We start from the raw sequence: 72,089 nt of genomic DNA on the forward strand, positions 1-72,089 counted from the left end.
TCCGAATACTCAGACCGGATAAGACTATTGCAAAAATGTCCTGGATAAATTAACCAAAGTGCAGTGCTAAATATGTATATAGCCCTATAGGGATAATATACAAAGTGCTTAGTGCCATATAAATAGTTGTAATAGTGCAATAAAGTTGTATATTCAGACTATTAAAGTCATACCACTAATGTCATAGCTCTACTGATATAAGGATTGTCAGGGGGTAGAATGCAATCCATAGCAAGTGCTCCATAAACATGCGCCTAAATATAGATTAAAGTAAAGAAAGATTAATTAAAAAAAAAAAATAAAAATGATTGCCCTATATCTGTAGATCTATCATATTCATCTATCGGGAGACATTAATTGCTCCACCTTCTCACTCTTGATCACTTTGCAAAACTGGACTGTTCTGCTATTTACTCTGCAGTGTAGGATTTAACCTATTTCCATATTGACCATCTTTGTTATATATACTTTATTTATTGCTTACATTTTTCATTAGTTTGTTGTTGCTGACGAAGGTCCAATAGTGACCAAAACTTTTTTTGTTTACTACGTTGTGGCCAACATTTAAATTCTTCCTTGATCACATTAAGTGGAGTGCCGAGTTTTCTGATATAATTATCTATGGTGTGGGAACCTACTTTGGCACCTTACGTAGTAGTGCTCACGCTATAATTAATCAATACGTAATCCCCTTACGTGTAGCACACTTCATGGTCATGTCTTCTTCCCTCACATTTTCCTATAATGCAGAGGAGACTTCAAGCATTCTAGCCCAGTCTAACCTCTCTAGCGAACTTTTGAAAGCTTCCCCTAGGGAAACCCGTGGTAGAGACCTCGAACGGGAACTCCAACATCACACCAACATAGAATTACACCATGCTACTCTCACCGAATATTTTGCGAGTTCAGAGGATACCACGGGGCCTACGGGTAACCTTACATATCACACTTTTTTGCTATTCCCCGGAATACTGATCCAAATATTAACAAATCCTGATTAAGCGTTCTTTTGATTTAATGACTAACTGTAGAGCATCTGCAAAAAGCAATTGGTATCAGCTCAGAACATATTAAGAACATTGAATCTCAACTGACATCACCGGGCACCCCGAAAGAGCTGAACACTATCAAGGCGCAGATCAAGAACAATAAACAAAACATAGGAGAGATACCGAAAGTAGAAAATGCAACAAATTTGCCAGAGATCAAAAAGATTACGAATTGGACCGCGTATATATGGTGTGACAGGCCACCCACGTGGTGGTCACAGGTCATCTACCGAATTATCAACTTCAGGCTCAGAACAGGAAAGAGAAAATCCATCAGCGGTCTCCAGTCATTTTTTCGGCCAGAAAAGGAGGTTCCCGAGAGGAAGACGACACAAGGAGAAATCTGGATCAGACACAAGGAGATATTCGGATCGGACACAAATAGTAATCCGGATCAGACCCTGATCACTCGATCCCAGGTAATTAACATTTCCTCCAGGACACTAGGTGTCACAGAATATATTGTCTTACAAAAAGGACTGTCTTTTTGTCCAACATATAAAATACAGGACTTTTGATCTAGAAACTGACTTACAGCATTTTTTCCCATTTGTTGAGACTTAAGGTGCATTTTTCCAACACTCCACAGGTGGAATCAGCAGCAATTGAGGACAGCCACAATCTTTGGTTATTATCAGTATCAAACATAGGTCTGCAGCCTAAGGCTTCTTTCACATTTCAGTCTTGAGACGGCCGTCATGATGAGTCGTCGCGACGCATCAACGGACGTTGGGAAACGGATTTAACTCATCTAGTAATGTGACGGATGCGTCGACTGTGGTAGGACTTGAAATTTAATGCAGAAAATTCTGGAGGGAGGGAGAGAGAGGGAGAGAGAGGGAGCTTCCATTATAGCGAACGACGGACAGCACAGGACCAGTCGCTGAGCGATTTTCCGACGTGCAGAAAAAAAACGTTCCTCTGAATGTTTTCTCTGCACGACGGAACGCTATTTTCCGACAGATCCAGTGCACGACGGATGAAATGGATGGACATCCGTCGCTAATAAAAGTCTATGGGAAAAAACAGGATCCTGCAGAAAAATTTACAGGATCCTGTTTTTTCAAAACTTGACGGATTTCGAGGGGATAGAATAAACAGAAGTGTGAATGATGCCTTAGGCTACTTTCACACTAGCATTTTGCATACATCGTTTAGGAGAAAAAACGCATCCTGCAGTTGTGCGACGGTTGTGTTGTGTTTTGGTGGACCGTCGGCACAAAAAAAAAGCTACATGTAACTTTTTTTGCGCTTCGTGTCCGCCATTTTCTACCACGCATGCGCGGTCGAAAATCCGCCCCCTCCTCCCGGAACCTTACAATGGGACAGCGGAAGCATCGCAAGACTACTTCCGCTGCCCACGTCGGGCATTATTTTCACAACGCACGTCGGGCTGACGCATAGCGACGGCCCCGTGCCGACGCTAGTGTGAAAGCAGCCTTAGTTACTATAGACCACCACATGGATACAATGCCCTTAACCCTTAGGTTTCATTCAATAATCGTTTCAAGACCTCCGAAATGACAGATCAGGGATAACTTTATCCTCCCAATTTAACAGCTCTAGACCCCCAAGCTCTTAGACCATTACAAGATGATAATCGCCTAATAATAAAACCAGAAGATAAAAGGTGGGGCAATAGTGGAGACTTACAAATCTGACTATATTTCAGAAATTCATAGACAATTAAATGATACCACCATATATACGAAGCTACATCAAGACCCCACCAACAACATCAGGGCACAAATCACAGACATCTTTGTCGACATTCACTGATAAGGGCATCCTTGAAAAAAAGACGTGTGATTTCCTCACTAAGAACAATCCAGTAACACCAGTCTTGTACACACTTCCTAAAATCCATAAAAATCTTGAACACCCCCCCTGGTAGGCCTATAGTGGCCTCCACGGAGTATTCTTTACCTCATCACTATCTAATACCACAGGGGTCAGTATTGGGCCCTCTTCTTTTTAACATATTTATTAATGACCTTGCAGGGGGCATTCAGAGTAGAATTTCAATATTGGCAGATGACACTAAACTCTGCAGGGTAATCAATACAGCGGAGGACAATTTTATATTACAGGATGATTTATGTAAACTAGAAGCTTGGGCTGATAAATGGCAAATGAGCTTTAATGAGGATAAATGTAAGGTCATGTACTTGGGTAGAAGTAATAAGATGTATAACTATGTGCTTAATTCTAAAACTCTGGGCAAAACCGTCAAGGAAAGACCTGGGTGTATGGGTGGATGACAAACTCATATTCAGTGGCCAGTGTCAGGCAGCTGCTACAAAGGCAAATAAAATAATGGGATGTATTAAAAGAGGCATAGATGCTCATGAGGAGAACATAATTTTACCTCTATACAAGTCACTAGTGCGACCACACTTAGAATACTGTGCACAGTTCTGGTCTCCGGTGTATAAGAAAGACATAGCTGAACTAGAGCGGGTGCAGAGAAGAGCGACCAAGGTTATTAGAGGACTGGGGGGTCTGCCATACCAAGATAGGTTATTACACTTGGGGCTATTTAGTTTGGAAAAACGAAGACTAATGGGTGATCTTATTTTAATGTATAAATATATGAGGGGACAGTACAGAGACCTTTCTGATGATCTTTTTAATCATAGACCTGAGACAGGGACAAGGGGGCTTCCTCTACGTCTGGAGGAAGAAAGGTTTAAGCATAATAACAGACGCGGATTCTTTACTGTAAGAGCAGTGAGACTATGGAACTCTCTGCCGTATGATGTTGTAATGAGTGACTCATTACTTAAATTTAAGAGGGGACTGGATACCTTTCTGGTCCTTCTCACCAACGGCTGGCTTTGACAGCTTTACGGTTGTGAAGGACTTACACTTATTTGCTCGTTCACTTTTATTTAAAAGGTACTTTTATGATGATAATCTTCAACAATTATCTCCCACAGAAAGCGAACAGTCAGCCTTAAGGATCTTAGAAGAACTATCCAGGGAGCATCACACTGAGGAAGGAGGTAGGATCCCACAATCTATCCGGGTTAAATCTAAGATTCCCCCCTTTGTCCAGCTGTGGAGCCATTGCCATGTTTGTCAAAGTGGCTAGTTAAGGACTCATAAGGATTCCTCAATTTATATTGAATGATAATCTGACGCCTGGTGAGCGAATAAGGTTGAAAAAGCTGAGGGATCTTCCTGATGTTGTGATTAAGCCGGCGAACAAGGGGGGGGGGGGGGGGGGGGTAACATCGTTATATGGCCTACAACTATGTATGAGAAAGAGGCCATGCGCCAATTGTTGAATTCAACATGTTATAAGAAGTTGACATACGACCCCTTGTCCGCCTACTGTACAGAACTCAGGGAGATCCTGCAGAAAGCCACTGATGGGGGGGGATTATAACGAAGGAACTTTGTACGGCTTTAATGATAACAGAACCTATGATACCAACATTCTACCTCCTTCCCAAGACACACAAAAATGCTTCGGTACCACCCGGACGCCCTATTGTGTCGGGGAGAGGTAATTATCTTGAGGCCATAAATAAAAGGATTGATTCGGTATTACAGCCTCTTGTGGAAGAGCTTCCCTCCTTTTTGAAAGATACCAACCAGCTCCTACGTAGAGTTGATGATTTGAAGTTGGGTGAGGACACGATCATGGGAACAATGGACGTGGAATCGCTATACACGAGCATCCGTCATAATGACGGTTTAGCAGCTACAGAATTTTTTCTATCCACGTCCAATTGTTCCCCTGATTTTCGGGTCTTCATTCTGGGTATGCGGAGGTTTACACTGACCCACAATTTTTTTTACGTTTAGGGGGTCCTTTTTCCTGCAGCTCCAGGGAACAGCCATGGGAGCGGCCTTTGCGCCCTCCTATGCTAACTTGTTCCTGGGGCTGTGGGAAAGGGACCTCCTATGGTCAGACAGTGTTGTCTATGGAGCGCGTCCTTTTACGAACGCGCTACATAGATGACATTCTTGTAGTCTGGCAGGGAAGCTAGGGGGCCTTTTCTGAGTTTGTGGCTGCTCTTAATGTCAATGATAGAAACATTAGATTGACAGCTACATCTAATGGTTCCAGTGTTGACTTTCTTGACGTAAGGTTAACCAGAGACAGGGCTGATACCATTCAAACCACGATTTATAGAAAGCCCACTGCCACCAATATGCTTCTTCACGCTTCTTCCTCCCATCCAGCTCACATGGTCCGTTCAGTTCCAATCGGACAATTCTTACGCATACGCCGCATTTGCTCCACTAAGGTTGAATTTGAAGCACAAGCTGAGGTCCTTAAATCTTGCTTCAAAGAACGAGGGTATAGCAATCGTGCTATTAAAAGGGCATACCTACGTGCAAAGCATAGCAATAGGGACACACTGCTCTATGGGAATCAAGAAAGGGGTGACAGATCTAATGTCATCAGGTTTGTGACCAACTTTAATTCACGGGCAGGGGCAATTCGTACTGTCTTGGAGCGAGCTTGGCCTATCCTTAAAACGGATCCAACTCTAGCTAAACTTGTACCCAATCGGCCCATGAGTACGTATTGCAGGGCAAGGAACATCCGTGACCACTTGGTACGCAGCCACTATATAGGGAATCCAACTAGGACATTCTTAAATGATCCCAACAATAGACCAAGAGGTGGCTGTCGTTCCTGTGGCAAGTGTATAGCCTGTAGAAACATCGTGAGAGAAGATACGTTTGTGGACTCTACAGGACACAAAAGCTTCAGAATTAAGACATTTATAACATGCACGTCCAGGAATGTTATATACTATGCATCCTGCCCATGTCCCTTGATTTATGTAGGGTTGACAACGCGGCAATTGAAAATGAAAGTGAAAGAATGTTCGGGGGATTGAAGCAGCTGCACAGGAAATGGACAATCAACTACTTAAAACGATACCCCGACATTTTAAATCACATCACAACTGACAGCAGTGTCCTGTATGTCAAGGGTATTGACATGATTGAAACTAGTATAATGGGAGGTAACATCTCGCAGCGGCTGGCACAGCTTGAGACTCGATGGATTTAGACGCTAAATAGCATCCATCCCCATGGACTTAACGAGACCATCAGTTTTGCGTCGTTCCTGTGATCTTGAGAGCGGCACAGGAGGTGGTTTGGTTTATGATCGGGTACACCCGTGTTTTTTGTTTTTAACTTTTTAGATTCATTAAATTTCTGGATATGTCAGATGATTTTCTGATTGGACCCAAGCTATATCCCGTCCACCCTATGAAGTTCCAGACAAGATGATTTCTGGAGAATAACCATTGAATTCCACCATATGGGCCTTCATTTTGTCGGTGGTTATATATATGTTGTCTTTCTTTTTCTTTTCTTTCTTTATTTTGGCACAATTGTATTGTATTATATTTTGTAGATGACACTATATGTATATTCGTATTTGCATTCTTAGATACGGTGATATGGCATCTGTTAGGCATGGGTATCAACTGTATGTTAAGGATGGTGTGCTGGTGGTTTTATATGTATTGCCTGTTGTATGGTAAAATTAGGGTTAGCGCTGTATTTTAGGGGTGTTATACATGTTCTAGTAAGTGAGACAGTTGCGTCCGGCCTGGTTAAATATACACATGTTATATGACACTACAATCAGCGATTGTTACCTCCCTCTGGGGTTTCCCGGTTAGTCTGTCCCAACTCGCAATATATAGAGGCTATAACCACCATAGCTGTGATCCTTTACCCGCTGTGGCGCCGCCTGTACGCATACGCGCTGGGCACTGTTGCTCCCAGCGGCTTGCGGCGTCTCTATGCTCAGGCAGTTGCCATGACTTTGGCGGCGCCCTTGCATGACGTCGCCGCCGCTATGAGTCGGGAGTTGCCCCGGTGACGCTTGCGTCACTTCCGGTGGACGCCGCTGCCGATATTGGTGGGAACATATTTAAACCTCGGCACACTCGCCTTCTGACACGCCCCCTGACGAAGGAGCCCCGCTCCGAAACGCGCGTCGGGTAGACGTGCTGGCCGTGCACCTGGCATACATCTGCCAATCGCCCAGGACCAGGTAATATGGACCAAGACAGCGTGGTCTGTCTGTTATATAGGTTGAATATGTGCCACTTTTTGTGTCTCTCCTGGTGCTGGGATAAGCAGTTCCAGTGATGGCTGGTATTTATTTGTGATTAGTAGGGTTGAGCGAAACGGATCGTTCATTTTCATAAGTTGCCGACTTTTGGCAAAGTCAGCGTCTCATGAAACCCGACCCGATCCCTGTGTGGGGTTGGCCACGCGGTACGCGAACTTGGCGCAAAAGTCGCGTTTCGTATGACGCGTTTAGCGCCATTTAGAGTGATGACATAGGTGTTAGGGGGCGTACACAACTACCGGCATTTTTTGCGCGTGCATTACAGCGATGTGCGGGAGCGGGTTAAAAAAAAATAATAATAATTTCTTCATTGGGTTTCGGCCGATCCCCGAATTTGAACGGTGGTCGGCCGATTTCACTCGACTCGACTTTTAAGACAGTCGGGTTTCACAAAACCCGACCCTAAGAAACTAAAGGTCGCTCAACCCTAGTGATTAGCACAGTTGGCTTAGTGCTCCACTAGTGCGGACTCTGGCAATAACCCTGGACACTAGTTAACCGGTTCCTCTGGTTTTGTATACACTTGTGCAGCAGTCAATCCAATGGCGAGGGCTCTATTATCTAGCTGTGTGTCCTAGGGTACACTGATCAGAATAATCTAGTGTTTCTGTACAACGTACATATCAGCCACTCTGATATATGGGTGTTCTATATACCAATATTTTATAGATACATGCTTTAGAGAGCCAGTGTTGGGCCTGCACGTCTTGTATTTACACGGCAGTATCTGCATCATTACCTGTACCATTTCCCCACTTGTGCTCCATCTTTGTCCAAATATTTTTTAATATATTTGTATCTAATAAAGAGTTTATTATAGCTATTCCGTTTTGGTCGTTCTCTTTGTGGTTTCCACATCTCTTCTGCACCTTTCTGGAAAAGTATAATGTTACAGGGTATATACACTAGATTCCTTGATAGGGCGTTGATCCAGAGAACTAGTCTGATTGCCGTATGTGGAGTCGGGAAGGAATTTTTTTCCCCAATGTGGAGCTTACTCTTTGCCACATGGGTTTTTTGCCTTCCTCTGGATCAACATGTTAGGGCATGTTAGGTTAGGCTATGGGTTGAACTAGATGGACTTACAGTCTTCCTTCAACCTTAAAGGTAAGGTACCGCGATTGTAGATTATTAATAAATCACTGTAATGTAGCATAACATGCTGCTATAACCAAGTTTTAAATGCATGTGAAACAGATTTCGTGTGTTATATGTGTTTAAAGAAGGAACTGGGGGCTGACATCTTGGTTTTGCAGCAGTAGCAGGGCACTAACTGTCATTTTACAGCACCCCATGGACATAGGAGACAATAGACCGGCGCTGACCCTATCTTTAACATTGGAGAGGTGTTAGCAGTGAGCTGGGCACGCCTCTGTGGGCTGCACAACTCACTGCTGTAGGTGTGACTAGCTGCCATATTATTATAGCCCAGTGCTCTCTGCCCAGCTCCACTTACTCTCTATCACAGGAGCTCCATTAAGCTGCATTCACAGCCTGCAGAGAGAGGTGACACCTGACACAATGTATCTCTCCCCTCCCTCCACAATGCCTGGCCATTCACTGCAGACCTGGAGCTTCTTATCTTACTGAGGGATGAGTCACAGACAGCTCTGCTCAGACAATGCTGCTCCATACACACCACATAAACTATAAACTGCTGGGGATAGCAGATCACAGGGCAGTCACACACAAAATGGCTCTGCCCTGTGATGCTGCTCTTCATTCTGCCCCAGGGATATTAGACCACCCAAAAGGGGAGGGAAATGCTGATGTCAGCAGGTACTGCCCACATTTTCCAGCTAACAGTAAAGCTGGTAAGTCTTACTATAGCTGCTTGGGGTCTAAAACGGAAAATGGTCCCCCTAGTGGTCAATATATATATTTGTAAGAAAATATATAATATTTTTCATATAGAAATGTTTGCAAACAGTGCAAACATTGCATTAATACATTTTATTTACTATTTTAAGGTTAATTTCACAAAAAACAAACTACAAGAAAACTGGTGGCACCTTCCCTTTAATAACTATGTTACTATGTTATTCCTGTGGATGGTAGCGAGACGGTCTTATTGTGGACGTGTTTTATAGACGACATTTTGATTATATGGAAAGGGGATGCAACCCAATTTAAAGGATTTGTGGACAATCTGAGCGTTAATGACCTTAATCTTTATTTTACATACGAGATAAGCAACTCCCATTTCTAGATCTTTTGATTGAGGAAAATAGATTGTGGCCTGGTGACTACTACATACAGGAAGACCACCACCACCAATTCGTTGCTTAGGTGGGAAAGCAATCACCCAGTACCATTAAGGAAAGGAATTCCAAAGGGTCAATATATGCGTTTACATCAGAGCTGTTCAGATGACGACGATTTAGAAATGCAGGCGGCGGATTTGGGCTACAGATTTGTGGAGAGGGGATATCCCGAGAATGTCCTTGCACCAGCATATAGAGAAACTAGGGCCATGGAGCGCTCTAGTCTGTAAAATCCCAGACCTAAGACTAACATCAGTGACAACACGCGCAGATTTATTACTACATACACCAATCGGGCTTATCAAATAAGAAACATTCCGACTAAACACTGGCCCATTCTGTAAGTGGATGAAGATATAAGCAAACTGGTGAAATCTGCTCAAACCATTACATATCGGAAAGGAAGGTCACTGAATGATAGATGGTGCACAGCCACTGTATTCCACCGATAGATAAAATCTGGATGGTCTCCAATGTTAAGGGACGCCGCAAGTGTGGTGGCTGCGCAAGCTGTGAATCTGCGTCACAAACTAAAACATTTGTGAGTAATGTCACTGGGAAATCTTTCATGATCAAGTCTTACATCAGCCCCCCCACCTCCGTTACCGTGCACAGTACAGCACCAGCCCCCCCGTTACCATGCACGGTACAGCACCAGCCCCCCCAACCCCCGGTACCGCGCACAACATCAGCATCAATTTCATAAGTTATATCACAATGTCATCTCATCTTCAGTAATAATCAAACACCTGAGCAGCATGTGTGAAGGGAGAACAGGTTAGGCGGCCATGGCTGCTTCATATACTGATATAAATGACCACACTTGGGCTCACATGAATGGGACAGTCTGCGCCACCAGCCACGGCAAGGTGACCTCTGATAAGAACCCTAAACCAAGTATGTATCAGACCTGCCTCTCCCAGGATAAATGCCTACAATGTTATTGGGCACATTGACAGCGGGATCCCGCTACCTATCAGAATGACGTCAGCAGTCTCGCCCCGTCACCAGAGCGGAGAGGAAAAGAAGTCGCTGCTCTGTGGATGTGACGTCATCAGAGGCACCTGAATCACGTGTGCTCACAAAGTCCCAGATTACCCCTTTAAATATTGTCATGGCCTTATAAAATGTAGGATTGTAACTACACAGGCTGGGGATGGAGTCACTTTCCCTTTAATAAGATGGAGGCGGTGCATGTATAAGACAACGGCAGAAGAAGAAGAAACCCCCTGAAGTTGTATTGCTGCATTTTTATATGATGTTTCATGCAGTTCTTACTATCTTGATACAAGTGCAGGGCAGAGATGCAGGGCACAGGAGAGGTAGAGGGGTTGGCCAGGCTTGGAGATTGCCTGCAGACTTGTGGATACGCACAGGACGCAGACTGCACGCTGTCAGGATTCTCCGATGCAGGTAACATGTGGGCGTGTGATTGTAAGAACACAGTTTACATGCGGTCACATGCAGACTAGACGTGCTCCATACTAGTGTATTGAGGGAGAACAGACACGTCTAGTCAGAATGTGGCCAGAAATGTGCAAAATCCCCACAGTGAGCACAGAGTGACTGCAGACTTGTACCCCAGCCTGGACAACCCCTGTAACCGTTAGCCGGCCCAGCAGATGAGAAGAGCGATTTGCCGCTTACAGTATTTAGTAGTGAAGCCATAATCATGATGTTACTGTCTTTGTTTTTTTCTGTTCAGTGGCCAGTGTGAACCAGGGCTTACACACCAGTTTACATCCCAGTTTCTACTTATGGGGTTTTTAGTGTTGCCATCATGTACATATAAAGGTGCAGCCGCCTTTCCTTGAGCTGGACTTTATATTGTTGTCCCCTCCACTAGCTGGGTCCAGTCCGTCTCAGCCCTTATCTACACATGTCACCTGACAAACTTTACGGTTTTTAGCATTAGAGTTAGGACCATCCCAATTACAGTCACCGTGGAGTGGCAGGATGGAGTTTGCATTTTTTTTTTTTTTTTTATAAAAAATATGTTAACCAAGTACAGATATTTTCATTTACGGTATTTAATCATTAATATTTTCTGTCTTTAGTTATTTCTTAGTTACAACTGGAAGCCAGAAGCAGAGCTGTGAGCTGTGGGGCCCAAGTCAGCTAGAGAAGAGAGGGGCTGAGGAGGCGACGTGTGAGCCGTCCATGAACATAGAAGCCAGGCTCCATACTGTACACAGGCGTCATCAGATCCATGGACAAACATGCACTGAACCGTGTGACCCTTACACAGGACCTCCATTACCAGATGTCATAGATCACAGATACATGGTCTCATAAGCCTTGGCATCATCTGCTCTATACACTGCACAAACCTGCAGAGCGGCCAGACATAATGCTGCTAAAGTGGGGAAGGGCCATAGACCTCATCCCTTACCCAGGCCCCCCATAAGATGCTGTGCAGACAGGCAGAAGGCTGGTGAGGGGGATACTTATGTACACCAGACCCACCCAGATGATGAGCGGTGAAGGAAGCCTTACCCTGGACACTTCAGGGTCATTCCTGTGGTGTTACACAATTACAGTTACCTCCTGGTCAACCAGACGTGGTACCACCAGCTCAGGGCACTTCAGGGGGACCCTCTAATGCTCCCAGTTACACTAATCATCTGCGGTGGGGTTCATAAATTATAGACATGACAGATTGGAATCTGGGGAAGATATATAGACGACATCATGTCCTTGTGTCAAGTAATGTAGTAAGTAAAACACTGCGTCATGTGTCCTGTACCCATCACCCCACAACTGGGCCCAAGAATACAATATGGTGCAACACAAGGAGAAGGGGAAAGCTGGAGCCAGTGACTCCACAGTGTCCGCCATCACTACTTCACCCCCAAGGAGACCGGGCCGCGGAGTGATCAGTACAGGACAAGTTCTGTATCTGTAATACCAGTACTATTAGTGATGGAAGTATAGAGGTGACCTAAGGGGTATAACTGTGGGGAGTAATCAGGAGAATAATATACATCAGGTCCAGAAGGCCGGTCACTACATACATATAGAGGGGACAATACAGAAAACGATCCTCTACAGACCAAATCCCCCCAGAGGACGAAGCCTCCGCCCTGGGGTCCTCACTAGTGTACGGCTATGTGCCCACTCTGCAGATTGTAGACAGAATTTTCCTTATCAAAACTGGACTCCCTTCACAGGAAATCCGCTTGTGTTTTTCTTCACATTTTTATCCGGAGCATCCCAATACAATTATATAGTGGCAAAAACCACCAAAATTAATGAACATGCTGCGGGTTTTTTTTTTTTTGCTTTTTCTCACGACAATGCGGAATTCCATTAAAAATAATGTGATGCGTTTGGTAAGCGTTTAAGTGTTTCCACAGCGAAAAAAACAAAGGAAAAAAATGCGTTAAAAAAACCGCAATGTGTGCACATAGCCTAAGCCTGACACTGACAAGTAGTCCGTATTCTCAGAATTACAAATATCACAACCGTCCTGCAATCAGATCCCGGACGTCTCCATCCACCATGAGACACATCTGACTTCTAGACTGCGGCTGAACAAGAAGCTCACGGGCCTCAGCGCTAAGTGACCAACAAGGCCCCAAACAAGGAACATGGGTCCTATGTGAGCCAGCGGGAGCTTCTGGGCCCCACCGAGGCTCCGGGTGTCCTTCTCCCACTATAGCTACTCCCATGTCTCCAGCACACTGTGTCCTGTAACTAGCACCAGGCAGAAGAGCGATACGGATGACACTTCCATACAGATCGGTAGTTCAGTAACAATAAATTTAGGTCTATAAGAGGCATAAATGGCCATGTATTATGGAGGAGGATAGATGGGCTCATCATAGAGCGGGATTCTCTACTGTTACAGCACGAGATGGGCATTTTATTACTAGTGAGTAAAAGGAGTCTGGACGTCCCCGATAGGAAGCATCTGATAGCCCCGTACGTCTGGTCTTTACTAATATATGCAGGAAGAGCTCCTGGTGCACAAGTAACGTCTCACATCGGGGCAGTGGCGATAGAGGCCACGGCTTCTTCCTACAGGAGGCCACTGTGGGACGCACACAATACGCTGGATAAAGCCGCAGCCTAAGGGAATCTACGGCGAGTAATTATGATTTTTAAGGAAATAACACTTGTAAAGTCAAACGTTTTACCAATATTTGGGGTTCATTTTCCCACCCTTAAAGTTTGCACCATTAAACTATGAGGGTAAGTTCACACTGGGCGTTTCTTTGCAGCTTTTTTAGGCAAATTTTAAGCCGCGCTTTACAGCACCAGCAAAGCCTATGAGATCTCAGAAATCTCACACATTGGATTTCTGTCATCAGTATTTTGCGCTTTGCATGGTTTTTTGAACAGAGCATCTCACGGAGCGATTTTCACCCATTGACTTGAATGGGTGGTGAAAAAATGCTACATTTTTTTGTGCCAAAACCTGATTCTATGGAATAGGACATTTTTGAACACTAATCTTTATGAGCATGCACAAAATACAAATCTACCATGCAAAACCCGCCGCAAAAAAGGCACAAAAAAAAATGCAGCAAAAACATCTAAAAAAAGCAAGGAAAACATGCTTTTTCTCTGCAGCTTCTTTCCTGCCATGAGATCAGGTTTTGTGGTAGAAAAAACCCGCCTGGTGTGTGAACTTACCCAGATAGTCCATGATGCAGTGTTTATTGCTGGCGGCAGAATGAGTTATCCGACAATCCATCAGCGAGTCCAGATTGAGTAACAGAAGACTTTGTAACCATCTTTTGTAGAGTTCCCTACAGCTCATTTATGATCAGAGATCAAATCAGTAAAAAGAGCAGCAAATCAAAAAGGTGCAAAATGTGTAAAGAAACCATATGGCAAAATATTAATAAAATATGAATTTTTGGCCCTTTCAAACAAAAAAAAGTTGCTCCCCAAAGGAGGACAACGACCTCCAATGTTCTGCATGTGGAATATTATGTAGAAGGTCCACCATGGTGGGCACCTCCAACCAGACTATCCACTCTGGTAACCCTAATATGTCAGAACTGAGCGAGGGTCTTGGGGACTAGATGAGGACCCTCATACAGACCTGCTCAGACATTCCTCACAACCTAGTCATGAAAATGGTGTTTGAGCTGAGATCATAAGCGACATAAAACCATTGACAGGAGCTCACTCTATGGCCGGGGCCCGCTCTTCATATCTGGGGCCCGCTCTTTATGGCCGGGGCCCGCTCTTTATGGCCGGGGCCCGCTCTTTACGGCCGCTCGACAATCTGCTTCTTTCAGTAACTTAGAACAGAGTCTTAATCAGCATTTAACAAAGACAACTAAAGAGACGAAATGTCTCAGACCCAACGCTCAACTTCACCTCTGACCTCACAGCGAGAGGCTCGTACAATCCGTGTTGAACCTTCAGGGCGGAATGATTTACCCCAGAAAGCCATCGGCAACTTCTATACTAGATAAAGGAGACTAAAGTCACCGGACAGTGGAGCATCACTCGGTCACTGGAGGCCTGAGGTCTCTGGTTCTTCTCAGCAGGATGGATCCATGTGATGGAGAAGACGGAGACCCTGAAATCAGAGACAAAGCCGGTTACACAACGACAACGGATAAAATGGTTGCACAGTCCTCCCAAACATCTAGTGACCACAGACCTACAGAACCATGGAGGACGGGGTACTATGGCCGGACAATAGGAACGAGTCAGTATTTGGAACTTTCCTAGACAATGTCACTACCCAGAGATAAGAGAAGGACCCAAATGACCACGTAACCTCCAAGGGTCATCAGTAACTGTAGAAACAGATCAAGTCTGATCCAAACCTGAAGCATTTTGGAGAACACGGAGAACATATGGTCCTGCCGATGCCTCATGTTCCCATCCGAGACAGGGAAGCGTGAGGAACAAGCAGATTAAGGGGCTAAACTACTAATACACAGGATAGCTCATCAACGTGAGAACCCTGGTGGGTAATGAAGACCCTTCCCATAGACCAATCCAGGACAAGTACATACATTCTCACTCACCTTACTGCAGCGGTATATTGGGCGGGAAATCAGCGCGATCTGAACCACAAAGCAGGAAGAATCCTCAGCGGGAACCATCAGCAGAAACCCTACAAATAAGAAAACCCATTATAACTACAGATCACAGGCAAGATCAAGACTCATCAGCGACCTCCACCAGTCCTTACATGTGCTCCAGGACACCGGCCACCAGGGGGCAGTATATAGATCATCAGTGATCTCCACCAGTCCTTACATGGGCTCCAGGACACCGGCCACCAGGGGGCAGTATATAGACCATCAGTGATCTCCACCAGTCCTTACATGTGCTCCAGGACACCGGCCACCAGGGGGCAGTATATAGACCATCAGTGATCTCCACCAGTCCTTACATGTGCTCCAGGACACCGGCCACCAGGGGGCAGTATATAGACCATCAGTGATCTCCACCAGTCCTTACATGTGCTCCAGGACACCGGCCACCAGGGGGCAGTATATAGACCATCAGCGATCTCCTCCAGTCCTTACATGTGCTCCAGGACACCGGCCACCAGGGGGCAGTATATAGAAGCAGCTTCTTGCACATCAGTGATGTCTCGGGATTCTCCGCTACAGACGACCAGAATCTGAAAATAAAGAGAATCCATTACATACACTGGGAGACATCCAGATATCATATAATGGGGGTTGTAGTCCAATCATCTGAACGATGCACATTCCCCAGAAGAGGATGAGGATTTGCATTAACCCCTTCAGGTCGCAGCAGTTTTTGCATTTTTGTTTTTCGCTCCCCTTCCTCCCAGAGCCATAACTTGTATTATTCCGTTAATATGGCCATGTGAGGGCTTGTTATTCGCTGGACAAGTTGTACTTTTGAACAGCACCACTGGTTTTACCATATCATGTACTCAAAAAAAATTCCAAGTGCGGGAAAATGGCAAAAAAAACTGCAATTCCACAACATTTTTTTGGATTTTTTTTTTTTTTACTGTTTACACCAAATGCTAAAACTGATTTGCCATTATGATTCTCCAGGTCATTGCGAGGACGTAGATACCAAACATGTCTAGGTTTTATTATTTTTTTTATTTTAAAACAAAAAAAAAAAAAAAAAAGTGGTTAGAAAAAAATTCCGCCATTTTCCGAGACTCGTAGCGTCTCCATTTTTTGTGATCTGGGATCCGGTGAGGGCTTATTTTTTGTGCGCCGAGCTGTCGGTTTTAATGATACCATTTTGGTGCAGATACAATCTTTTGATTACCTGTTATTGCAATAACCTTTAAAAAAAAAAGTTTAACTTTTTGCATGCTTCAATAGTGTCCATGTAAGACTAGAAGCTGCAGCTGTCCGGTCGCCTCTGCTACATACAGGCAATGATCAGGTCACCTGTGTAGCAGAAATGACCCCTTCCTATGAGTGCGGACCACCGGGGGCGCTCATAGTAATCCAGCAATGACAACCACAGGACGGACAGCGGAGTTTAACGGATTAACAGCCGGGCATGGATCGCGATTCCACCCGCGGCTGTTAAGGGCACATGTCAGCTGTTCAAATCAGGTGACGTGCCGGGAAAGATGTGGGGTCAGCGCCGGAGACAACATCAAAGGGAGAGACCCCATAACTGCTAATTACTAGTGATTAATGTTACAGAGGGATCAGTAACCATTCACTATAGAGGGAAACTGTCAGCATGGTCTCCGGCAGCAGCGATGTACAATGACTGCAGGGTCCATCTGTGCTGCACAGTGTGACCCCTCCAGGTGTACGGGCCCACCCTAACCGCCCCCGCATACAGTACAGTGTGGCCCCTCCAGGTGTACGGGCCCACCCTGACCGCCCCCCCGCATACAGTACAGTGTGGCCCCTCCAGGTGTACGGGCCCACCCTGACACCCCCGCATACAGTACAGTGTGACACCTCCAGGTGTATGGACCTACCCTGACCGCCCCCCGCATACAGTACAGTGTGGCCCCTCCAGGTGTATGGACCTACCCTGACCGCCCCCCGCATACAGTACAGTGTGACACCTCCAGGTGTATGGACCTACCCTGACCGCCCCCGCATACAGTACAGTGTGACACCTCCAGGTGTATGGACCTACCCTGACCGCCCCCCGCATACAGTACAGTGTGACACCTCCTGGTGTATAGGCCCACCCTGACCGCCCCCGCATACAGTACAATGTGACCCCTCCAGGTGTACGGGCCCACCCTGACCGCCCCCCGCATACAGTACAGTGTGACCCCTCCAGGTGTATGGGCCCACCCTGACCGCCCCCCGCATACAGTACAGTGTGACCCCTCCAGGTGTACGGGCCCACCCTGACCGCCCCCCGCATACAGTACAGTGTGACCCCTCCAGGTGTATGGGCCCACCCTGACCGCCCCCCGCATACAGTACAGTGTGACCCCTCCAGGTGTATGCGCCCACCCTAACCGCCCCCGCATACAGTACAGTGAGACCCCTCCAGGTGTACGGGCCCACCCTGACTGCCCACGCATACAGTACAGTGTGACACCTCCAGGTGTACGGGCCCACCCTGACCGCCCCCTGCATACAGTACAGTGTGACCCCTCCAGGTGTATGGGCCCACCCTAACCGCCCCCGCATACAGTACAGTGTGACACCTCCAGGTGTATGGGCCCACCCTGACCGCCCCCAGCATACAGTACAGTGTGACCCCTCCAGGTGTATGGGCCCACCCTCACGGCTCAGTGTGCACAAGTCTCTACGGCATTTTGTTTTTTAGCTTCCTAGGGCTATGTTGACACTTTAATGCATTTTATTATTTTTTGTTTTATGCATTTTTATTTTATTTTTTTTATAAAAGGCAAAACCTGCTTTTCTAGCAGTAAGAAATTTGCATAAAAAAAAAAAAAAAAATCAGGTTTTGCTTAGTTTTTGTTGCATTTGTCAGGGCACATTTTGCTCTTGTGCTGAAGTATAAATTTTTTTTTTTTTTTACCTTTTGCACTAAATTCTCTCAGGATTTTGCTCAAAAACCAAGCTAAAAATGGCTTAAAAAAAACGCAACATGTGAACACGGCCTTAGAGAAATGCAACATAGAAAGTAAAGACTCTTACCAGGAAAGCAGATCCCACCGAGATGAAGAATCCACAGACCCCGGTGATTAGAGCGCACGGTCCGGCCACAGGGGGGCGATATTTAGGGGTTTACATCAGTCCTCAGGTCTGACACCGGCAGGAAGCAAAGAGCAGCGAGAAGGAAAAGTCTGTTGTCAGAGGAGACGGCAGCGCAGTCCTACAGCAGCGGAGCCTGCGGAAAGGGGGAGCACAGACGTTACTGGGGTCTCACCTACGAGAGTATACGTCAGTATGTGCCCCCTCCATAGTGCAGACGTCTCCTGTACCACAATGTGCACAGCTCACACACACCGCTGCAGACAATCCTCAGTACAAGGAGCAGCTGCTGCAGGTTGTACAGGAGACCTCCAGCAGCCAATCACAGCATCCCCTGCTGGCTCCGCCCTAATGACACCTGACAGGTGACTCCCAGCTAAGGAGCTGATTACAGCCTGGTGATAAAGAGCCTGCACTGATTACAGCCAGCTGATAACGAGCCTGCACTGATTACAGCCTGGTGATAACGAGCCTGCACTGATTACGGCCAGACATACTGGTAAGGGTATGTGCTCACGTATCTGTGAGGGCTGTGGATTTGATTTAGGCTACGTTCACACGGTGCGGTTCTGCATCCTTTTTCCATGTAGGTTACAGTACAATGTAACCCAATGGAAAACAAAACCCGCTGTGCCGAAGATCCTTTTTTCCCCAGGAAAATCCGCGCGGATTTGCCTGCGGAAAAAAGAAGTACCATGTCTATTCTTTCTGCGGATTCCGCTGCGGGTTTCCAGCAGCACCAATAGGAAACTGCAGTTGGAAACCCGCAGTGGAATCCGCAGTAGAAAAAGGACACAAATCCGCAGAAAAAAAGCACCGCGGTTTTCACTGCGGATTTTCCAAAAAAGGACATGAAAAATCCGCAGAGAAAAAAGGATCGTGTGAACGTAGCCTTATTGCTGATTTACCGCGGTTTTTATGCGGATTCCACTCCTGCGGTTTTTCTATTATGGAGCAGGTGTGACCTCGCTGCGGATTCCGCACGTTATTTTCCACAGCATGTGCACTGTGGATGCCGTTTCCCATAGTATAATCCGCAGTGTGTGCACAGAGCCTAAGGCCGCGTCCACACAGTCAGTTTCTTACACCAGGACTCAGTGAGGACGCCGCAGCGCTGAGGAGTTTCTATTATATATTTGATTTTATCAGTTTTCCACTAATGCAGAAAAAAGGTAAAAGCCTGAAATAAAGGAGAATTAGGCCTCTTTCACACTAGCGTCGTGCACTGCACGTCGCAATCCGTCGTTTTGGGGAAAAAACGGATCCTGCAAATGTGCTCGCCGGATGCGTTCTTTCCCCATAGACTTGTATTGCGCCGTCGCGGTAAGTATGGCCACACGTCCGTCGTGCACTGGATGCGTCGTTTTGGCGAAACGTCGTAGAAAAAAAACGTTCAAGTTAACGTTTTTTCATACGTCGCGTCCGCCATTTTCTACTGCTCCTGCGCGGCCGAAACTCCGCCCCCTCCTCCCCGGACTTTAGACTGGGCAGCGGATGCGCTGAAAAACTGCACCCACTGCCCACATCGTGCCAGATTTCAAAACGTTCGTCGGTCATAATCCAGGGGATGCTGGGGCTACAGCACTGTTATTGGGGGGCGCTGGGGCTACGGCACTTATTGGGGGGTGCTGGGGCTACAGCACTGTTATTGGGGGGCGCTGGGGCTACAGCACTTATTGGGGGGTGCTGGGGCTACAGCACTGTTATTGGGGGGCGCTGGGGCTACGGCACCGTTATTGGGGGGCGCTGGGGCTACAGCACTTATTGGGGGGTGCTGGGGCTACAGCACTGTTATTGGGGGGCGCTGGGGCTACGGCACCGTTATTGGGGGGCGCTGGGGCTACGGCACTTATTGGGGGGCGCTGGGGCTACAGCACTGTTATCACCCCCCTGACCGCGCCCGCATACAGTATAGTGCCGTATCGCCCCCTGACCGCCCCCCAAACAGTATAGTGCCGTATCACCTCCTGACCGCCCCCGCATACAGTATAGCGCCGTATCGCCCCCTGACCGCCCCCGCATACAGTATAGTGCCGTATCGCCCCCTGACCGCCCCCCAAACAGTATAGTGCCGTATCACCTCCTGACCGCCACCGCATACAGTATAGTGCCGTATCGCCCCCTGACCGCCCCCGCATACAGTATAGCGCCGTATCACCTCCTGACCGCCCCCGCATACAGTATAGCGCCGTATCGCCCCCTGACCGCCCCCGCATACAGTATAGTGCCGTATCGCCCCCTGACCGCCCCCGCATACAGTATAGCGCCGTATCGCCCCCTGACCTGGGGGTGAGGATCCCGGACCCCTCATCTTACACTGATGGTCTCTGCTCCGGAGACAGTAGAGGGGGGCGCGAAGGGTCCTGGTACAAGGGTCAGTATCCTGCAGAGTTGTCATAGGGACACATCACAGAGCTCCTCCTTACTGGAGAACTACAGATACCAGCCAGTAATCAATGATGAGACCCCTCGGGTGTCACAGCTTCCAGCAGGGTCTCTCCCATCCCTGTGACCCCGGCCTGCGATACAGGCTGATAAATGTCCCCAACTAAAGCAGGAAGGACGGGGAGAGGGGCCTGGGGGCTGCAGACAAGCTGCACATCACCCTCCATACCAGCCGTGTGTCAGGAGAGCAAAATGGCGGCCGTCCTCTGAGCAGCAGCCTGAGGGAAAGAGCTTCTTCTTCCCACAATGCACCACTGCAGAGCGAGGACGGGAACAGCAGAGGGAGGAAAAGCTCCTGCTGATAAGTAACTGCAGCCACTAGATGGCGCCGGTGAGCAGCAGCCAGCCTGAGCAATGACAAGGGAGGCCAACCAGATCCCGAGAGTGGATCCCCGGTATAAGGAGGGATCCACTGCACAGACCTCGATATAAGGAGCGATCTGCCGCACAGACCCCGATATAAGGAGCGAACTGCCCCACAGACCCCGATATAAGGAGCGATCCGCCCCACAGACCCCGATATAAGGAGCGATCCGCCCCACAGACCCCGATATAAGGAGCGATCCGCCGCACAGACCCCGATATAAGGAGCGATCTGCCCCACAGACCCCGATATAAGGAGCGATCCGCCCCACAGACCCCGATATAAGGAGCGATCCGCCGCACAGACCCCGATATAAGGAGCGATCTGCCCCACAGACCCCGATATAAGGAGCGATCTGCCCCACAGACCCCGATATAAGGAGCGATCCGCCCCACAGACCCCGATATAAGGAGCGATCCGCCGCACAGACCCCGATATAAGGAGCGATCTGCCCCACAGACCCCGATATAAGGAGGGATCCGCCGCACAGACCCCGATATAAGGAGCAATCCGCCCCACAGACCCCGATATAAGGAGCGATCCGCCGCACAGACCCCGATATAAGGAGCGATCCGCCCCACAGACCCCAATATAAGGAGCGATCTGCTCCACAGACCCCGATATAAGGAGCGATCTGCCCCACAGACCCCGATACAAGGAGCGATCTGCTCCACAGACCCCAATATAAGGAGCGATCTGCTCCACAGACCCCGATATAAGGAGTGATCCGCTCCACAGACCCCGATATAAGGAGTGATCCGCCCCACAGACCCCGATATAAAAAGTGATCCACCCCACAGACCCCGATATAAGGAGCGATCCGCCCCACAGACCCCAATATAAGGAGCGATCCGCCCCACAGACCCCGATATAAGGAGCGATCCGCCCCACAGACCCAGATATAAGGAGCGATCAGCCCCACAGACCCCGATATAAGGAGCGATCTGCCCCACAGACCCCGATATAAGGAGCGATCCGCCCCACAGACCCCGATATAAGGAGCGATCTGCTCCACAGACCCCGATATAAGGAGCGATCCACCCCACAGACCCCGATATAAGGAGCGATCCACCCCACAGACCCCGATATAAGGAGCGATCTGCCCCACAGACCCCGATATAAGGAGCGATCCACCCCACAGACCCCGATATAAGGAGCGATCCACCCCACAGACCCCGATATAAGGAGCGATCTGCCCCACAGACCCCGATATAAGGAGCGATCTGCCCCACAGACCCCGATATAAGGAGCGATCTGCTCCACAGACCCCAATATAAGGAGCGATCAGCCCCACAGACCCCGATATAAGGAGCGATCCGCCCCACAGACCCCGATATAAAGAGCGATCCGCCCCACAGACCCCGATATAAGGAGTGATCCGCTCCACAGACCCCGATATAAGGAGTGATCCGCCCCACAGACCCCGATATAAGGAGAGATCTGCCGCACAGACCACGATATAAGGAGCGATCCGCTCCACAGACCCCGATATAAGGAGCGATCTGCTCCACAGACCCCGATATAAGGAGTGATCCGCCCCACAGACCCCGATATAAAGAGTAATCCACCCCACAGACCCCGATATAAGGAGCGATCCGCTCCACAGACGCCGATATAAGGAGCGATCTGCTCCACAGACCCCGATATAAGGAGCGATCTGCTCCACAGACCCCGATATAAGGAGCGATCCGCCCCACAGACCCCGATATAAGGAGCGATCCGCTCCAGACCCCAAAATAAAGAACGATCCGCTCCACAGACCCCGATATAAGGAGCGATCCGCCCCACAGACCCCGATATAAGGAGCAATCCGCCCCACAGACCCCGATATAAGGAGCGATCACCGCACAGACCCCGATATAAAGAGCGATCCGCCACACAGACCCCGATATAAGGAGCGATCTGCCCCACAGACCCCGATATAAGGAGCGATCTGCCCCACAGACCCCGATATAAGGAGCGATCCGCTCCACAGACCCCGATATAAGCAGCGATCTGCCCCACAGACCCCGATATAAAGAGTGATCCACCCCACAGACCCCGATATAAGGAGCGATCCGCCCCACAGACCCCGATATAAGGAGAGAACTGCTCCACAGACCCCGATATAAGGAGCGATCCGCTCCACAGACCCAGATATAAGGAGCGATCTGCCCCACAGACCCCGATATAAAGAGTGATCCACCCCACAGACCCCGATATAAGGAGCGATCCGCCCCACAGACCCCGATATAAGGAGCGATCTGCTCCACAGACCCCGATATAAGGAGCGATCTGCTGCACAGACCCCAATATAAGGAGCGACCTGCTGCACAGACCCCGATATAAGGAGCGATCCGCCCCACAGACCCCGATATAAGGAGTGATCCGCTCCACAGACCCCAAAATAAAGAACGATCCGCTCCACAGACCCCGATATAAGGAGTGATCCGCCCCACAGACCCCGATATAAAGAGTAATCCACCCCACAGACCCCGATATAAGGAGCGATCCGCTCCACAGACGCCGATATAAGGAGCGATCTGCTCCACAGACCCCGATATAAGGAGCGATCTGCTCCACAGACCCCGATATAAGGAGCGATCCGCCCCACAGACCCCGATATAAGGAGCGATCCGCTCCAGACCCCAAAATAAAGAACGATCCGCTCCACAGACCCCGATATAAGGAGCGATCCGCCCCACAGACCCCGATATAAGGAGCAATCCGCCCCACAGACCCCGATATAAGGAGCGATCACCGCACAGACCCCGATATAAAGAGCGATCCGCCACACAGACCCCGATATAAGGAGCGATCTGCCCCACAGACCCCGATATAAGGAGCGATCTGCCCCACAGACCCCGATATAAGGAGCGATCCGCTCCACAGACCCCGATATAAGCAGCGATCTGCCCCACAGACCCCGATATAAAGAGTGATCCACCCCACAGACCCCGATATAAGGAGCGATCCGCCCCACAGACCCCGATATAAGGAGAGAACTGCTCCACAGACCCCGATATAAGGAGCGATCCGCTCCACAGACCCAGATATAAGGAGCGATCTGCCCCACAGACCCCGATATAAAGAGTGATCCACCCCACAGACCCCGATATAAGGAGCGATCCGCCCCACAGACCCCGATATAAGGAGCGATCTGCTCCACAGACCCCGATATAAGGAGCGATCTGCTGCACAGACCCCAATATAAGGAGCGACCTGCTGCACAGACCCCGATATAAGGAGCGATCCGCCCCACAGACCCCGATATAAGGAGTGATCCGCTCCACAGACCCCAAAATAAAGAACGATCCGCTCCACAGACCCCGATATAAGGAGCGATCTGCCCCACAGACCCCGATATAAGGAGCGATCCGCCCCACAGACCCCGATATAAGGAGCGATCCGCCCAACAGACCCCGATATAAGGAGCGATCCGCCCCACAGACCCCGATATAAAGAGCGATCCGCTCCACAGACCCCGATATAAGGAGCGATCTGCCCCACAGACCCGGATATAAGGAGCGATCTGCTCCACAGACCCCGATATAAGGAGCGATCCGCCCCACAGACCCCGATATAAGGAGCGACCTGCTGCACAGACCCCGATATAAGGAGCGATCTGCCCCACAGACCCCGATATAAGGAGCGATCCGCCCCACAGGCCCCGATATAAGGAGCGATCCGCCCCACAGACCCCGATATAAAGAGCGATCCGCTCCACAGACCCCGATATAAGGAGCGATCTGCCCCACAGACCCGGATATAAGGAGCGATCTGCTCCACAGACCCCGATATAAGGAGCGATCCGCTGCACAGACCCCGATATAAGGAGTGATCTGCTCCACAGACCCCGATATAAGGAGCGATCCGCCCCACAGACCCCGATATAGAGCAATCCGCCCCACAGACCCCGATATAAAGAGCGATCCACTACACAGACCCCGATATAAGGAGCGATCCGCCCCACAGACCCCAATATAAGGAGCGATCCGCCCCACAGACCCCGATATAAAGAGTGATCCGCTCCACAGGCCCCGAAATAAGGAGCGATCAGCCCCACAGACCCCGATATAAGGAGCGATCTGCCCCACAGACCCCGATATAAGGAACGATCTGCACCACAGACCCCGATATAAGGAACGATCTGCCCCACAGACCCCAATATAAGGAGCGATCCGCTGCACAGACCCCGATATAAGGAGCAATCCGCCCCACAGACCCCGATATAAGGAGCGATCCGCTGCACAGACCCCGATATAAGGAGCGATCCGCCCCACAGACCCCAATATAAGGAGCGATCAGCCCCACAGACCCCGATATAAGGAGCGATCCGCCCCACAGACCCCGATATAAGGAGCGATCTGCCCCACAGACCCCGATATAAGGAGTGATCCGCCCCACAGACCCCGATATAAGGAGCGATCCGCTGCACAGACCCCGATATAAGGAGCAATCCGCCCCACAGACCCCGATATAAAGAGCGATCCGCCCCACAGACCCCGATATAAGGAGCGATCTGCCCCACAGACCCCGATATAAGGAGCGATCCGCTGCACAGACCCCGATATAAGGAGCGATCCGCCCCACAGACCTCGATATTAGGAGCAATCCGCTGCACAGACCCCGGTATAAGGAGTGATCCGCCCCACAGACCCCGATATAAAGAGTGATCCACCCCACAGACCCCGATATAAGGAGCGATCCGCCCCACAGACCCCGATATAAGGAGCGATCTGCTCCACAGACCCCGATATAAGGAGCGATCCGCCCCACAGACCCCAATATCAGGAGCGATCCGCTCCAGACCCCAAAATAAAGAACGATCCGCTCCACAGACCCCGATATAAGGAGTGATCCGCCCCACAGACCCCGATATAAAGAGTGATCCACCCCACAGAACCCGATATAAAGAGCAATCCGCCCCACAGACCCCGATATGAAGAGCGATCCGCTCCACAGACCCCGATATAAGGAGCGATCCACCCCACAGACCCCAATATAAGGAGCGATCCGCCCCACAGACCCCGATATAAGGAGCGATCCGCTCCAGACCCCAAAATAAATAACGATCCGCTGCACAGACCCCGATATAAGGAGCGATCCGCCCCACAGACCCCGATATAAAGAGCGATCCGCTCCACAGACCCCGATATAAAGAGCAATCCGCCCCACAGACCCCGATATAAAGAGCGATCCGCTCCACAGACCCCGATATAAGGAGCGATCCGCCCCACAGACCCCGATATAAGGAGCGATCCGCCCCACAGACCCCAATATAAGGAGCGATCCGCCCCACAGACCCCGATATAAGGAACGATCTGCACCACAGACCCCGATATAAGGAGCGATCCGCCCCACAGACCCCGATATAAGGAGTGATCCGCTCCACAGACCCCGATATAAGGAGCGATCCGCCCCACAGACCCCGATATAAGGAGCGATCTGCTCCACAGACCCCGATATAAGGAACAATCCGTTGCACAGACCCCGATATAAGGAGCGATTTGCTCCACAGCTGGTGCCACATCCCGAGGGTCTCTCCTCCACAGCTGGTGCTATATCCCGGGGGTCTCTCCTCCACAGCTGGTGCTATATCCCGGGGGTCTCTCATCCACACCTGGTGCTATATCCCGGAGGTCCCTCCTCCACAGCTGGTGCTATATCCCGGGGGTCTCTCCTCCACAGCTGGTGTTATATCCCGGGGGTCTCTCCTCCACAGCTGGTGCTATATCCCGGGGGTCTCTCCTCCACAACTGGTGCTATATCCCGGGGGTCTCTCCTCCACAGCTGGTGTTATATCCCGGGGGTCTCTCCTCCACAGCTGGTGCTATATCCCGGGGGTCTCTCCTCCACAACTGGTGCTATATCCCGGGGGTCTCTCCTCCACAGCTGGTGCTATATCCCGGGGGTCTCTACTCCACAGCTGGTGCTATATCCTGAGGGTCTCTCCTCCCCAGCTGGTGCTATATCCCGGGGGTCTCTCCTCCACAGCTGGTGCTATATTTCGGGGGTCTCTGTTCCACAGCTGGTGCTATATCCAGAAGGTCCCTCCTCCACAGCTGGTGCTATATCCCGGGGGTCTCTCATCCACAGCTGGTGCTATATCCCGGGGGTCCCTCCTCCACAGCTGTTGCTATATCCCAGGGGTCTCTCCTCCACAGCTGGTGCTATATCCCGGGGGTCTCTCTTCCACAGCTGGTGCTATATCCCGGGGGTCTCTCCTCCACAGCTGGTGCTATATCCCGGGGGTCTCTCTTCCACAGCTGGTGCTATATCCCGGGGGTCTCTCCTCCACAGCTGATGCTATATCCCGGGGGTCTCTCATCCACAGCTGGTGCTATATCCCGGGGGTCTCTCCTCCACAGCTGGTGCTATATCCCTGGGGTCTCTCTTCCACAGCTGGTGCTATATCCCGGGGGTCTCTCCTCCACAGCTGGTGCTATATCCTGGGGGTCTCTTCTCCACAGCTGGTGCTATATCCCGGGGGTCTCTCTTCCACAGCTGGTGCTATATCCCGGGAGTCTCTCTTCCACAGCTGGTGCTATATCCCGGGGGTCTCTCCTCCACAGCTGGTGCTATATCCCGGGGGTCTCTCCTCCACAGCTGGTGCTATATCACGGGGGTCTCTCCTCCACAGCTGGTGCTATATCCCGGGGGTCTCTCCTCCACAGCTGGTGCTATATCCCGGGGGTCTGTCCTCCACAGCTGGTGCTATATCCCGGGGGTCTCTCTTCCACAGCTGGTGCTATATCCCGGGGGTCTCTCCTCCACAGCTGGTGCTATATCCCGGGGGTCTCTCCTCCACAGCTGGTGCTATATCCCGGGGGTCTCTCTTCCACAGCTGGTGCTATATCCCGGGGGTCTCTCCTCCACAGCTGGTGCTATATCCCGGGGGTCTCTCCTCCACAGCTGGTGCTATATCCCGGGGGTCTCTCCTCCACAGCTGGTGCTATATCCCGGGGGTCTCTCCTCCATAGCTGGTGCTATATCCCGGGGGTCTCTCTTCCACAGCTGGTGCTATATCCCGGGGGTCTCTCCTCCACAGCTGGTGCTATATCCCGGGGGTCTCTCCTCCACAGCTGGTGTTATATCCCGGGGGTCTCTCTTCCACAGATGGTGCTATATCCCGGGGGTCTCTCTTCCACAGCTGGTGCTATATCCCGGGGGTCTCTCTTCCACAGCTGGTGCTATATCCCGGGGGTCTCTCCTCCACAGCTGGTGCTATATCCCGGGGGTCTCTCCTCCACAGCTGGTGTTATATCCCGGGGGTCTCTCTTCCACAGCTGGTGCTATATCCCGGGGGTCTCTCTTCCACAGCTGGTGCTATATCCCGGGGATCTCTCCTCCACAGCTGGTGCTATATCCCGGGGGTCTCTCCTCCACAGCTGGTGCTATATCCTGGGGGTCTCTCCTCCACAGCTGGTGCTATATCCCGGGGGTCTCTTCTCCACAGCTGGTGCTATATCCCGGGGGTCTCTCCTCCACAGCTGGTGCTATATCCCGGGGGTCTCTCCTCCACAGCTGGTGCTATATCCGGGGGGTCTCTCCTCCACAGCTGGTGCTATATCCCGGGGGTCTCTCTTCCACAGCTGGTGCTATATCCCGGGGGTCTCTCCTCCACAGCTGGTGCTATATCCCGGGGGTCTCTCTTCCACAGCTGGTGCTATATCCCGGGGATCTCTCCTCCACAGCTGGTGCTATATCCCGGGGGTCTCTCCTCCACAGCTGGTGCTATATCCTGGGGGTCTCTTCTCCACAGCTGGTGCTATATCCCGGGGGTCTCTCCTCCACAGCTGGTGCTATATCCCGGGGGTCTCTTCTCCACAGCTGGTGCTATATCCCGGGGGTCTCTCCTCCACAGCTGGTGCTATATCCCGGGGGTCTCTCCTCCACAGCTGGTGCTATATCCCGGGGGTCTCTCTTCCACAGCTGGTGCTATATCCCGGGGGTCTCTCCTCCACAGCTGGTGCTATATCCCGGGGGTCTCTCCTCCACAGCTGGTGTTATATCCCGGGGGTCTCTCTTCCACAGCTGGTGCTATATCCCGGGGGTCTCTCTTCCACAGCTGGTGCTATATCCCGGGGGTCTCTCCTCCACAGCTGGTGCTATATCCCGGGGGTCTCTCCTCCACAGCTGGTGCTATATCCCGGGGGTCTCTCCTCCACAGCTGGTGCTATATCCTGGGGTTCTCTCCTCCACAGCTGGTGCTATATCCCGGGGGTCTCTCCTCCACAGCTGGTGCTATATCCCGGGGGTATCTCCTCCACAGCTGGTGCTATATCCCGGGGGTCTCTACTCCACAGCTGGTGCTATATCCCGGGGGTCTCTTCTCCACAGCTGGTGCTATATCCCGGGGGTCTCTTCTCCACAGCTGGTGCTATATCCCGGGGGTCTCTCCTCCACAGCTGGTGCTATATCCCGGGGGTCTCTCCTCCACAGCTGGTGCTATATCCCGGGGGTATCTCCTCCACAGCTGGTGCTATATCCCGGGGGTCTCTCCTCCACAGCTGGTGCTATATCCTGGGGGTCTCTCCTCCACAGCTGGTGCTATATCCTGGGGGTCCCTCCTCCACAGCTGCTGCTATAGCCCGGGGGTCTCTCCTCCACAGCTGGTGCTATATCCCGGGGGTCTCTCCTCCACAGCTGGTGCTATATCCCGAGGGTCTCTCATCCACAGCCGGTGCTATATCCCGGGGGTCTCTCCTCCACAGCTAGTGCTATATCCCGGGGGTCTCTCTTCCACAGCTGGTGCTATATCCCGGGGGTCTCTCCTCCACAGCTGGTGCTATTTCCCGGGGGTCTCTCCTCCACAGCTGGTGCTATATCCCGGGGGTCTCTCCTCCACAACTGGTGCTATATCCCGGGGGTCTCTCCTCCACAGCTGGTGCTATATCCCGGGGGTCTCTACTCCACAGCTGGTGCTATATCCTGAGGGTCTCTCCTCCACAGCTGGTGCTATATCCCGGGGGTCTCTCCTCCACAGCTGGTGCTATATTTCGGGGGTCTCTGTTCCACAGCTGGTGCTATATCCAGGGGGTCCCTCCTCCACAGCTGGTGCTATATCCCGGGGGTCTCTCATCCACAGCTGGTGCTATATCCCGGGGGTCCCTCCTCCACAGCTGTTGCTATATCCCGGGGGTCTCTCCTCCACAGCTGGTGCTATATCCCGGGGGTCTCTCCTCCACAACTGGTGCTATATCCCGGGGGTCTCTCCTCCACAGCTGGTGCTATATCCCGGGGGTCTCTACTCCACAGCTGGTGCTATATCCCGGGGGTCTCTCCTCCACAGCTGGTGCTATATTTCGGGGGTCTCTGTTCCACAGCTGGTGCTATATCCAGGGGGTCCCTCCTCCACAGCTGGTGCTATATCCCGGGGGTCTCTCATCCACAGCTGGTGCTATATCCCGGGGGTCCCTCCTCCACAGCTGTTGCTATATCCCGGGGGTCTCTCCTCCACAGCTGGTGCTATATCCCGGGGGTCTCTCTTCCACAGCTGGTGCTATATCCCGGGGGTCTCTCCTCCACAGCTGGTGCTATATCCCGGGGGTCTCTCTTCCACAGCTGGTGCTATATCCCGGGGGTCTCTCCTCCACAGCTGGTGCTATATCCTGGGGGTCTCTCCTCCACAGCTGGTGCTATATCCCGGGGGTCTCTCCTCCACAGCTGATGCTATATCCCGGGGGTCTCTCATCCACAGCTGGTGCTATATCCCGGGAGTCTCTCTTCCACAGCTGGTGCTATATCCCGGGGGTCTCTCCTCCACAGCTGGTGCTATATCCCGGGGGTCTCTCCTCCACAGCTGGTGCTATATCCCGGGGGTCTCTCCTCCACAGCTGGTGCTATATCCCGGGGGTCTCTCCTCCACAGCTGGTGCTATATCCCGGGGGTCTGTCCTCCACAGCTGGTGCTATATCCCGGGGGTCTCTCTTCCACAGCTGGTGCTATATCCCGGGGGTCTCTCATCCACAGCTGGTGCTATATCCCGGGGGTCTCTCCTCCACAGCTGGTGCTATATCCCGGGGGTCTCTCTTCCACAGCTGGTGCTATATCCCGGGGGTCTCTCCTCCACAGCTGGTGCTATATCCCGGGGGTCTCTACTCCACAGCTGGTGCTATATCCCGGGGGTCTCTCCTCCACAGCTGGTGCTATATCCCGGGGGTCTCTCCTCCATAGCTGGTGCTATATCCCGGGGGTCTCTCTTCCACAGCTGGTGCTATATCCCGGGGGTCTCTCCTCCACAGCTGGTGCTATATCCCGGGGGTCTCTCTTTCACAGCTGGTGCTATATCCCGGGGGTCTCTCCTCCACAGCTGGTGTTATATCCCGGGGGTCTCTCTTCCACAGATGGTGCTATATCCCGGGGGTCTCTCTTCCACAGCTGGTGCTATATCCCGGGGGTCTCTCTTCCACAGCTGGTGCTATATCCCGGGGGTCTCTCCTCCACAGCTGCTGCTATAGCCCAGGTCCTCTTCTCCACAGCAGCATCTTCAGCATTTTTCTTTATCTGCAGATCGGAAACCCAGATTCTACAGGAGATTTTATGAAAATATAACTCTTTACTTTGTGTTGGCTTCTCTATCATGTGTGAGGGCGCAAATGAGGGTTCCTGCAATAACACTGACACCTACTGGTCATATGACGTTATTACACAGAATAAACTGGAAACCTTCTGTGCATAACAATGGACATTATTGCAGTCGGTGCTGGTTCTCGCTGTTCGGTATTCCAGTGTTACATGTACATGTAATATCACTCCCCAACGATCTAGAGTGTAAGCTCCTATGGACAGAGTCCTTCTTTACACTGTTACAACTGTGGCATGTGTGTAATAGTTAATGGCATAGCCTCTCCTCTTCTGGACTGTGCAGTACACTGTACCAATATAATCCATGTATTTGATGCAACAGATTGAACAGTACACAATTTTTACAAGGTGAACAATGCTTAGAACATTATTTTTTGAGACTTATTTCCACAAACACCAACTTTCTTTGAGCCATTCAGGAGCCTGTCAATTAAATATTATTTGTGTCTACATGGAGTATGAAATTTAATAGTAGCTCTTCAAATCAGTATGCTGTAAGCTCCCCCTAGTGGTGGCTGTATAAATCTGTATGTAGTGAGCTCCCCCTAGTGGTGACTGTATAAATCAGTATGTAGTGAGCTCCCCCTAGTGGTGGCTGTATAAATCTGTATGTAGTGAGCTCCCCCTAGTGGTGGCTGTATGTATCTGTACATAGTGAACTTCTAGTGAGAGCTGTATAGATCTGTATAGTGGCTGTATAGATCTGTACATAGTGAGCTCCCTGTAGTGGTCGCTGTATATGTCTGTACATAGTGAACTCCCTCTAGTGTTGGCTGTATATATCTGTACATAGTGAGATTCCACTAGTGGTGGCTGTATATATCTGTACATAGTGAGCTCCCTCTAGTGGTGGCTGTATATATCCGTACCTAGTGAGCTCCCCCTAGTGGTGGCTGTATATATCTGTACATAGTGAGATCTGTTGTGAATTCTGCTCTTGGGCTCCCTCCGCTGGTTATAAGTGGTAGCGCTGCTGTCTTTGGATCGCAGCATTTATCAGGAGTGTCCACTTTTTGCAATTCAGACTGGGCTATTTAGTCTTGCTTTACCCTTTAGTCAGTGCCAGTTGTCCATTGTTCCTGGAGGATTCACATTCCTGCCTGGTCTCTCCTGCTTTGCTGTTCATTGCAACAAAGATAAGTTCTGGCCTTGTTTTTTGCAGTCCACATGCTGTGGGCCTTATTGTTCAGTTCTTTTCCATGTTTTGTCTTGTCCAGCTTGTTCTGTATAAGGATTTGCTCATCCAAGCTGGTATCTCTGGAGATGCAGATATACCCTCCATATCTTTAGTTAGATGTGGAGATTTTGTATTTTCTGTGGTGGATATTTTCTAGTGTTTTAATACTGACCGCATAGTACTCTGTCCTATCCTTTCTATTTAGCTAGAGCGGCCTCCTTTGCTAAATCCTGCTTTCAGTCTGCGTATGTTATTTCCCTCTCCTCTCACAGTCAATATTTGTGGGGGGCTATCTATCCTTTGGGGATTTTCTGTGAGGCAAGATAGTTTTCCTTTTCTATCTCTAGGGGTATTTAGTCCTCCGGCTGTGTCGAGATGTCTAGGGAGTGTTAGGTACATTCCACGGCTACTTCTAGTTGCGGTGTTAAGTTCAGGGTCTGCGGTCAGTACAGGTACCACCTTCTCCAGAGTACGTCTCATGCTGCTCCTAGGCCACCAGATCATAACAGTACAACTGGCCAACAATGAGTTAATCGCATCTCAGAAGAAGGGAAGGAAAGTGCTGAGCCATTTTTTTTTCTGTAGTCTGTTGTGTCTTTTCTTCCCTCTTTACCTCTGGGTGGCTCAGGAGTTTGGCGCTGACATGGATGTTCAGGGATTGGCTTCTCGTGTGCACCAACTTGCTGCTAGAGTACAGGGTATTTCCTATTATATTGTTCAGACTCCGGTTTTGGAGCCTAGAATTCCTACTCCTGATTTGTTTTTTGGGGACAGGTCCAAATTTTTGAGCTTTAAAAATAACTGTAAACTGTTTTTTGCTCTGAAACCCCGTTCCTCTGGTGATCCCATCCAGCAGGTTAAAATTGTCATCTCTCTGCTGCGTGGTGATCCTCAGGATTGGGCATTTTCCCTGGAGTCAGGGAATCCGGCTTTGCTTAATGTAGACACCTTTTTTCAGGCGCTAGGGTTATTGTATGATGAACCTAATTCAGTGGATCATGCTGAGAAAACCTTGTTGGCCCTGTGTCAGGGTCAAGAAGCGGCAGAATTGTATTGCCAGAAATTTAGAAAATGGTCTGTGCTTACTAAATGGAATGAGGATGCCTTGGCGGCAATTTTCAGAAAGGGTCTTTCTGAATCCGTTAAAGATGTTATGGTGGGGTTCCCCACGCCTGCTGGTCTGAGTGATTCTATGTCTCTGGCCATTCAGATTGATCGGCGCTTGCGCGAGCGCAGAGTTGTGCACACTATGGCGTTGTCCTCCGAGCGGAGTCCTGAGCCTATGCAGTGTAATAGGATTTTGTCTAGAGCTGAACGACAAGGATTCAGATGTCAGAATAGGTTGTGTTTTTACTGCGGCGATTCTACTCATGTTATTTCTGATTGCCCTAAGCAGACAAAGAGAATCGCTAGTTCCGTTACCATCAGTACTGTACATCCTAAATTTCTGTTATCTGTGACCCTGACCTGCTCATTATCGTCATTTTCTGTCATGGCATTTGTGGATTCAGGCGCCGCTTTAAACTTAATGGACTTAGAATTTGCCAGACATTGTGGTTTCCCCTTGCAGCCTTTGCAGAGTCCTATTTTTTTGAGGGGCATTGATGCTACACCGTTAGCTAAAAATAAACCTCAGTTTTGGACACAGCTGACCATGTGCATGGCGCCAGCCCATCAGGAAGATTGTCGTTTTCTGGTGTTGCATAATTTGCATGATGCTATTGTGCTGGGTTTCCCATGGTTACAGGTGCATAATCCTGTGTTAGATTGGAAATCTATGTCTGTGACTAGTTGGGGTTGTCAGGGAGTTCATGGTGACGTTCCTTTGATGTCAATTTCCTCCTCCCCCTCTTCTGAAATTCCTGAGTTTTTGTCAGATTTCCAGGATGTATTCGATGAGCCCAAATCCAGTTCCCTTCCACCGCATAATGACTGTGATTGTGCTATTGACTTGATTCCAGGCTGTAAGTTCCCTAAGGGCCGACTTTGCAACCTGTCTGTGCCAGAACATGCCACCATGCGGAGTTATGTTAAGGAGTCTTTGGAGAAGGGGCATATTCGGCCATCTTCTTCACCACTGGGAGCAGGTTTTTTTTTTGTTGCCAAGAAGGATGGCTCCTTGAGACCCTGTATTGATTATCGCCTCTTGAATAAGACCACGGTCAAATTCCAATACCCTTTGCCTTTGCTTTCTGATTTGTTTGCTAGGATTAAGGGGGCTAGTTGGTTTACCAAGATTGACCTTCGAGGGGCATATAATCTTGTTCGTATTAAGCAGGGTGACGAATGGAAAACTGCGTTTAATACGCCCGAAGGCCATTTTGAATACCTTGTGATGCCATTCGGGCTCTCTAATGCTCCATCTGTGTTTCAGTCCTTCATGCACGATATCTTCCGGAATTATCTTGATAAATTCATGATTGTATATTTGGATGATATTTTGATTTTTTCAGATGATTGTGAGTCTCATGTGAAACAAGTCAGGATGGTATTTCAGATCCTTCGTGATAATGCTTTGTTTGTGAAGGGGTCTAAGTGCCTCTTTGGAGTGCAGAAGGTTTCTTTTTTGGGCTTCATTTTTTCTCCCTCATCTATAAAAATGGATCCGGTTAAGGTTCAGGCCATTCATGATTAGATCCAGCCCACATCCGTGAAGAGCCTTCAGAAATTTTTGGGCTTTGCTAATTTTTATCGCTGTTTCATTGCCAACTTCTCCAGTGTGGTTAAACCCCTGACCGATTTGACGAAGAAAGGCGCTGATGTGACGAATTGGTCCTCTGCGGCTGTTTCTGCCTTTCAGGAGCTTAAACGCCGATTTACTTCTGCCCCTGTGTTGCGTCAGCCGGATGTTTCTCTTCTATTTCAGGTTGAGGTTGACGCTTCTGAGATTAGGGCAGGGGCCGTTTTGTCTCAGAGGAATTCTGATGGTTCCTTTATGAAACCGTGTGCCTTCTTTTCTCGAAAGTTTTCGCCTGCGGAACGCAATTATGATGTCAGCAATCGTGAGTTGTTGGCTATGAAGTGGGCATTTGAGGAGTGGCGACATTGGCTTGAGGGAGCCAAGCACCGTATTGTGGTCTTGACCGATCATAAGAATCTGATTTACCTCGAGTCTGCCAAACGGCTGAATCCTAGACAGGCCCGATAGTCCCCGTTTTGATTTTGTGGTCTCGTATCTTCCGGGTTCCAAGAATGTTAAGGCTGATGCCCTCTCTAGGAGCTTTTTACCTGATTCTCCTGGGGTCCTTGAGCCGGTCGGCATTCTGAAGGAAGGGGTGATTCTTTCTGCCATCTCCCCTGATTTACGATGGGTTCTTCAGGAATTTCAGGCTGATAAACCTGACCGCTGTCCAGTGGGGAAACTGTTTGTTCCTGACAGATGGACTAGTAAAGTGATTTCTGAGGTTCATTGTTCTGTGTTGGCTGGCCATCCTGGAATTTTTGGTACCAGAGATTTGGTTAGTAGGTCCTTTTGGTGGCCTTCTTTGTCACGGGATGTGCGTTCTTTTGTGCAGTCCTGTGGGACTTGTGCGTGGGCCAAGCCTTGCTGTTCCCGTGCTAGTGGGTTGCTTTTGCCTTTGCCGGTCCCTGAGAGGCCTTGGACGCATATTTCTATGGATTTTCTTTCAGATCTTCCGGTTTCCCAGAGGATGTCGGTTATCTGGGTGGTTTGTGACCGGTTTTCTAAGATGGTTCATTTGGTACCTTTGCCTAAATTGCCTTCCTCTTCTGATTTGGTTCCGTTGTTTTTTCAGCATGTGGTTCGTTTGCATGGCATTCCGGAGAATATTGTGTCCGACAGAGGTTCCCAGTTTGTTTCTAGGTTTTGGCGGGCCTTCTGTTCTAGGCTAGGCATTGATTTGTCTTTTTCTTCCGCATTTCATCCTCAGACAAATGGCCAAACCGAGCGAACTAATCAGACTTTGGAAACTTATTTGAGATGCTTTGTGTCTGCTGATCAGGATGATTGGGTGGCTTTCTTGCCATTGGCCGAGTTTGTCCTTAATAATCGTGCTAGTTCTGCTACCTTGGTTTCACCCTTCTTTTGTAATTCTGGTTTTCATCCTCGTTTTTCTTCAGGGCAGGTTGAGCCTTCTGATTGTCCTGGGGTGGACTCTGTGGTTGACAGGTTGCAGCAAATTTGGGCTCATGTTGTGGACAATTTGGTGTTGTCTCAGGAGGAGGCTCAGCGTTTTGCTAACCGTCGTCGGTGTGTTGGTTCCCGGCTTCGGGTTGGGGATTTGGTCTGGTTGTCTTCCCGTCATGTTCCTATGAAGGTTTCTTCCCCTAAGTTCAAGCCTCGGTTTATTGGTCCTTATAGGCAGTGGCGTAGGAAGGGGGGGGGCGGGCCGCCCCGGGCGGCACAATGCGGGGGGCGGCACAATGCGGGGGGCGGGTCGCCGGCGGCGCAGAATTTACCTGTTCGCATCTCGGCTTCAGAAAAATGGCCGCCGCGATCTCCATCTGCGCATGCGCGGCATCCCGCGGCCATTTTCCTGAAGCCCCGGGCAGCAGAGCACTCCACCTGCGCACGCGCGGCCTCAGGAAGATGGCCGCCCCCACAGATAACCAGAGAGAGCAGGATCGCGGTCAGGTAAGCAGAACTTGTTTTTTTTTTTTTTATTGAGAGCGGCGATCGGGGGGGGGCCCAGGGCAGAAAGCTGGACACAGGGGGGCAGAAAGCTGGACACAGGGGGGCAGAAAGCTGGACACAGGGGGGCAGAAAGCTGGACACTGGGGGCAGAAAGCTGGACAAAGGGGGGCAGAAAGCTGGACATGGGGGCAGAAAGCTGGACACAGGGGGGGCAGAAAGCTGGACACTGGGGCAGAAAGCTGGACACTGGGGCAGAAAGCTGGACACTGGGGCAGAAAGCTGGACACGGGGGCAGAAAGCTGGACACGGGGGCAGAAAGCTGGACACTGGGGCAGAACGCTGGACACTGGGGCAGAACGCTGGACACTGGGGCAGAAAGCTGGACACTGGGGCAGAACGCTGGACACTGGGGCAGAACGCTGGACACGGGGGCAGAACGCTGGACACGGGGGCAGAAAGCTGGACACTGGGGCAGAACGCTGGACATTGGGGCAGAACGCTGGACACTGATGCAGAAAGCTGGACATTGGGGCAGAACGCTGGACATTGGGGCAGAAAGCTGGACACAGGAGCAGAAAACTGGACACAGGGGCAGAAAGCTGGACACAGGGGCAGAAAGCTGGACACAGGGGCAGAAAGCTGGACACAGGGGCAGAAAGCTGGACACTGGTGCAGAATGCTGGACACAGTGGCAGAATGGAGAAACGGGGCATGATTGGAGACACGGGGCAGGATGACAGACATGGCGTCATGACTGGAGACACTGGAGGCAGGATTGGAGACAGATGGGGCAGGATCATGGGGCAGGATGGATATGATGGAGAGATGGGGCAGGATGGGAAGATCATATGGGGCAGGATAGATACTCATTAGGGCAGGATGGGAGAATATATGGCTGACGCCAGGAATGAGACACACGGGGGCCAGGATGGCGAATATTATTACCATAGGGGCTAATTAAGGGATATTATTACTGCAGTGATGTATTTATTTTATTTTTTGAGTATACTGTTTTAAATGGCGGGGTGGTCCTATTACTGTGAGAGTGACACTATGTCGCCTTCTTCATGTGGCGTAATGTAGAAGTTGGGAAAATTAAGTAATGTGTTCTGCAAGTGAAACTCGTGATAACTGTGTTATTTCCTGCAGAGACGAGTCCTGGCTGGATGAAGTGATGGCGGTCTGTGCGGGATGAAAGATGAAGGACTTCACCTAGAGACGTCACTGGTGAGTCAGTGTGTTACCTATACACTGACACTATACACTGTATACTATATACTGAGGTCCTGTGTATGTCACCGGTGATCACTGTATTACCTATACACAAACGCTGCATACTAAGTACAGATCTCCTGTGTATAATGGCACTAACGGTGATAGTATTGTGGGTTTTTTTATTATTGATCAGTATTGTAGTATTCAGTCACTATGTGGTGGTAATATGTGGTCTGGTCATGATGTTGTGGTATTTGTTCCTTGTATTTGATATTATTCGATCACTGTGGTGGTAATATGTCATCTGGTCATGGTGTGGCGGTATTTGTGCCTTGTAGATAGTATTATAGGTCACTGTGGTGATATGGTGTCTGGTCTGTCTATTGAACATCAGCTGAGTGAAGAAATAGACTTGTTGTCCTGACTATTTTTGGTAACCTTTGTGTGTATTGAGCCCGGGGGTGGCGCCAAACTCGGGAACAGCCCCGGGCGGCAAAAGCTCTAGCTACACCTCTGCTTATAGGATTTCTGAGATTATCAATCCAGTGACTTTTCGTTTGTCCCTTCCAGCCTCTTTTTCCATCCATAATGTTTTTCATAGATCTTTGTTGCGGAAATATGTGGTGCCCGTTGTTCCCTCTGTTGATCCTCCTGCCCCGGTGTTGATTGATGGGGAGTTGGAGTATGTGGTTGAGAAGATTTTGGATTCTCATTTTTCGAGGCGGAAGCTTCAGTATCTTGTCAAATGGAAGGGTTATGGCCAGGAGGATAATTCTTGGGTTGTTGCCTCCGATGTTCATGCTGACGATTTGGTTCGTGCCTTTCATTTGGCTCGTCCTGATCGGCCTGGGGGCTCTGGTGAGGGTTCGATGACCCCTCCTCAAGGGGGCGGTACTGTTGTGAATTCTGCTCTTGGGCTCCCTCCGGTGGTTATAAGTGGTAGCGCTGCTGTCTTTGGATCGCAGCATTTATCAGGTGTGTCCACTTTTTGCAATTCGGACTGGGCTATTTAGTCTTGCTTTACCCTTTAGTCAGTGCCAGTTGTCCATTGTTCCTGGAGGATTCACATCCCTGCCTGGTCTCTCCTGCTTTGCTGTTCATTTCATCAAAGATAAGTTCTGGCTTTGTTTTTTGCAGTCCACATGCTGTGGGCCTTATTGTTCAGTTCTTTTCCATGATTTGTCTTGTCCAGCTTGGTCTGTATAAGGATTTGTTCAGCCAAGCTGGTATCTCTGGAGATGCAGATATACCCTCCATATCTTTAGTTAGATGTGGAGATTTTGTATTTTCTGTGGTGGATATTTTCTAGTGTTTTAATACTGACCGCATAGTACTCTGTCCTATCCTTTCTATTTAGCTAGAGCGGCCTCCTTTGCTAAATCCTGCTTTCAGTCTGCGTATGTTATTTCCCTCTCCTCTCACAGTCAATATTTGTGGGGGGCTATCTATCCTTTGGGGATTTTCTCTGAGGCAAGATAGTTTTCCTTTTCTATCTCTAGGGGTATTTAGTCCTCCGGCTGTGTCGAGATGTCTAGGGAGTGTTAGGTACATTCCACGGCTACTTCTAGTTGCGGTGTTAAGTTCAGGGTTTGCGGTCAGTACAGGTACCACCTTCTCCAGAGTACGTCTCATGCTGCTCCTAGGCCACCAGATCATAACAGAGATCCCTCTAGTGTTGGCTGTATATATCTGTACATAGTGAGCTCTCCCTAGTGTTGGCTGTATATGTCTGTACATAGTGAGCTCCCTCTAGTGGTGGCTGTATATATCTGTACATAGTGAGCTCCCTCTAGTGGTGGCTGTATATATCTGTACATAGTGAGCTCTCCCTAGTGTTTGCTGTATATGTCTGTACATAGTGAGCTCTCCCTAGTGGTGACTGTATATATCTGTACATAATGAGCTCCCTCTAGTGGTGGCTGTATATATCTGTACATAGTGAGCTCCCCCTAGTGGTGGCTGTATATAGCTGTACGTAGTGAGCTCTCCCTAGTGGTGACTGTATACACTCACTGGCCACTTTATTAGGTACACCTGTCCAACTTCTTGTTAACACTTAATTTCTAATCAGCCAATCACATGGCGGCAACTCAGTGCATTTAGGCATGTAGACATGGTCAAGACAATCTCCTGCAGTTCAAACCGAGCATCAGTATGGGGAAGAAAGGTGATTTGAGTGCCTTTGAACGTGGCATGGTTGTTGGTGCCAGAAGGGCTGGTCTGAGTATTTCAGAAACTGCTGATCTACTGGGATTTTCACGCACAACCATCTCTAGGGTTTACAGAGAATGGTCCGAAAAAGAAAAAAAATCCAGTGAGCGGCAGTTCTGTGGGCGGAAATGCCTTGTTGATGCCAGAGGTCAGAGGAGAATGGGCAGACTGGTTCGAGCTGATAGAAAGGCAACAGTGACTCAAATCGCCACCCGTTACAACCAAGGTAGGCCTAAGAGCATCTCTGAACGCACAGTGCGTCGAACTTTGAGGCAGATGGGCTACAGCAGCAGAAGACCACACCGGGTACCACTCCTTTCAGCTAAGAACAGGAAACTGAGGCTACAATTTGTACAAGCTCATCGAAATTGGACAGTAGAAGATTGGAAAAACGTTGCTTGGTCTGATGAGTCTCGATTTCTGCTGCGACATTCGGATGGTAGGGTCAGAATTTGGCGTAAACAACATGAAAGCATGGATCCATCCTGCCTTGTATGGAGCATCTTTGGGATGTGCAGCCGACAAATCTGCGGCAACTGTGTGATGCCATCATGTCAATATGGACCAAAATCTCTGAGGAATGCTTCCAGCACCTTGTTGAATCTATGCCACGAAGAATTGAGGCAGTTCTGAAGGCAAAAGGGGGTCCAACCCGTTACTAGCATGGTGTACCTAATAAAGTGGCCGGTGAGTGTATATCTGTACATAATGAGCTCCCTCTAGTGGTGGCTGTATACATCTGTACATAGTGAGCTCCTCAAGTGGTGGTTGTATATATCTGTACGTAGTGAGCTCCCCAAGTGGTGGTTGTATATATCTGTACATAGTGAACTCCCTCTAGTGGTGGCTGTATATATCTGTACATAGTGAGCTCCCCCTAGTGGTGGCTGTATATATCTATATATATAATTGTCTAAGGGGTACTTCCGTCTGTTTGTAACTTCCGTCTGTCTGTCTCGGAAATACCGGGTCGCTGATTGGTCGCGCCCGGCGGGCCGCGAACAATCAGCGATATTGGGGCGGGATTTAAACACCGCTTCACTTTTTACTATTGATGCTGCCTATGCAGCATCAATACTAAAAACATATAATGTTAAAAATAATAATAATAAAAAAAAAAAACATTATATTCTCACCTTCCGACGTCCGTAGCAGCCTTTCCCGCTCCTCCCGACGCTCCGGTCCCAAAAATGCATTGCGGCAATGACTTGAGATCACGTAGCGGTTTCGCAAGACCGCTACATCATCACGAGTTATTGCCGCAAGGCATTACTGGGAACGGAGCATTGCTAAAGGCCTGGTCTGGATCCGGGGGCCGCCGGAAGGTGAGTATATAACTATTTTTTATTTTACTTGTTTTTTTAACAGGGATATGGTGCCCACATTGCTATATACTACGTGGCCTGTGTTATATACTGCGTGGGCTGTGTTATATAGTACGTGGGCTGTGTTATACACTACGTCGCTGTGCTATAAACTATGTGGCTGTGTTATATACTTCGTGGCTGTGCAATACACGTGGGCTGTGTTATATACTATGTGGGCTGTGTTATATACTGCGTGGCCTGTGTTATATACTACGTGGGCTTTGTTATATACTGCGTGGCCTGTGTTATATACTACGTCGCTGTGCTATATACTACGTGGCTGTGCAATATACTACGTGGGCTGTGTTATATATGGTGCGGGATATGTTATATACTACGTGGCTGTGTTATATACTACGTGGGCTGTGTAATATACTGCATGGGCAGTGCTATATGCTACGTGGCTGTGCAATATACTGCGTGGCTGTGCTATATACTACGTGGCTGTTATATACTGCATGGGCTGTGCTATATACGTGGGCTGTGTTATATACTATGTGGGCTGTGTTATATACTGCGTGGCCTGTGTTATATACTACGTGGGCTTTGTTATATACTGCGTGGCCTGTGTTATATACTACGTCGCTGTGCTATATACTACGTGGCTGTGCAATATACTACGTGGGCTGTGTTATATATGGTGCGGGATATGTTATATACTACGTGGCTGTGTTATATACTACGTGGGCTGTGTAATATACTGCATGGGCAGTGCTATATGCTACGTGGCTGTGCAATATACTGCGTGGCTGTGCTATATACTACGTGGCTGTTATATACTGCATGGGCTGTGCTATATACTACATGGGCTGTGCTATATACTACGTTGGCTGTGTTATATACTGCATGGTCTGTGTTATATACTACGTCGCTGTGCTACATACTACGTGGGGTGTGTTCTATACTACATGGGCTGTGTTATATACTACATGGGCTGTGTAATATACTGCGTGGGCTGTGTTATATACAGTACTACGTCGCTGTGCTATATAGTATATAGCCTGTGCTATATACTATGTAGCTGTGCAATATACTACGTGCCTGTGCTATATACTACGTGGCTGTGTGTCAGGACTCTGAACATTTTGATTACATTTTGTGCATTACTACCCTTTTCCAAGATGGCGTCTTTGGTCTCATGTGCACTGTGTCTTCTTGCTATATAACTCCACCCCAGCCTTTAGTCTGTGCTAGAGTATTCTGCCTTGCATCCAGCTCCTGATGACTCCCTGGCTTTGCACCTGCACATGCTCCTGTGAACCTGTGTGGAGATCCTGCTACTCAGCTCTGAGTTTCTGCTGCATACATCGGTTTCCAGTAATCCTCCATCTGGCTGCTTGTCTTTGTTTCCATCTGCATTTGCTGGACATGTAAGCTGTTGCTGCTTTGCTTAAACCTGAGACTTTTACACAGGCCTCTCTGGTTGTGCTAAGATATTATTTGAACTGCCTTATAAGCATACTATCTGTGTTTTGGACTACCAAGGATTTATTCGTGTCAAGTATCCTCAAGAATAATTGTGCTTCATAGACTTTCTGCGTGATTGCATTTTCCTCTGAAGTTTCCTATAGACTGCTAAGCTGCGTTTAGTATTTACTCCAAGTGTTGTGGACTTGAGTTTCTCTCTGCACCTGTTTGAATCACCGTGTGATAATATAGACTTTACCACTTATAAAACTGTGTCCTGTAGTTGTCTTGTTCCATGCAAAGAGTCTCCTGAGTTATCCCTTATAATCATTACACTGTGTTAAATAGTGCGTGGGCTGTGTAATATACTACGTCGCTGTGCTATATACTACATAATCTGTGCTATATACTATGCCACTGTGCTATATACTACATGGCTGTGCTATATACTACGTAGCTGTGTTATATACTACATGGCTGTGCTATATACTACGTGGGCTGTGCTATATACTACGTGAGCTGTGCTATATACTACGTGGGCTGTGCTATATACTGCGTGGGCTGTGTTATATACTATGTTGGCTGTGTTATATACTGCATGGTCTGTGTTATATTCTACATGGTCTGAGTTATATACTACGTCGCTCTGCCATATACTACATGGGGTGTGTTATATACTACGTGGGCTGTATTATATACTGAGTGGGCTGTGTAATATACTGCGTGGGCTGTGGTATATACTACGTCACTGTGCTATATACTACGTCGCTGTGCTATATACTACGTGGCTGTGCAATATACTACGTGGGCAGCGTCAATAGTAAAAGGATCTGATGTTAAAAATAATAAAGCAAAATAAAAAAATCATTATACAGTCATGGCCAAAAGTATTCACACCCCTGCAATTCTGTCAGATAATACTCAGTTTCTTCCTGAAAATGATTGCAAACACAAATTCTTTGGTATTATTATCTTCATTTAATTTCTCTTAAATGAAAAAACACAAAAAGAATTGTTCTAAAGCCAAATTGGATATAATTCCACACCAAACATAAAAAAGGGGGTGGACGGGGCGTGGCCTGGTTCCCGTGCGGAGAGGACGCGGCTCGTTGTGGCTCCCGCTTCCAGCCTGCAGAAACCCGCTTTTACTGCCTCCATAGGCGGGATAGAAGACCCTCTGCAGTGTCCCCGCACTGCCTGGACTCCACCAAGATAGCAGCAGAACCAGTGGAAGAGCCGGGCGGCTGCAGGCGAGTGAGGGGATCCCGGAGGGCTCTGGCGCCATTACCTGGCTGGCGCCATCTTGCCGAACGTTACCCTCTTTAAGCCGGAACAAAGCAGCAGGACAAGCGGGGAGAAGTCCACATCGGAACGACGAGGGAATCCCCGAGCAGGGCCAGAAGCACTGCCTGATCCCCACCATCCCGGAGCTGCCGGAGAGATCGAACGTGGCTGTAAGCACCCCTCCCCCCCGTCCCCCTCCTCCACAGCATATCGACATGTAGGAAAAGACTACTCCCGCCCGCCCCGCGATCTGGTGCAGTGGAGCGGCTGCATGCAGAGGACACTAACGGGGAGAGGAGAAGTACCTTGAGGGCTTATAGTCTACATCAACCGCCACCTCCGTGCCACTGACCCGATCGGAGGCGCCGGAGGTAAGAGGTCCCGGGACCAGCACTGGAGCTTCTATGCCTCATACCCCACTTTTCCATACTTGGGGGCCAGACACCCTCCTCTACAGGGGTGAGTAGTTCCAGGAGGGATAAGTCCCAGTGAATGCTGTTGACACAGCTATAAGAGGGGGTGACGCTTCTATCCCCACTGAGGTTACCATTACTTGGTCACAAACTAAATAGGGTGTAAGACCCCCAGCAGGTAAGTATGTCATATTTACCTTCCCTCGTTCCACCCGCCGGGCGCCGCTCTGTCTTCGCGTCCTCTTGTTCTGACTGTTCAGGTCAGAGGGCGCGATGACGCATATAGTGTGCGTGCCGCCCTCTGCCTGATCTGTCAGTGCAGAGAGACGCTGGGACCGGACGCTGAGGAGCTGCAAGCAAGAGAGGTGAGTATGTGTTGTTTTTTTTTTATTGCAGCAGCAGCAGCAATGGCACAGATTTATGTGGAGTATCTATGGGGCAACGGTGCAGAGCACTATATATAAGGCACAGCTTTATGTGGAGCATCTATGGGGCAACGGTGCAGAGCACTATATATAAGGCACAGCTTTATGTGGAGCATCTATGGGGCAACGGTGCAGAACACTATATATAAGGCACAGCTTTATGTGGAGCATCGATGGGGCAACGGTGCAGAGCACTATATATAAGGCACAGCTTTATGTGGAGCATCTATGGGGCAACGGTGCAGAACACTATATATAAGGCACAGCTTTATGTGGAGCATCTATGGGGCCATAATCAAAGGTCAAAGGTGCAGAGCATTATATATGGCACAGCTATCTATGGGGCCATAATCAAAGGTGCAGAGCATTGTATATGGCACAGCTTTCTATGGAGCATCTATGGGGCCATAATGAACTGTGCAGAGCTTTATATATGGCACAGCTTTATGTGGAGCATCTATGGGGCCATAATGAACGGTGCAGAGCATTATATGTGGCACAGCTTTATGTGGAGCATCTATGGGGCCATAATGAACGGTATGGAGCATCTATTTTTAATTTTGAAATTCACCGGTAGCTGCTGCATTTTCCACCCTAGGCTTATACTCGAGTCAATAAGTTTTCCCAGTTTTTTGTGGCAAAATTAGGGGGGTCGGCTTATACTCGAGTATATACGGTAATTAAGAAAATTCGTGAAACTAAATTACAACTCAATACCATTTTAACAAATAGATCAGAAAGAGCCCTGGCCTGGACTAAATCTTCTTTTCACAAATATGCAAACAAACCAAGCAGCATGTTGGCCCGTAAACTTAGGAGTAGAGAGCTCCTGAATAATATTCCCTATGTTAAAGATTCTACAGGCCGTATCACTGCCCACCCTGATGCAATATATAAAACGTTTCATCAATTTTATCAAGATCTTTACTCCCTCCCACAGCCCCCTTCCCCAACTCGCATCCAGAACTTCCTCAAAGACCTGACATTACCTAAAGTCCCGAATTCAGATATAGCTTTACCTTCAGGCACCAATCAACCATGAAGAAATAAAGGCAATGATCAAAAATTTGAAAAAAAATAAGGCTCCGGGGCCTGATGGGCTCACGGCGCAGTACTACAAAAAATTTGACAGCTTACTTATACCTCATATACAAAGCTTTTGTAATGCTTTGCTAAACGGAGCCCAAATGCCACCCGAATTTTACGTTGCCCACGTAACTGTAATTCCAAAACCGAAGAAAGACCACCTTTACCCCAAAAACTATAGGCCTATTTCATTGCTAAACATAGACTTAAAAATTTTTACATCTATAATTACGACCAGAATAAATAAAATACTGCCCACCCTAATTCACCGGGATCAAGTAGGGTTCATCCCCAGAAGACAGGGCCCAGACAATATTAGGAGGAACCTTAATCTAATACATTTAGCTAATCACTCCAAACAGTCCTTACTCTTGTTAGCACTCGATATAGAGAAGGCCTTTGATTCGGTGTCATGGTCTTGTTTGAAGTCCTCGCAAAATTTGGCTTTCCGAGTGGTATCACCTCCTGCCTTAAACTTCTGTACGACCATCCCACGGCCTATCTGAAATTACCCTCAAACCAGCCTACCCCTATTAATATCCAACGTGGCACCAGGCAAGGATGCCCGCTTTCTCCACCTCTATTCGCCCTAGCCATGGAGCCATTAGCGGAAGCTATCAGAACCAACCCTAACATTAATGGACCTACATTCAGAGGTGACCACTACAAGGCTAGCCTTTTTGCAGATGACCTACTTTTGTCCCTAGTCAATCCTATAATTACACTCCCAAATCTTTTTGTCGCTCTCCATGAATTTGAATTGGTCTCAGGCCTCAAGATTAATGTAGACAAATCTGAAGCCCTGTTCATTAACACCCGCAGGGAAACACAAAATAACATAACAGCGCAATTTAAATTTGCTAGAAATGAGAAATACTTAACCTATCTCGGCATTAATCTAACTTCCCATAGGTCGACTTTATTTAAATGGAACTATGCCCCCTTAATTTGTAACCTCAAATCAGACCTTACTAGATGGTCATCCATGTCCTTATCCTGGTTGGGTAGACTTCATGCCATTAAAATGGTTTCCTTACCACGATTTCTGTATGTTTTTCGATCTCTACCCATTCCTCTCCCTGCCAAAACGTTACTAGATATTCACAGCACGATTTCTAGATTCATATGGCAGGGGAAAAGGCCTAGGCTAAGACTCAAAACCATGTTTATTAACAGAAAACGGGGAGGTCTGTCCCTGCCCAACTTCACCTTGTAATAAATGCTAATGCGGACAAACATAGCACTCCCAGATGGGTGAATCTTGAATCTCACCTTCTGTCCCCATTTACCCTACCTGGCCTCATGTGGTCGTTGCAGAGGCTCCCGAAAGGGATCCATAAGTCAGCTCCTTTTACAGCGCACTCCCTGATGTTGTGGAGGAAGGAAAGATTTAAACACTCCCTGCAATCCAAAACTTCCTTAATGACACATATTTTTCACAATCCAGCTTTCCCGCCAGGGTTGGAGCCTCGCCCCTTCCGATGGTGGATATCTAGGGGTTTAATTACCCTTAAAAAGCTTACTTCACCATTTAACACTCTACTCACCAAGCAAGAGTTCATCCAAAAACATTCCCCACCAAGCTCTGAAACAATGCGTATCATCCAAATTTTTCATTTCGCTAACAGATACCGGGACATGGTACTTCTCACCGCCCATCGGGTTATGAACAAATATGCTTAAATGACCCATTGGGCAGGGGAGCTATCTCTTTAATTTATTCGACCCTGAATGTAACACCAGAGGACGTAAAACTTAAATATATGTTACAGTGGGAAAATGACTTTAATAAGATAATGTCCCCATTGGACTGGCAAAAATGTTGTTGTTTCCTCACTAAGGGCAGTCTCCAGACCTCTATAGTTGAGACGTCTATCAAATTCCTACATAGAACTTATTTAGTCCCGAGCAAGATACATGCTATTTTCCCTAACATATCGGATCGGTGTTTCAGAGGGTGTGGTGCTCTGGGCGATCTGAAGCATACGTGGTGGGATTGCCCGGTCGTGTCCGCCTTTTGGGCAAAAATCAAATCCATTGTAGAGGAGCTATATGGTGGGGTGATCCAGTTAGATGCAACGGTGTTCTTACTGGGGGCCAGATACCCGGGCTTCTCCAACAAGCTCCATAATTTAGTTAACCCCTTTCTGACATCTGACGTACTATCCCGTCGAGGTGGGGTGGGCCCGTATTACCACCGACGGGATAGTACGTCATACGCGATCGGCCGCGCTCACGGGGGGAGCGCGGCCGATCGCGGCCGGGTGTCAGCTGCGTATCGCAGCTGACATCCGGCACTATGTGCCAGGAGCGGTCACGGACCGCCCCCAGCACATTAACCCCCGGCACACCGCGATCAAACATGATTGTGGTGTGCCGGCGGTATAGGGAAGCATCGCGCAGGGAGGGGGCTCCCTGCGGGCTTCCCTGAGACCCCCGGAGCAACGCGATGTGATCGCGTTGCTCCGAGGGTCTCCTACCTCCCTCCTCGCCGCAGGTCCCGGATCCAAGATGGCCGCGGCATCCGGGTCCTGCAGGGAGGGAGGTGGCTTACCGAGTGCCTGCTCAGAGCAGGCGCTGGTAAGCCTGCAGCCCTGCACAGCAGATCGCAGATCTGACAGAGTGCTGTGCACACTGTCAGATCTTCGATCTGTAATGTCCCCCCTGGGACAAAGTAAAAAAGTTAAAAAAAAATTTTTTCCACATGTGTAAAAAAATAAATAAAAAATAAAGTCCTAAATAAAGAAAAAAAATAAATATTATTCCCATAAATACATTTCTTTATCTAAATTAAAAAAAACAATAAAAGTACACATATTTAGTATCGCCGCGTCCGTAACGACCCAACCTATAAAACTGCCCCACTAGTTAACCCCTTCAGTAAACACCGTGAGAAAAAAAAAAAAAACGAGGCAAAAAACAACGCTTTATTACCATACCGCCGAACAAAAAGTGGAATAACACGCGATCAAAAAGACTGATATAAATAACCATGATACCGCTGAAAACGTCATCTTGTCCCGCAAAAAACGAGCTGCCATACAGCATCATCAGCAAAAAAATAAAAAAGTTATAGTCCTGAGAATAAAGCGATACCAAAATAATTATTTTTTCTATAAAATAGCTTTTATCGTATAAAAGCGCCAAAACATAAAATAATGATATAAATGAGGTATCGCTGTAATCGTACTGACCCGACAAATAAAACTGCTTTATCAATTTTACCAAACACGGAACGGTATAAACGCCTCCCCCAAAAGAAATTCATGAATAGCTGGTTTTTGATCATTCTGCCTCACAAAAATCGGAATAAAAAGCGATCAAAAAATGTCATGTGCCCGAAAATGTTACCAATAAAAACGTCAACTCGTCCTGCAAAAAACAAGACCTCACATGACTCTGTGGACTCAAATATGGAAAAATTATAGCTCTCAAAATGTGGTAACGCAAAAAATATTTTTTGCAATAAAAAGCGTCTTTCAGTGTGTGACGGCTGCCAATCATAAAAATCCGCTAAATAACCCGCTATAAAAGTAAATCAAACCCCCCTTCATCACCCCCTTAGTTAGGGAAAAATAAAAAAATTAAAAAAATGTTATTATTTCCATTTTCCCGTTAGGGTTAGGGCTAGGGTTAGGGCTAGGGCTAGGGTTAGGGTTAGGGCTAGGGTTAGGGCTAGGGTTATTGCTAGGGTTAGGGCTAGGGTTAGGGCTAGGGTTATTGCTAGGGTTAGGGTTAGGGCTAGGGTTATTGCTAGGGTTAGGGCTAGGGTTAGGGCTAGGGTTATTGCTAGGGTTAGGGCTAGGGTTAAGGCTACAGTTAGGGTTGGGGCTAAAGTTAGGGTTTGGATTACATTTACGGTTGGGAATAGGATTGGGATTAGGGTTAGGGGTGTGTCAGGGTTAGGGGTGTGGTTAGGGTTACCGTTGGGATTAGGGTAAGGGGTGTGTTTGGATTAGGGTTTCAGTTATAATTGGGGGATTTCCACTGTTTAGGCACATCAGGGGCTCTCCAAACGGGACATGGCATCCGATCTCAATTCCAGACAATTCTGCGTTGAAAAAGTAAAACAGTGCTCCTTCCCTTCAGTGCTCTCCCGTGTACCCAAACAGGGGTTTACCCCAACATATGGGGTATCGGCGTACTCAGGACAAATTGGACAACATCTTTTGGGGTCCAATTTCTCCTGTTACCCTTGGGAAAATACAAAACTGGGGGCTAAAAAATAAGTTTTGTGGGAAAAAAAATATTTTTTATTTTCACGGCTCTGCGTTGTAAACTGTAGTGAAACACTTGGGGGTTCAAAGTTCTCACAACACATCTAGATAAGTTCCTTGGGGGGTCTAATTTCCAATATGGGGTCACTTGTGGGGGGTTTCTACTGTTTAGGTACATCAGGGGCTCTGCAAATGCAACGTGATGCCTGCAGACCAATCAATCTAAGTCTGCATTCCAAACGGCGCTCCTTCCCTTCCGAGCTCTGCCATGCGCCCAAACAGTGGTTTACACCCACATATGGGGTATCAGCGTACACAGGACAAATTGGACAACAACTTTTGGGGTCCAATTTATCCTGTTACCCTTGTGAAAATACAAAACTGGGGGCTAAAAAATAATTTTTGTGAAAAAAATAATTTTTATTTTCACGGCTCTGCGTTATAAACTGTAGTGAAACACTTGGGGGTTCAAAGTTCTCACAACACATCTAGATAAGTTCCTTGGGAGGTCTAGTTTCCAATTTGGGGTCACTTGTGGGGGGTTTCTACTGTTTGGGTACATCAGGGGCTCTGCAAATGCAACGTGATGCCTGCAGACGAATCCATTTAAGTCTGCATTCCAAATGGCGCTCCTTCCCTTCCGAGCTCTGTCATGCGCCCAAACAGTTGTTCCCCCCCACATATGGGGTATCAGCGTACTCAGGACAAATTGGACAACAACTTTTAGGGTCCAATTTATTATGTTACCCTTGTAAAAATACAAAGCTGGGGGCTAAAAAATCATTTCTGTGAAAAAAAAGAGGAATTTTTATTTTCACGGCTCTGCGTTATAAACTGTAGTGAAACACTTGGGGGTTCAAAGCTCTCAAAACACATCTAGATAAGTTCCTTAGGGGGTCTACTTTCCAAAATGGTCACTTGTGGGGGGTTTTAATGTTTAGGCACATCAGGGGCTCTCCAAACGCAACATGGCGTCCCATCTCAATTCCAGTCAATTTTGCATTGAAAAGTCAAATAGCGCTCCTTCCCTTCCGAGCTCTGCTATGCGCCCAAACAGTGGTTCCCCCCCACATATGGGGTATCGTCGTACTCAGGACAAATTGCACAACAACTTTTCTGGTCTAATTTCTTTTCTTACCCTTGGGAAAATAAAAAAATGGGGGCGAAAAGATAATTTTTGTGAAAAAATATGATTTTTTATTTTTATGGCTCTGCATTATAAACTTCTGTGAAGCACTTGTTGGGTCAAAGTGCTCAACACACATCTAGATAAGTTCCTTAAGGGGTCTACTTTCCAAAATGGTGTCACTTGTGGGGGGTTTCAATGTTTAGGCACATCAGGGGCTCTCCAAACGCAACATGGCGTCCCATCTCAATTCCAGTCAATTTTGCATTGAAAAGTCAAATGGCGCTCCTTCCCTTCCGAGCTCTGCCCTGCGCCCAAACAATGGTTTACACCCACATATGGGGTATCGTCGTACTCAGGACAAATTGCACAACAACTTTTGTGGTCTAATTTCTTCTCTTACCCTTAAGAAAATAAAAAAATGGGGGCGAAAAGATCATTTTTGTGAAAAAATATGATTTTTTATTTTTACGGCTCTGCATTATAAACTTCTGTGAAGCACTTGGTGGGTCAAAGTGCTCACCACACATCTAGATAAGTTCCTTAGGGGGTCTACTTTCCAAAATGGTGTCACTTGTGGGGGGTTTCAATGATTAGGCACATCAGGGGCTCTGCAAACGCAACATGGCGTCCCATGTCAATTCCAGTCAATTTTGCATTGAAAAGTCAAATGGCGCTCCTTTCCTTCCGAGCTCTGCCATGCACCAAAACAGTGGTTTACCCCCACATATGGGGTATCAGCGTACTCAGGACAAATTGTACAACAACTTTTGGGGTCCACTTTCTCCTGTTACCCTTGGTAAAATAAAACAAATTGGAGCTGAAATAAATTTTGTGTGAAAAAAAGTTAAATGTTCATTTTTATTTAAACATTCCAAAAATTCCTGTGAAACACCTGAAGGGTTAATAAATTTCTTGAATGTGGTTTTGAGCACCTTGATGGGTGCAGTTTTTAGAATGGTGTCACACTTGGGTATTTTCTGTCATATAGACCCCTCAAAATGACTTCAAATGAGATGTGGTCCCTAAAAAAAAATGGTGTTGTAAAAATGAGAAATTTCTGGTCAACTTTTAACCCTTATAACTCCCTAACAAAAAAAAATTTGGTTCCCAAATTGTGCTGATGTAAAGTAGACATGTGGGAAATGTTACTTATTAAGTATTTTGCGTGACATATGTCTGTGATTTAAGGGCATAAAAACTCAAAGTTGGAAAATTGCGAAATTTTCAAAATGTTCGCCAAATATCCGTTTTTTTAATAAATAATAAATAAATAAACGCAAGTTATATTGAAGAAATTTTACCACTATCATGAAGTACAATATGTCACGAGAAAACATTGTCAGAATCGCCAAGATCCGTTGAAGCATTCCAGAGTTATAACCTCATAAAGGGACAGTAGTCAGAATTGTAAAAATTGGCCCGGTCATTAACGTGCAAACCACCCTTGGGGGTGAAGGGGTTAATCAGCTATTTCTTGCCGCTAAGCTACACATTGTAGTAAAATGGAAAACAGCTACCCTATCTCTTCCTCCAGTAATTGACAAGATGAACAGTATCATGCTATGCGAACGAATACAAGCTACAAGAGAGGACTCCTGGGAGCCTTACTATCAATTGTGGAGACCGTGGATTGAAAGGAACCCTAGCAGTAATCTTGACCAAGTCTTAACATTACCTCTATGAGGCTAATCTAATATCCGATAGTTTTTCTAGGACTCGCTCCTTATACCCGACCATTGATTGTTTGACTGGGAACTCTCTGATGAAGTTATGGATCACTTACTCCCCCCCCCCTCCCTTCTTGTCCTTTCCATTTGTCTGTCTTTGTCTATGTGTTTATCTGTATTGTTTAAATACTATTAAAGTTATTCTGGATTTTGATAATATTCAAATATAATCCCCTGCGTGGGATCTTGTTGTAAAGCGTTTTGGATTTATCTTGAAAAATAAAAACTTGTTGAAACTAAAAAAGGGGGTGGACAGAAGTATTGGCTCTGTTCGAAAAATCATGTGATGCTTCTCTAATTAGTGTAATTAACAGCACCTGTAACTTACCTGAGGCACCTAACAGGTGTTGGCAATAACTAAATCACACTTGCAGACAGTTGACATGGATTAAAGTTGACTCAACCTCTGTCCTGTGTCCTTGTGTGTACCACATTGAGCATGGAGAAAAAGAAGACCAAAGAACTGTCTGAGGACTTGAGAAACCAAATTGTGAGGAAGCATGAGCAATCTCAAGGCTACAAGTCCATCTCCAAAGACCTGAATGTTCCTGTGTCTACCGTGCGCAGTGTCATCAAGAAGTGTAAAGCCCATGGCACTGTGGCTAACCTCTTTAGATGTGGATGGAAAAGAAAAATTGACAAGAGATTTCAACGCAAAATTGTGCGGATGTTGGATAAAGAATCTTGACTAACATCCAAACAAGTTCAAGCTGCCCTGCAGTCCGAGGGTACAACAGTGTCAACCCTTACTATCCGTCGGCATCTGACTGAAAAGGGACTGTATGGTAGGAGACCCAGGAAGACCCCACTTCTTACCCCGAGACATAAAAAAGCCAGGCTGGAGTTTGCCAAAACTTACCTGAAAAAGCCTAAAATATTTTAGAAGTATGTTCTCTGGTCAGATGAGACAAAAGTAGAACTTTTTGGGCAAAGGCATCAACATAGAGTTTACAGGAGAAAAAAAAGTGGCATTCAAAGAAAAGAACACGGTCCCTACAGTCAAACATGGCGGAGGTTCCCTGATGTTTTGGGGTTGCTTTGTTGCCTCTGGCACTGGACTGCTTGACCGTGTGCATGGCATTATTAAGTCTGAAGACTACCAACAAATTTTGCAGCATAATGTAGGGCCCAGTGTGAGAAAGCTGGGTCTCCCTCAGAGGTCATGGGTTTTCCAGCTGGATAATGACCCAAAACACACTTCAAAAAGCACTAGAAAATGGTTTGAGAGAAAGCACTGGAGACTTCTAAGGTGGCCAGCAATGAGTCCAGACCTGAATCCCATAAAACACCTGTGGAGAGATCTAAAAATGGCAGTTTGGAGAAGGCACCCTTCAAATATCAGGGACCTGGAGCTGCTTGCCAAAGAAAAATGGTCTAAAATTCCAGCAGAGCATTGTAAGAAACTCATTGATGGTTACCGGAAGAGGTTGGTCGCAGTTATTTTGGCTAAAGGTTGTGCAACCAAGTATTAGGCTGAGGGTGCCAATACTTTTGTCTGGCCCATTTTTGGAGTTTTGTGTGAAATGATCAATGTTTTGCTTTTTGCTTCATTCTCTTTTGTGTTTTTTCATTTAAGGGTACTTTCACACTAGCGTTTTTCTCCATACATCGCAATGCGTCGTTTTGGCGAAAAAAACGCATCCTGCAAAAGTGCTTGCAGGATGCGTTTTTCTCCATAGACTAACATTAACGACTTATTGCGACGCTTTGCCACACGTCGCAACCGTCGTGCGACGGTTGCGTCGTATTGCGTCGGTCCGTTGCTTGCAAAGTTTTTTGGTGCGTCGAGAGCGTCTTTTCCGACCGCGCATGCGCGGTCGGAACTCCGCCCCCGCCTCCCCGCACCTCACAATGGGGCAGCGGATGCGTTTAAAAACAGCATCCGCTGCAACCGTTGTGCGGCGCACACAACGCTAGCGTCGGTACGTCGGCCCGACGCACAGCGACGGGCCGAGTACGGCGCTAGTGTGAAAGTAGCCTAAGACAAATTAAATGAAGATAATAACCCCAAAGAATTTGTGTTTGCAATCATTTTCAGGAAGAAACTGAGTATTATCTGACAAAATTGCAGGGGCGTGAATACTTTTGGCCATGACTGTATACTCACCTTCCGCCGCCTTTCCCGTTCCTCGCCACCCTCAGGTAATCGCTCCGTGCAAGAGGCAGGTCCCGGTAGGAAGGATCGTATGGGAGAAGGACCTGCCGTGACGTCACGATCATGTGACCGCGACGTCATCACAGGCTCTGCACGCCTGCGCGAGAAGGACCTGCCATGACGTCACAGTCATGTGACTGCGACGTCATCACCCCCTGGGACCGGAAGCTGCCGCCTGTACCGCGCACAGGCGACAGAACTACAAGTATGGTGAGTATGTTAGAACTACAAGGGGCCCTCGGATCAGAAGGTGAGTATGTTTATTTGTTATTTTTTAACCTGTGACATACGTGGCTGGGCAATATACTATGTAGCTAGGCAATATACTACGTGGCTGGGCAATATACTACGTGGCTCTGTGCTGTATACTGCGTGGCTGTGCAATATACTACGTCCCTGGGCAATATACTACGTGGCTGGGCAATATACTATGTGGCCCTGTGCTGTATACTACGTCGCTGTGCAATATACTACGTCCCTGGGCAATATACTACGTGGCTGGGCAATATACTATGTGGCCCTGTGCTGTATACTACGTCGCTGTGCAATATACTACGTCACTGGGCAATATACTACGTGGCTCTGTGCTGTATACTACATCACTGGGCAAGATACTACGTCGCTGTGCAATATACTACGTCACTGGGCAATATACTACGTGGCTCTGTGCTGTATACTACATCACTGGGCAAGATACTACGTCGCTGGGCAATATACTACGTCACAGGGCAATATACTACGTGGCTCTGTGCTGTATACTGCGTGGCTGTGCAATATACTACGTCCCTGGGCAATATACTACGTGGCTGGGCAATATACTATGTGGCCCTGTGCTGTATACTACGTCGCTGTGCAATATACTACGTCACTGGGCAATATACTACGTGGCTCTGTGCTGTATACTACATCACTGGGCAAGATACTACGTCGCTGTGCAATATACTACGTCACTGGGCAATATACTACGTGGCTCTGTGCTGTATACTACATCACTGGGCAAGATACTACGTCGCTGGGCAATATACTACGTCACAGGGCAATATACTACGTGGCTCTGTGCTGTATACTACATCACTGGGCAAGATACTACGTCGCTGGGCAATATACTATGTCACTGGGCAATATACTACGTGGCTCTGTGCTGTATACTACATCACTGGGCAATATACTACGTCACAGGGCAATATACTACGTAGCTGGGCAAAAGAGCTGTGGGTCAAAAAGACCCAGAAAAATGACCAAAAACATCCAAATATGATAAATATAAAAATATAAACTTTATTATTACACAATAATAATTATGAAAACATCACAACTAGGACACAGGCAAGGCAAAGTGCCGCAGGGTGTGCATAGACACCACCATAGAAGCATGCATAGGGCGCACGGAGCCGGGATCAAACATATAACCATAAATATACATAGTGGGCTACAAAGCCCATACTAGTGTGCTAAAGAGTACTACCAAAACATTCACATGACCAGGCAAAAGGCCCGAGTACCAGTGGTATAGTGAATGTATGCACATTACCTTAAATGGAGCAGCCTGGTGGAATGGATCCAGGGTCCGTGCGCCCTCCCCGACGCACGTTTCGGTGATTAACCTTCCTCAGGGGGAGTATAAAGGGGAATAAAATGTGCCGGTTTATATCCACCTATAACTGGAAGTGACCGGGCCGCAACCGGAAGACACGGTTGCTACAGAAACCTGTACACGTATCACACAGTGAAACCTGTTATAACAAAGCGACAATATCCCGGTGTGCAAGACATCCAAGAATGCGCCGCACATCACCACACGCCGAGCCGGCACAGGGCCGTGTGACTCCCGGCGGTGAGCGCGTAGCGGCGCAGACTCAGCGTGATCGCACAACCAGGAAAAAAAAAAAAAAAAGGCCGCGCATGCGCATGAGGCATACTAAAAAGGGAGACGCCACCTTGAAAAAGGGAAAAACCACAGTCACAAACTGGAACAACAGGGGTACACGTGAGTAATATGGCAAGTATGATACAAACACAGATATATGCATGGGAAATATATGGCAAACTAAATGTCCGAGAGAAACAAACATCAGATCGAGTAGCACAAATACGGCCATATACAATAAACAATAAAAAAATACATAAATAGCGCAGAGAGCACAGAAAATCATGGCTACGACCTAATAACAATATTATATATTAGCTAAAACCAGCTTATTATCCCATAATAGGTCAAGATGTTCAGCCTCTAGTGTCCTCCACTCCAAGGAGAAATTGGTAATGTATAATGCCCAGGCAGACTCTGTAGAGAATAACCATCAGCACATGGAAGATGCAGTTTTACCACGGCATAAACTTGTCCATAAATCCACATCACCGTACCACGACATCAATAGGAGAAGAACAGCACAACTAAAAAAATGAATACATATACACACATTAATAACAAATTAAAAATACATAAAAACAAAACTAAACTAAAGCAGCGTCCCGCACCAGCGTGCAGCAGAAGGGAATCACAGGAAGGACGAGAAATTAAAGTGCTCGTTAAGACCCCGTGGATGGACTGTGCTAAGTGTCCAGATCCATCGAGACTCCAGTTGAGAGAGGCGCTGAGAGATATTAACCCCCCCCCCGGATACCCAAATTGATGGGCAATATACTATGTGGACATGCTTATTCTAGAATACCCGATGCGTTAGAATCGGGCCACCATCTAGTCTTTATATAGTGAGCTCCCGAAGTAATAGTTGTATAAATCTGTAAGTAGTGAGCTCCCCCTAGTGGCGGCTGTATGTATCTGTACATAGTGAACTTCTAGTGGGAGCTGTATAGATCTGTATAGTGGCTGTAGATATCTGTACAAAGTGAGCTCCCCATAGTGATGGTTGTATATATCTGTACATATTAAGCTTCCCCTAGTGGTGGTTATATATATATATATATATATATATATATATATATATATATATATATATATATATATATATATATATATATATATAGTGCGCTCCCTCTAGTGGTCGCTGCATAAATATGTATGTAGTGAGCTCCCCCTATAGGTGGCTGTATGTATCTGTACAAAGCGAGCTTCTAGTAGCTGTATAAATCTGTGCAGTGGCTGAATATATAGTTATGGCCAAAAGTATTGACACCCCTGTAATTCTGTCAGATAATACTCAGTTTCTTCCTGAAAATTGTGTTTGCAATCATTTTTAGGAAGAAACTGAGTATTATCTGACAGAATTGCAGGGGTGTCAATACTTTTGGCCACAACTGTATCTGTACAGGGTGAGCTCCCCATAGTGGTGGCTGTATATATCTGTACATAGTGAGCTTCCCATAGTGGTGGCTGTATAAATCTGTATATAGTGAGCTCCCGCTCACTAATAGATTATTATTTTATTATTATTATACATTTTTATAGCGCCATTTATTCCATGGCGCTTTACATGTGAAATACGGGGCAAATATACACAAATACTTAAACATGAGCAAAAAACAAGGCACACGGGTACATAAGGAGGGAGGACCCTGCCCGCGAGGGCTCACAGTCTGCAGTGAATGGGTGATGATACACTAGGAGAGGGTAGAGCTGATTGTGCGGCGGTTCAGTATCTGTATGCAGTGAAGGCACCTTACCAGTGACTTTATAAATATGTAAGCTTTTACGTTCCCCCTAGTGCTGACGATATAAGTGCTCACTTTAGTATGGTATCATACATCTTATTTAAGCACTGGCCCATCCTCACTGCAGATACCCAAACGGCCACGGTGACTAGTTTGCATCCCCTCTTATCAGCAAGGAGAGCTCCCAATCTCCATGATCTTCTCACCAGGAGCTACTTCTCGAGACTGACCTACAGGCTCAATCGAGGTATCACACTCAGAGGGTCTTTCCTTGTGGAGACTGCAACGTATGCCCACTCATGGCTTCCACGCAGTATACTTTTGTTAATCCCTTAAATTCTAAAAAACATCCATTGAGGACCTGTCCTCTACCTTTGACACAGTTGACCACTGCCTCCTACTACAGATCCTCTCTTCCTTTGGTATCAAAGATCTTGCCCTATCTTGGATCTCCTCATACCTTACCCACTGCACATTTAGCGTTTCCTACTCCAATACTACCTCTTCATCTCGCCCCCTCGCTCTTGGTGTCCCAAAAGACTCTGTCTTTGGGCCCTTACTCTTCTCAATCTATACACTCGGCCTGGGACAACTCATAAGGTCCTATCGCGTCCAATACCATCTATATGCTGATGACACTCAGATCTACCTCTCTGGCCCAGATGTCACCTCTCTGCTCTCCAGAATCCCAAAGTGTCTATCAGCCATAACCTTCTTCTCCTCTCGCTTTCTCAAGTTCAATGTGGACAAATCTGAACTCATTATCTTTCCTCCATCTCGCATACCTTCCCTACCTGACCTATCTATCAAAATAAATGAAATCACACTTTCCACTGTCCCCAAAATCCGCTGCCTCGGAGTAACCCTGGACTCTGCCATGCCCTTCAAACCGCACATCCAAGCTCTCACCACCTCCTGTCGCCTCCAGCTCAAAAATATTTCCAGAATCTGTCCTTTCCTCAACCCTCACTCTACCAAAATGCTCGTGAATGCCCTAATCATTTCCCGCCTCGACCTCTGCAACATCATCCTCTGCGGCCTACCTTCTAACACTCTCGCACCCCTCCAGTACGTCCTTAACTCTGCTGCCCGACTACTTAGTCTCTCTCCTCGCTACACTCCTGCTTCCCCTCTTTGCAAATCCCTTTACTAGCTCCCAATTTGCCAGCTTATCCAGTTTAAACTACTAACACTGACCTACAAAGCCATCCATAACCTTTCTCCTCTGTATATTTCCGTACTAATCTCTCAATATCTTCCCTCACGTAATCTCCAGTCCTCCCAAGACCTCCTCCTCTCCTCCACGCTTATCCGTTGCTCACCCAATCGCCTCCAAGACTTCTCCCGAATATCCCCCATCCTCTGGAATTCTGTGACCCAACACGTCCTTCTATCCACCACATTTGGATCCTTCAAAAGAAACCTGAAAACCCATCTTTTCAAAGAAGCTTACAACCTGTAATGACCACACGGCCACATCAACACCATCGGAGCTACTGCAACCCCTGACCTACTATCTCCTTCCCCACTATCCTGTAGAATGTAAGCCCGCAAGGGCAGGGTCCTCTTCCCTCAGTATCAGTCTGTCATTGTTAGTTTTGTTTACTGTAAGTGATATTTGTATTTTAATGTAACCCCTTCTCATGTACAGCACTATGGAATTAATGGTGCTATATAAATAATAATAATAAAAACTTTACAAGAGTTCAGGAGAACCCAAAAGCACATATCCACCATCAACCTGGCTGCTGCAGATGAGAAAGAAGGTAAAGTGCTCACCCCTGTGGCTGCCCATTTCCACTCTCTACATCAGGGCAAAACCAATATCATCAGTTTTAGGGCTTCAAAAGATCATTAGCAAAGCGAGGGGTGGCTGCAACACGAAGCAACTACTGCAAGCTGAAGCCAGATGGATTTTTGACCTTCAGTCTGTGACCCCTACTGGGCTTAATGAGGAAATGCTGTTTACTGGCTTCCTGGGCTGAGACTCCTTGCCATTTTGTCTCCTTCATTTCCTGGGGGGTCCACCTTGTCCCATATGGCTCTGATGACTCCCGTACGACCCTGTCGATGTTCACTGATTGGTGTCCATACTTTCTCTTATTGCTTAGGTCTGGTTGTCCATGACACATGGAACCTCTATGTCCTTCACTGCACCTCTGGGGGCCTTATTCAGGATGACATTGGCTGAACTTTCAGATATCCCTCTTCTTATGATCTAGCGTACTCCGCATTTAGCTGGATTTGGAACCAGGATGATGGACCCAACAAGCGTGGAGACCCTATCTTACCACCGGCTTTGGGTCCTATACAAAGGATCAGTTCCGCTGTCACCATAAGACCACATGTGTGCTTCTGGGCCATACACTCCTTTATGTACCTTCCTCCAGCCCGGCGCTGGGCCAGATATAGCATGGGGTCGATGACAGCTTCAGAAGGACTTTGGAAATTACCATATGTACCTCTCTATATAATCTCCTTTTCTAGCTTTAGTGATGGACACATAGGGTGTTACAATGGACAATGGATTTCTAGCGTAGAACCTTACCAAAAAAAATCACGTCTTTGCACAATAATATTAAATCACTTTCCCTTGTATCGGCATGGCACATATTGCGTGGTATCCTCCTGTATATAAATGACCTACATGCTGAGGGGTTACAATTACTTGTGCCCCAAATGTAACGTTCTAGGGTTTCACCACCACATGACACCGGTCCTTGAGTTTGGGCAATGATGTTTCGCCCCTCTTGCTCATGCATGGTATGTGTCACAAGAACCTTTTTGTTGCGCATTTTTCTGGTATATATGTAATTATTATGGTGTTTTGAGGACTCTATTATTGGGGGCCCCATTTCCACCTATGATGTTGCACTGTTGGTTGTTGTAGCTTTCCTCTTGATGGTTCAAACTATACCACGATCCACATGATAAATGTATGTTACACCTAACACATTATGTATAAGACCCCTCACACACTCCTCTCGAGGCCTTAAATGAATATTGCTGTGGTCTCTCTCATTATGTATAGTCTAAATAGGCGTCGTGGATATGAATATCCCTCCGACATGTGTCCCTGCTCTATGGGGGTCATACCAACGTTGCAATACTCGTCTATTATAATGGTTCTCTTTTTTGCGTTCTGTATTTGGGCACACGCCACTGCCCCTTATCTATTACATTGAACAATTACACACGTGTATACATGTGCCCATTCATATTGCCAGACACTGGCTCTGGTCAAGCACGGACGTTATTTCCTTCCTTTGTCACCCTCAATACTCAGTGGGCATGGTTTCTATATTTGTATGTTTAATATAATTTTTCCTGTCCTATATATTCCCTATAGGAAAGCCGATAATAACGTCACGGGGCTCCTCTCTAATGTATGTCTACCAGATTCTTCCCTAAAACATTAAATGTACTATACAAATATGGATGCATACAGTCGTGCTATACAAGTACAGGCACCTATGGTTGTGGAGCGCCCCACCAGGGCCTTGGGGTACTCAGTACCGGTCTTAAAAGGGATGTCACGGTGGCTGCGACCCAGTCCGTGGCCCTTTGCATCCAATTAAAGGGAACCGGTCTTTTAAGGGAAAAGTGTTTATAAGTCTGTCGTGACGCCACCTGTGGTGTTCGGTCAATAGCAGGACCGACGCTGCATTAAAGGGGTCCTCTGGGGGATGTTATTGCAGCACTGATGGTACACTTCCCACAGATGAAGCGGGGTCCTAAGGTGTATGGTGGTGATGACTGTTGCCAGTAAATGAGTAAAGGACACAAGTTTTAAGTCTTTACTTGGTTTACTGTAGTTAGCCGGCTACAGTCCAGAGTACCAGGCACGGGTGATGGTGGTCCGGCCAGCTCAGAGGCAATAGAGGATTCCCTTTTTCCAGTCGAGGTCCGTGAGCGTTTTCAAATAACGCTTGCTGTATATGAAGTCCCTGCGGCCTGAAGCTTTCTGCAGAGTCCTCCTTTCCCCCTGTCCTGAGACAGGTACCTGCATGACGGGCAGCTTGAGCCTTTTTATAGGGACTCTATCATGCCCCAGACTCCTTAGGTGCTGCTACGTCTCAGGTGTTGTGTGGGCCAATAACAAAGTTCTTAGTCCTCCGGTTCTGCCCAGTGTCTTACAGTTCCACTAAGGCCTCAGACTCCCGGTACCCGGTACTGCGCTTCGGCTCTGAGGGTGCCCAGATGCAGTTCCCCTCTGAGCCCTGTTCCATTCCTGTGCTCCTTTCCTCTCAAGCTCCTCCACATTCAACCCCTCAGGTTGGTTCTCCTTTCCAGAGGCTGCAGCTCCCACGTGGCTGCCGGGCCTCTCTGTCTGCTCTCAGTTCCAGACTTCCTTCTCCTTCAGTGTCTCTCAGACTGGCTTCCTTGGTCTCCCTGGACCAACTAACTAGCTCCTCCTCCAGGTCAGGATACCTATAGCTTAGGGAAGCTCCCCTGAATCCGGGTCCTGAGCTCCCCCTCCTGGCCTGCATTTGGAATGTGTTGTGTGTGTAGGTGCCTTACCTGGTGAAGGGAACTCCATTGCCTTTGAGCATGATATTACTCTCCCTGAAGGAAAGGCAACATCACTGTAGCAACCGGTTACCTGGGGTGCTACAGTGTCACCGTTTACCAGGCACGCTTCTTGATGTATACGCCTCCCTGGGCTCCATTGATTTTGTGGACTCTGCGCACCGGTCAGCACTTCTCCCTTATTAGGGCTCCTTCTCACTTGCGAGAAATATGTCCGTGCCTCACAGGTTAAAACCCTGCTCTGGTGCCAGCACTCCATAGCGGAGCGTGCGGCTGTACAGCAATACATGGAGCTGCACACTCTGCTCTGGACTGCTGGCACCAGAGGAGGGATTTTATCTGCGAGACTCTGACGTATTTCTCGCAAGTGAAAAGGAGCCCTTAGGCTCGCTTTATATCCTGCCTCTTTGTCTAGGGACTCGCCACTACTGAGGAAGCTGTTGCGAAACACAGGGGTCTTCCCACACCTCTGATCCTTTTGCTCACTATGGTATTTTCCTGGGGCCTGGAGATTATGGAGCAGATGAGGTACTACTGACTACAAGGCTTTCTCTATGGTTATGCAGCAAGTGCAGACCTATTGGATTTCCTCATATTATTCAGCCCTTTTTGGTGATTTTCCATAAAATATAAAACACACAGTACATGTTATTAGTGATGAGCAAATATACTCATTACTCTGGTTTTCCCGAGCACGCTCTGGTGGTCTCCGAGTATTTAGGACTGCTTGGAGATTTAGTTTTAGTCGCCGCAGCTGCATTATTTACGGCTACTAGACAGCTTGATTACATGTGGGGATTCCCTAGGCAACCGCCACATGTACTCAGCCTGGCTAATAGATGTAAATCATTCAGCTGTGTCAACAAAAACTAAATCTCCGAGCAGTCATAAATACTCGGAGACCGCCAGAGCGTGCTCGGGAAAACCAGAGCAACGAGTATACTCGCTCATCACTACATGTTACCCTTTCTACGTGTGTGACCTCTATAAATGCATTATTACTTCTATTCTTCATAGGGGTGACTATATGTATATACCAATAAAGAGTCTTACAAATATTCTTTGTTTATTTCTCCTTACTACATTTGTGGCCATTTGGACATTTGATATAGAACCAGCAAGGGTGTTGGATAATGATTGTGTTGTGGTTACAGGTTGTTAATGGGCTTGTGTAGCCATAGCTATGAAATTAAGTTTTGTATTTTTTATTAGCCAGGTGTGCACACTTATTTTTGTATTGGTCTTTCTCTCCCTTTTACATGTACTTTGCTTCCCATACCAGCGTTAGCACCCTGATATGCATTTAGCTCAGTGTTTATCTGTGTTATTTCCTCATAGGTGCACCCTAGTTTCTTTATTATACATCTGGGATAGGAGGTCTCATTCCATTCACCAAAGCCACATTGCACCACAGACTGTCCAGGAATTGACAGATGCTTAAATTCAGGTTTGAGAGGAGATCCCTTATCTCTTCATTAGAATGCCCAGGTGTTATAGGGAGGTCATACAGGCACGTGGAGGCCACACACGGTACTGAGCATAGTTTCCTTTTCTTCAGTCATTTCTACTGAAGTTAGATCTGCCTGTAATTTAATTTTCCATTTTAATTTTGAGGATTATTACGAGTCCAGACTTCCATGGGATATTTTGATTTAGATTTAGGATTTTTATGTTTCATTATATAGTGGAATGTGTTGAGAACAAAGATTTGCAACTGGAATATTTCATTCATTGATATCTAGGATGTGGGATTTTAATATTCCCTTTATTTTTTTGAGCAAGGGATACATCAGGATGGGGGGGCCTGGTGCAAATCTTGCATCGGGGCCCATCAGACTCTTATGCCACTGTTCACCGGGCTCAATATCTGCAGCTGTAAATCCTGTATTGGATCCAGTTTGACCCTCCATCACATTGACATGATACAGAAGCCAGTTCACCCCACTGCTAGAGATCCCTGAACTGTTATTGGATCCTTCTCTATCCCGGATGGTTGAGTTCCCAGTATAATATATAACAGTGGTTGTCTATTGTGATTACTACATGCTGGGCAGGACGGATGGGACGAGACATCCTGGGTCAGGGGTGAGTGGTTGGGGTCCTATGTGCATCCTTTATAATCTGATCCAAATACAATACCGAACCCTTAAAAATACACGGCAATTCCTGTAGAAAGCTGAAACCATGATTGTTTCACAACCAGGGGTGGTATGGGGGTGTCACGCTGAACCTACCATGCTGTTATCTTTTTGTCACTTACTGCTCTATACTGCCCCCTATTGTCAGGTCAATTAGAACAGAATCAGAAGGATTACACAAATGACCGGCGATTAACTGATGAGACTGCAGGTGTTACCACTAATAGGCCGGTTATTAGAGAACAAGCAGTGATTGTATGGCATATACACACCTCTGATTCCAACACATGGTATATACACACTCCCCGCTACGATCACTTCTAGTTCCACGACAACCCAAAAACTACTCGTTGCCACCACAAATAAGTTATACAGGCTAATCTGATGCGGTTTACAGAACAAAAAGGAACAGAACTACAATTGTTTTTTTTTTTGTTTGTTTTTTTAATTTAATCCAGAAAGATATACAGTGTTTGTAAAATCTTTTATTTTATTTTTTTATATAAAAAAGGGGGACAAAATACAGCATATACAATTACATAAAACAGGATTAACAAAATAACAAACGCTGGTAACAGACGATTTAGAGATTAGCGCTGGAGAGCACTTTGGAAAACTTCCAATTAACATAGATCATGCATAAACTGATATTCATCTCTGCACAGATCATAATTTGCCTTGTCCTTTTATCAGCACCTAAAATTTACACCCACACACCTGCCCTTGATGACTCACAACAGGGATGGATAGTCATGGGATGTGGTTCTGTCGGGGTCGTAACGACAATATACCCTCATTCACCAGTCATTCCAAATTAATATGTGTGCAGGGCATCTGGTACCGGATAAGAATGAGTCAGACAGGTAGCTGGTTCAAACTCAGTTAATGCCCGTGCGTCCACACATGTCCGCAGCGGTCACACCAACTGGCTTTATTCTAAAATACACAATACTATATTGAGTGTTAGGGGAAGGCGTGCATTAGGCGGGGTTTAAGCTAGCATTCAGTCTTTCTGATTTGTTCTGACGTCTCCCGGTGAATCCTCCTTTTCTTCTCATTCCTTAGGTTTCGATTTCAGAAGAAATGAAACTTAACCCTTCAGACACTAGACTAAAGTAAAAATAAACACTGGTGGCCATCTTTAAATACAGTTACATTTGCAAGCAGATAGGAAAAACTGATTGTTTTACAGTATAAGATATAAAAGTACAAAAAGTATATAAGAAAGTATATTTTCACCTTGACAATCCCCCCTAAACACTAAGTTTTTCCCTTAAGAAAGATCCTTTGAGACTGTCCATGTGATGGGGAAAGGGGAGGTGGATTTCTTCATCCAGACACCTCAGAAACTCTCCCCTAGCGAGAGGCCTCCAGGCAGCTGAACCCTTCACTATCCTCACATGGAGTTCTCCCACTGTCCCTAAACTAAATCTCTTAGCATCATCTGAGAATGGGGGGGGGTTTGTCTACTCTCTTGACTGAGGAAGGTGCCAGTTGGAGTTGCTTTGGCAATAACCTTTTTATACTAGGGAATAACACAACAGAGAATTATCGATCCAACTATAAGGATGGCAATCAGTACCAGACAAGCTTATTGAAGGAATCCCTTGAGCCCATCCAACCAACTGGAGAAGAAAGATGTGTCTGCTCCAGCATACATGACACGTCGTCTTATTGTCCTAATTTGTTCAACTTCTTTAGAAACCTTCAGGTCTTTGGATCTACATTTCGCCATTCAGGTCTGGCTGTCTATATTTCGTCTCGTAAGTCTTTGGTCATACCGTCAATGAATGTATTCACCTATACTCTAACATCAAGTGGGTTTATGGGACTGTACTCCATGTCTTCCCATTTCAGCTGTAACCGTCCAAAGTATAGCTCTACACTCTCTCCTTTGTCACATCTGTAGAAAATCTTAATTTGCGTCCTAGCACGTCACCTGTTTTTGTGCTTTGTAGGTTCATCAGGTACCTCTGGATCCCAAGGTAAAATCTTGAACTGCATAGCTAGTTTAACAAGGGTGCATTGGCCTATCCAGGCATTAGGCAACCTGAGACGGCGCTTACCATCTCCACATAACCAATAAATATCGTACATATATTGTGTATGTTTGATTAGCAAGTCAGTATCTAGAGAACTGTTCTCTTTGCAGAAACCTGTCTCGAAGATCCCTACTGGTGTACCTGTAATGTCGTGGGAATTATAGCAGGTGTAATTGTCCGCTAATACGGTTACTTCTCCTGGGACCTTTAGTTTAGGTTCCTTATGAATTAGTGGGACGTAATCTGGGCAATCAGTGGGCTTCAAACCTTTCAACAGATTCATGACACAGGCAGTGGTGTTGTCATCAGGAAAAAGCAGTGCATGTGTGTAGAGATGTGTATTCGCAGCAGCACAAGCAACACATCCTACAGAGATGTTCTGGACTCTTACATTGTATCTCACCCATTCTAACCATAGGTTTTCCTTGGGGCTGTTTGTGTTTCTATGGAGATAACCTCTTGCCAACTGAGACCTGGCATGGGGATTACTTCATTAACTACATTTTGCAAACGCTCACTTGGGCCTGTTTTAGCTGTACTGGTAACAGGGGTCATGGTTAGTCTGAAGCTAATATCCTGGAGCTGTATGTGGCCTAAATTCTCATAGTATCCACCATTAAATACATAATGATAATACCTTCTCAGTACAAACGTCTGCAGATCAGCAGATTGGGGGCTTTCAAGATTTAGGAGGAGGGGGTGACAACTTCTGCCCCATTTACAGCCCCTAAGTGGTTGTAGAAGGGCTGTTAGATGCATTCTCTCACGGAGACTCCTACCCGTCCCATCCTTAGGGAACATGGCTTTGCTAGGTTTATATCCCCAATCATCTCCCGTATTCCAGGCAGCATCTGACCAATAATAATGGTTATTGTTGTAATTTCTGGTAACACACACATATATAAAACTAGATGATTCCCTCTACCACCTGTTAAGTCTCAGGGCACTTAACTACATCACAGAAATCAAATCGCCAGATATTCACCGGGGCTGTCAGGTTTACCCAGAGAATAGTGGGACCAGGATTCTTATTTACAATAGAGGCCGAAGAGGTAGGGGCGAGGATGGCCCCCATTTCCAGGATCAAAAACAACAGCAACATTTCCCTTCAGTCACTTCTGTGACTAAACACTGGTTCGGTCTCTTTTACAGTGTGAAGCGTGGATCCAGGTGCTCTTTCCTTCAAGTTTTACTGCAGTGGGAGTAACCAGGATCACCGTGTGGGGTCCTTCAAATCTTGTCTGGAAACAATCTCTGCGCACAAACTTTTTCACATACACCAGGTCTCCTGGCACAAAAGGATGGTGTCCAGGAACCTTGTCTGGGTCTGGAAGAGAACTGAAGACAGTTAAATGCACTTTGGCAAGGTGTCCATGTAAGGCCTGCACATAGCTAGTCAAGTCCTGGTACTTGAGCTGCAACTGTTGTGGAAAGAAACATTCAAGATTGGGGCTCCTGCCAAACAGAATCTCATACGGTGACAGTCCTGTCTTCCTGTTTGGGGTATATCTTACTGAAAACAAAGCTAGAGGAAGGCATTCTGTCCATGGTTTACCAGTCTCTGCCATTGCCTTCTGGATTTTAAGCTTAAGAGTTCCATTTAGTCTCTCCACTCTTCCACTGCTCTGCAGATGGTATGGAGTATGCAATGCTTGACTTACCCCCAGTGCTGCCATTACCTCTGACATGATCTCTCCAGTAAAATGGGAACCCTGATCGCTTTCGATGACTTCAGGAACTCCATACCTGCATATGATCTCAGCCATCAGTTTCTTCGCCGTTGTCTTAGCCGTAGCTTTGGCAACTGGGTAGGCTTCTGGCCAACCTGAAAATAAATCAATGCAGACCAACACATACTCATACGTCCCTACCCTGGGCAACTGAATTTAATCAATCTGCAGTCTCTGGAATTGGTTAAAGGGCCGGGGAGTGTGCTTGGATGGGGTTTTCACTGTCCTACCCTAATTATGTGTGGCACATATCATGCAGCTATGTACCTGCCTTTCTGCGCAGGTGGAAAACCCGGGGGCAATCCATTGTTTCTGTAGGGTGTCACACATGGCCGTCTTCGAGTGGTGCACATTCCCGTGCAGAACCTGTGCCATCATTGGGTACAGTACCTGTGGTAGGCAGACCTTTTCACCCCTCCCCCATAGTCCAGTGACTGTATCAGAGCAAGCCCCTATCTTTTGCCACCTATTTTTCTCCTCCTTACTTGCCTGTTCTTGTAACCGGGCTAAGATGTCTTTCAACACAAGTGGAGATGGTGGGGTGTCTAGGTGATGTACTCTAGAGGCTACAGGAGTGCTTGATGCTTTCTTGGCAGCCTGGTCTGCCAGTGCGTTACCCTTTGTCCGTCCATCAGTGCCTTTGGTATGTGCCTTTACCTTTATGATGCCTGCTTGGGTGGGAAGCTGTAGTGCATTCATAAGTTGCTGGACTGTCTCAGCATGTTTAATGGGGTGGCCATTTGCTGTCAGGAAAGCCCTGGCTCTCCAGATAGGCCCATAACCGTGTGCAATGCCAAAAGCATACCTGGAATCAGTGTAGATATTTACAGTCTTACCTTCTGCTAGTTTGCACGCTTCTATGAGCGCCTTGAGCTCTGCTTCTTGTGCAGACATATGAGCTGGCATTGACTCTGCCTTGATTACCTCATGTTCTGAGACCACAGCATATCTGGTACAGTAGCGTCCTTGGTCATCTTGGTGACGGGATCCATCTACAAAAAGCTCAAAATCAGCATTAGAATAGGCACACTAGAGACCAGCCGTTTCTTGAGACATCAATTCTAGACAATCATGTGGTTTGGAAACCTAATCTTGTTCCTCTGCATCCATTCTAGAAAGAAAAAGTGTCCTGTGTCCTTGCTCATGTCACCTATTCCTCCCCCCTTTGGATCCATAGGAACTAGGAGAAGAGTAGCGGGGTTCAGGACAGTGCACCTTTTCAAAGTCACATTAGTAGGCATGAGAATAGCACACTAAATTCGCAGCTGTCCAGCCATGGACATGTGGCTAGATTGTACCTGATTAAGGATACTATATACATCGTGTGGGGTATGGACCATCATTGGGTAATCCAAAACAATCTCTGAAGATTTGTGTAGCAACAGTTGGACAGACAACACAGCCCAAACACATAAGGGATTTCCTCTTGCCACCCTATCCAGGCGGCCGCTGTAATGAGCAACAGGTCTCTGTTTGTCTCCATAAAACTGAATCAGCACACTTGTAGCATGTCCTGCATAGGTGAGCTCTGTCTGCAAGGCAGTCTGCAATACTGTACGGCAGCGCTCGGGGCGTCTTGTAATCATATACGGGGCCTGCAGTGTGTAACACCATATCACAGGGCAAATTCCCTCTTTGGGTGGACATAGCGTCTCCTGGATGCAAGGGGCCATAAGTGGCAAGGTAGGCCTGACACTCTTGGGCT

The 72,089-nt window shown here is 47.6% G+C and overlaps 1 long non-coding RNA gene across 2 annotated transcripts; it reads right to left on the minus strand.

Annotated features, from left to right (window-relative positions):
- Positions 1-11,445: 11,445 nt before the first annotated feature.
- On the minus strand, positions 11,446-21,270 carry LOC143774226 (uncharacterized). 2 transcript variants are annotated; one of them, XR_013215497.1, is made up of 5 exons: positions 21,162-21,270; positions 18,491-18,683; positions 15,595-16,032; positions 15,428-15,516; positions 11,446-14,970 (listed from the first exon to the last, which is right to left on the minus strand). It is a non-coding gene; the product is annotated as an uncharacterized LOC143774226 (long non-coding RNA). The 2 variants fall into 2 exon arrangements; XR_013215498.1 differs by lacking the exon at positions 21,162-21,270 and adding an exon at positions 18,778-18,824 and having other exon boundaries at positions 12,719-14,970.
- Between the last annotated feature and the right edge of the window lie 50,819 nt (positions 21,271-72,089).

The sequence above is a fragment of the Ranitomeya variabilis genome, chromosome 5 (assembly GCF_051348905.1).
Source record: "Ranitomeya variabilis isolate aRanVar5 chromosome 5, aRanVar5.hap1, whole genome shotgun sequence".
Taxonomy (NCBI): Eukaryota; Metazoa; Chordata; class Amphibia; order Anura; family Dendrobatidae; genus Ranitomeya; species Ranitomeya variabilis.